The sequence below is a fragment of the Salmo trutta genome, chromosome 17 (genome assembly GCF_901001165.1).
Source record: "Salmo trutta chromosome 17, fSalTru1.1, whole genome shotgun sequence".
NCBI lineage: Eukaryota > Metazoa > Chordata > Actinopteri > Salmoniformes > Salmonidae > Salmo > Salmo trutta.
In genome coordinates this window covers 46894658-46955605 of record NC_042973.1, presented here as the reverse complement: position 1 = coordinate 46955605, position 60948 = coordinate 46894658, and the positions used below count along the sequence as shown (strand labels likewise).

At 42.2% G+C, this 60948-nt stretch overlaps 2 protein-coding genes across 3 annotated transcripts; one reads left to right on the top strand and one right to left on the bottom strand.

Annotated features, from left to right (window-relative positions):
* Positions 1-1658: 1658 nt before the first annotated feature.
* LOC115152309 (BTB/POZ domain-containing protein kctd15-like) lies at positions 1659-21510 on the top strand. Its single transcript, XM_029697071.1, has 5 exons — positions 1659-2119; positions 3438-3613; positions 4295-4439; positions 16908-17210; positions 20684-21510. The coding sequence occupies exons 1-5, from the start codon at positions 2093-2095 to the stop codon at positions 20840-20842; spliced, it is 810 nt and encodes a 269-aa protein (XP_029552931.1). The 5' UTR covers positions 1659-2092; the 3' UTR covers positions 20843-21510.
* Positions 21511-23736: 2226 nt separating this feature from the next.
* Positions 23737-57440, bottom strand: LOC115152308 (transcription initiation factor TFIID subunit 4). Of its 2 annotated transcripts, none has more exons than XM_029697069.1 (14): positions 56219-57440; positions 55779-55948; positions 53129-53311; positions 52693-52815; positions 52461-52550; positions 52039-52215; positions 51507-51582; positions 51067-51178; positions 49441-49610; positions 49068-49198; positions 45799-45924; positions 37091-37147; positions 30545-30667; positions 23737-25670 (listed from the first exon to the last, which is right to left on the bottom strand). In XM_029697069.1, exons 1-14 carry the CDS (start codon positions 57426-57428, stop codon positions 25509-25511), a joined length of 2910 nt encoding a protein of 969 aa, XP_029552929.1. In that variant the 5' UTR covers positions 57429-57440; the 3' UTR covers positions 23737-25508. The 2 variants fall into 2 exon arrangements, with proteins under 2 accessions (XP_029552929.1, XP_029552930.1); XM_029697070.1 differs by having other exon boundaries at positions 53129-53308.
* Between the last annotated feature and the right edge of the window lie 3508 nt (positions 57441-60948).

The following is a 60948-nucleotide window of genomic DNA, read 5'->3' as shown; positions in this document are numbered from 1 at the left end:
AAAATGCTCACTAACAGGGATGTAAACAAATTTGTGCCGAAATATTGAGAGAAATAAGCTTTTTGTGCCAATGGAACATTTCTGGGATCTTTTATTTCAGCTCATGAAACATGGGACCATCACTTTACATGTTGTGTTTATGACTTCAAAAATGAGACGGTTAATTTTCTTTATTTGAAGATGAGCTCTTTGGACATAAAGACAACTGAGATGCTTCTTCTCTTTCCACATCAGACACTCAGCATAACATTCATAAATTAAGAAAATGAACTGCCAGTGCCTGAGGTGACTTTGCCAGCTATTTAAATCTACAAATTCACAACATCTTCCCCATACTTAATCTAATTGAACTAACTGCAGGGTTGCTTTAATTAGAAAAAAATAGAGTAATTTGTCCCAAATGGCACCCTATTCCTATAGTGCACCACTTTTGCCTACAACCCTATAGGCACTGGTCAAAAGTAGTCCACTATCTAGGGAATAGGGTGCCATTTGGAACAGAGGCAGAATCAAGTCCTTGTGTTGGTTTTCACTACAGCAGAGGAAACCACATGCACAGCATCACCCTGGGGCAAAAACAAATGGAAGAGGAGGATTTAACACTGGAGTCTTAGTGTCAAACAGACATTGTGTGTATTGCTCTACAACTGATGAAGAGAATGACTTTCATGTAAACATGAACAAGGAAATTATCAAAGCAATGTATTTTATGTCCATCCCATCCTCCTCACCCATAATGTAGCTTCATACGAGAGGGAAAGCATTGGGTAATGCTTGAAATGGTCCATAGTTGGCTAGCCTATGTATATCTTTAAGGTACATTTTTGTAACGGACAGTATTTTGCTGTGTGTTCTCAATACAATTAGTGTGTCATTATAGTGGTCTCTGACTTGTGGTCAGACTTGCTCAGGAGAAAAACTAAAACGTGCACCTTTTTTCAATTCTGAATTGAATGTCATTGCGAAAACAGAAAGGTGTCAATGTATTTTTTACCAAAAATCTGAATTTAAAAGTAATCCAAGAAGTAATCTAGTTTTTCAAAAAGTATCTGTAATCTGATTACAACAGTGTTGCTGGTAAAGTAACAGATGACCGTTTGTAATCAGATTACATGTAACTGATGTAATCAGTTACTCCCCAACCCTGGCAATTAATGTCTTGAGCACTGGTGCAAAATGGACATCACAGTTTTTGGAATCTTTCTGTGCAATGGAACGCAAAATGGTGACCATATGGCTAGATCATGCACTGCAGTGACCCATTTTGATGGATTGCAACAGGCCTATATTTTGATATCCAATAGACTACCAAACTGAGCTGTTTGAGGAGTAAAACGTATCTGCCTGCAAGCGCTCGGGGCAAGCATCTCCATCTACTAGCGCGCAATAACTGAAATGGCACATTTTGCCTGAGGCGGTTCTTGCAATGGCATAATGCATGACGATAGACGTAATTTGGCTTAAATGCCAGGGAGATGTTTGATGTTAAAATATAAAACTATTGGGGAGAGAGACGAGAACTGAGAGGATCTGCGGGCGCCCTGTCTGTGCGACAGTTTTATTTAAGAGCCTATCATTTAATAGTTTTATGGACATTCACAGTATCCCTTTTATTAGACATTTTATCAAAACGTTACATGTATGTTTTTTTAGGACGAGCGTAGCCAATTTTCACACTCCTAAATCCGATGAGTGAGTTATGACAATTGGGAGCAAGATTAAACCGAACACTGCAACCCATGCAGCAGACCAGGCTGCTCTCCGTTGGAATAAAACTGCGATGTTTTTTGGTCAAATCAAATTTACTTGTGAAATAAGAAACAGTGGATCTCATTTCCATCTTGAACCGAGATGAGGCGAGATAGAAAAGGCTGCTGTATTATAACATAATCCTTGTCCTGCAGGCGTTTGAATAGCCCAGAGCAAGAATACTTCTAGCCCTCTTCTTTATTTAGAGACGGACTGGTTTTCTTCTCATAAGACTCGACGGTTTCATCATATCAGAAAAGACCCGGACAAAGACAGGTATACAGCAAACGAGGACCAAACTGGCATAAAACAGAGATACAATTGGAAGGGAGAAGAGATTGCGATGTCTTCTCTATCCGTGTCCTCCCAGGTAAGGACGCAATTTGTTTCGTTTGTAGTTGTTTTTGGGGGGGTAGGCTAGTCTGTTTGACAAATTGAATCTTAAAAAACCGGGATGCTCTAAAATCCTTGCGTTGGTGTCGATTTCCCGGGATTATCCCCAAAGTTTTCTTACATTTGGACTCCAAACGCCAAGAAAAACTAGCCGCCAGTATTCGGATACTATTGGATTGTGCCATATTTATTTGTAATATTCTTGGGGGACGGAAGCTTCAGTGACCTGATAGAATCATCACCGGAACGCATCTGATCTAAAATGTTGGAAACGGTGGATGAAATTGATTGAGATACTGTGGTTTCTATTCGATTCTAGATGCGGTAAAGGTGGGATGGGAACTCAAGACGTTGCATTGACCAGATTGGTGCACATTGAACAAATCGGATCTAGCAAAGTGGATATTTGTCGTCCGTCATGATTCATGTATTGTAACAGACCCACAATGGGGTTACTTAAATCCAATTTGGATATATTTGGCTGTTTTCGCTGCATAACATTTAGAAGTAATTTAGTCCCCTTTTCAGGTTTGGAAGCTGAACGCTAACTCCCGTTCGTATAGCTAGCCTACGTGGATGTAGTCCTCGTTTTTAAAGGTGCTACACATAAACAAAAAAAATGTGCATTCTAATTTCAGAAAATGTCCATAATATAATCTGCCTCTAATAGTGGAATAATAATGTTTTATTGTATTACTTACCCGCCAGAGTTGCGATTGCCTGTGATATTTGCCTATTGCTTTCTCCAGCTGGAGCAGCACCTAGGTGTCAAACTGGGAAAGCTCTTCTGACTTATTTCCTGGGTGCTAAAATTCTACACTGCCATTTTCTGAAATTACAATGCAATTTTTTTTCTCCAATACATCCTATGTGTAGCACCTTTAACTCTAATGCAGTTGATTGGTGATGACATGAACATGTGTTGGTGTTGACATCCATATTACAAACATTATACTCCGATTTTTCACTTCAACATATTATGAAATACACATATGAACAATAGGCTAATTTTGCTAGGGGGCAATGAGGGCAACTTCAACAACTGTCTGCAGTTTATGAATATTGTATTCATGCTAATTGGGGAAGGCTGAGGCTTATGTATCTCTCAAACAATTTGATTGGCTGCGAGCCAGAGTCATACACCTCATTTGCTATTGCTTCACGTCATTACACAATCAGTAGCCTAACTTCAATACAAAAGTAGACTTCTCACTACTTCTCACTTTACTCAGCTCAGGGCAGATGCAGTACACACTTCTATAACAGATACGATCTATTTCCATGTGTTCCTGTAGGAGGGAAGAAGCATGTCCAGGATGTCTATGAGTCGTTCTCCAGTTTCTCCAATGAATGCCCAGGGCATCCCATCACCGGCCCAGCTGACTAAAGCCAACGCCCCGGTCCACATCGACGTGGGAGGACACATGTACACCAGCAGCCTGGGTACTCTCACCAAATACCCAGAGTCTAGGTAAGAGTATAAGGCCATAAAGCATCGCACCACCACGGCAATGTGAATCATTTCCTCATGGAAAATAATGTATTATTGATTCAATACTAACTTTTTTTTCTCCTATGGAATAAAATGTCAGGCTCATGGATAGGTCTACTGACTGTGCATTATGACTGATACGTTATTCAATTACTTCTAGAAATCCACATAGCATCGCGTTGAAACGCAAGCAGCTTGGTATCCACGATAATTGGTCTGAGAGCAAGCAAATGCAGAGAGAGGGCAGAGAGAGAGAAAAGAAAAGACAAAGAGAGAGTGGAGAAGGCTGAGCTGTCTGGAGCTGTGAGGTGAGACTCCTTCTGGAAGAGGAGAGGACCACCTCAGGCATAGGGGAGAAGAAAGATGAGTACTGTGCAGTTGGCATCGATTTAGAGGGGGAGAGCGAGAGAGAGAGAGAGAGTGTTGTATTCAACCCAGTATGTGATTCCAAAGTCATAGTAGACCCAGTTAATTTTCTGTACTAAAATAAACTTTGTAGCCCACTTCCTGCCTAAAATGTAGGCCTTACATGACTTACATCACTCTCAAGGAATGATCAACTACACTAGAAACATGTTTTACGCTTCACTAAACATACTTCAAGTACTACTTGATGCATGGTATTAATCTAGAGCTCTTAACCATTGTCTTTCTCTCCAGAATCAGTCGTCTGTTTAATGGAACAGAGCCCATTGTACTGGACAGCTTGAAGCAGCACTACTTCATCGACAGGGATGGAGATATATTCCGATACATCCTCAGCTTCCTCAGGACCTGCAAACTACTGCTCCCAGAGGACTTCAAGGTACAGTTCACAATCCAGGAGGACAACACTTGTCCAAAATGGCTCACATCTCACCAAAAGAGTAAAATAGGCCTAATACATTACTTTACTTATCACCCGAGCATAGTTCAACCAAACCAACTTTGTTACTTATGCATAAACGTGCCTGAGGCATGAAGACTTGTTTTATTTCTGAGCTAATGCCTCGGCTAACAGTCTATTAACCAGGTATTACTTAATTTCCCAACTCTTTTTTTTACACACAAACTTACACCCATTTCAGACAGAAGATGTGGTATGTTACCTGTTAAAATATAAGGCAATATTTATATGAACCCCTTTCAAAAAGCTCGTTATTTACCACTTATTGGCAGGTATATTCCCTTTAATAATACAGTGCATTCGGAAAGTATTCAGACCCCTTGACTTTTTCCACAATTTGATACGTTACAGCCTTATTCTAAAATTGATTAAAAAAAAATTGACTCATCAATCTACACACAATACCCCATAATGACAAAGCAAAAACAAGTTTAGACATTTTTGCAAATGTCTAAAAATAAAAAACACCTGACAGTTACATAAGTATTCAGACCCTTAACTCAGTACTTTGTTGAAGCACCTTTGACAGTGATTACAGCATTGAGTCTTCTTGGGTATGACGCTACAAGCTTGGCACACCTGTATATGAGCAGTTTCTTCTATTCTTCTATGCAGATCCTCTCAAGCTCTGTCAGGTTGGATGGGGAGCTTCGCTGCATAGCTATTTTCAAGTCTCTCCAGAGATGTTAGATCAGCTTTAAGTCCAGGCTCTGGCTGGGCCACTGTAGGACATTGAGACTTTTCCCAAAGCCTCTCATGTGTTGTCTTGGCTGTGTGGTTAGGGTCGTTGTCCTGTTGGAGGGTGAACCTTCGTCCCAGGCTGAGGTCCTGAGCGCTCTGGAGCAGGTTTTAATCAAGGATCCATCTATTTTGCTCTATTCATCTTTCCCTCGATCCTGACTAGTCTCACAGTACCTGCCCCTGAAAAACATGCCCAGAGCATGATGCTGCCACCACCATGCTTCACCGTAGGGATGGTGCCAGGTTTCCTCCAGACGTGACGCTTGGCAGTTCAGTCTTGGTTTCATCAGACCAGAGAATCTTGTTTCTCATGGTCTGAGAGTCCTTTAGGTGCCTTTCGGCAAAATCCAAGTGGGCTGTCATGTGCCTTTTACTGAGGAGTGGCTTCCGTCTGGCCACTCAACCATAAAGGCCAGATTGGTGGAGTGCTCCAGAGATGGTTGTCCTTCTGGAAGGTCAATTCCTTTGACCTCATGGCTTGGTTTTTGCTCTGACATGCACTGTCAACTGTAGGACCTTATATAGGTGTGTGCCTTTCCAAATTATATCCAATCAATTGAATTTACCACAGGTCGACATCTCAAGGATGATCAATGGAAACAGGATGCCCCTGAGCTCAATTTCGAGTCTCATACAAAGTGTCTGAATACTTATGTAAATAAGGTATTTCTGTTTTTATTTTTAATAAATTAGAAAACATTTGTAAAAACCTCTTTTTACTTTGTCATTATCACACAGACCCAATACCTGTATTTTGGTTACAGGGTCTGGGAAAATGCAGGAATCATGACTGTCTTTAGGTGGCTTTTCATTTTTTTAAAAATTTTTTACATTTTGTTTTTACCCCCTACCCATTCTAGATATACAAAAAAGCTGGTATGAAAATGCAGTCTCGGTAAACTTGTGGGATTTTGTTCTGTGTATGAAATAATAGTGTCTCTCACAGTGATTTCAGGATAGTTATGCAAACCCCAACATGACCGTAAAGTTGTACAAATTATCCTGCAGTACCCAGAAACACATCGTTAGCTTAATTCTCACAGTGTGCCACTATAGGCACTCAGTATGTGTGTAAACTGCAGTATTCGAACACTTAATCAGTTATCCATTATGCCTTGGGCTTCTACAGGGGCCAGTTCTGCATGGCTGGAAGTAGGGGCATTGTGTGTTTTGCTAAATTGATGTGTGAGGAGGGTGTGTGTGTGCATGTGTGACTGTGTGTGTGTGTGTATCCTTCTCTGTAGTTAGTGTAGCTGTGTTATTCTGTCCTTTGCACAGGATGACTAAAGTGCCCTGCAGATAGAGCCCTCTTTTTATAAAACACATCTATCCCTCGCTTCAAGCCTATGAAGGGAGGGGGAGCTAAGGAGGCAGGCTTTGATACAGAGAGGAGCCTGGGGGGTTAGCAGCTCTGTGTACGCCTGTTGTCAGAAGCAGTATGGCGCAAAGGCAGATAGAAGCAGCTTTCTCTGTTTCACACACAGTAATTCTAAACAGAAGTTTGTGTGTGTGTGTGTGCACGTCTATGTGCTGCAATGCTGTCATAATATAGGGCATGCAGTATAACTGCAGTTCGACTGCTGTCCAAAATACCAGTCGGCTGCAGTTACTGCACTTTTACAGCAGTTTTAAAACCGCAATCTTTGTTTGTGTAAAGATAAACATTTGGTATTAATAAATCCATCACATTCATTCAACAGAAGTAAATACTTACAGTTGAAGTCGGAAGTTTACATACACTTAGGTTGGAGTCATTAAAACTCGTTTTTCAACCACTCCACAAATTTCTTGTTAACAAACTATAGTTTTGGCAAGTCGGTTAGGACATCTACTTTGTGCATGACGCAAGTCATTTTTCCAAAAATTGTTTACAGACAGATTATTTCACTTATAATTCACTGTATCACAATTCCAGTGGGTCAGAAGTTTACATACACTGAGTTGACTGCCTTTAAAACAGCTTGGAAAATTCCAGAAAATGTCATGGCTTTAGAAGCTTCTGATAGGCTAATTGACATCATTTGAGTCAATTGGAGGTGTACCTGTGGATGTATTTCAAGGCCTACCTTCAAACTCAGTGCCTCTTTGCTTGACATCATGGGAAAATCAAAAGAAATGAGCAAAGACCTCAGAAAAAAAATTGTAGACCTCCACAAGTCTGGTTCATCCTTGGGAGCAATTTCCAAACGCCTGAAGGTACCACGTTCATCTGTACAAACAATAGTATGCAAGTATAAACACCATGGGACCACGCAACTGTCATACCGCTCAGGAAGGAGACGCGTTCTGTCTCCTAGAGATGAATGTGCTTTGGTGCGAAAAGTGCAAATCAATCCCAGAACAACAGCAAAGGACCTTGTGAAGATGCTGGAGGAAACGGGTACAAAAGTATCTATATCCACAGTAAAACGAGTCCTATATCCACACCCTGAAAGGCCGCCCAGCAAGGAAGAAGCCACTGCTCCAAAACCGCCATAAAAAAGCCAGACTACGGTTTGCGACTGCACATGGGGACAAAGATTGTACTTTTTGGAGAAATGTCCTCTGGTCTGATGAAACAAAAATAGAACTGTTTGGTCATAATGACCATCGTTATGTTTGGAGGAAAAAGGGGGGGCTTGGAAGCCGAAGAACACCATCCCAACCGTGAAGCACTGGGGTGGCAGCATCATGTTGTGGGGGTGCTTTGCTGCAGGAGGGACTGGTGCACTTCTAAAAATAGATTGCATCATGAGGCAGGAAAATTATGTGGATATATTGAAGCAACATCTCAAGACATCAGTCAGGAAGTCAAAGCTTGGTCGCAAATGGACAATGTTCCAAATGGACAATGACCCCAAGCATACTTCCAAAATTGGACAACAAAGTCAAGGTATTGGAGTGGCCATCACAAAGCCCTGACCTCAATCCTATAGAACATTTGTGGGCAGAACTAAAAATGCGTGTGCGAGCAAGGAGGCCTACAAACCTGACTCAGTTACACCAGCTCTGTCAGGAGGAATTGGCCAACATTCACCCAACTTATTGTGGGAAGCTTGTGGAAGGCTACCTAAAACATTTGACCCAAGTTAAACAATTTAAAGTCAATGCTACCAAATACTAATTGAGTGTATGTAAACTTCTGACAAACGGGGAATGTGATGAAATAAATAAAAGCTGAAATCAATCATTCTCTCTACTATTATTCTGACATTTCACATTCTTAAAATAAAGTGGTGATCCTAACTGACCTATGACAGGGAATTTTTACTAGGATTAAATGTCAGGAATTGTTAACTGTGTTTAAATGTATTTGGCTAAGGTATATGTAAACTTCCGACTTCAACTGTATGTACTGCATCTGAATGCAATATGTACGAGTTGTAATTGTTGTATTAACGTGTGTGTGTGTGTGTGTGCCAGCGTTTCTGTTAGGAAAATGTGGTGCTGGACAGTTGACTGGCAACATTTTAACTTACCGGACCCATATGCATGGGGAGCTTAACCTGATTAGTGCATCCACCCACGGTGCTCAGAATGACACAAATCACATTTCCATTAGGCTAATGTATTTTATCAGAACATGCACGTCGAGGATGCAACGATGTGCACTTTGGACATGTTAGAATAACTGTTACATTTACATTTACATTTTAGTCATTTAGCAGACGCTCTTATCCAGAGCGACTTACAGTAGTGAATGCATACATTTCATACAATTTCATAATTTTTTTTTCTTTTTTTTTCTGTGCTGGCCCCCCGTGGGAATCGAACCCACAACCCTGGCGTTGCAAACGCCATGCTCTACCAACTGAGCTACAGTGTTCACGTTTACTTCTCCTCAGTCAACACTATGAGTTACGAACAGAAAAGTCACTAGCCTATGTCAATATACTATAGTAAAGTTTAGGCTACCTTTTTTTATTGGTCAGCTTGTTGTGAAATAAATATCCTATTCCAAACACTCTGGGCCAGTTGGGGGATAGATCCCAAATTCATTAAACCAGTAGGCCTATGCTACATAATAACAAAATTTAAAAAGTTATTATAATAATAATAATAATAATAATAATAATGCAACAGATCAGAACATTAAGCTTAATGTTGATAAACTTTTTTTTCTTCACATTCTAAGCGCAGCAATGCGCACAAGGCAGTAGATCACGCATCAAACGTGTGAAGACTGTAAATACCTGGATTTCTGCATAAATTGGGCATTAAAATTTGGTCACAACAATAGACCAACACAGTCTGCCTAAACTAATAACACACAAACAATGATATGTTTTCATGTCTTTATTGAACACACTGCGTAAACATTCACAGTGCAGGGTGGAAAAAGTATGTGAACCCTTGGATTTAATAACTGGTTGACCCTCCTTTGGCAGCAATAACCTCAACGTTTTCTGTAGTTGCGGATCAGACCTGCACAACGGTCAGGAGGGATTTTGGACCATTCCTCTTTACAAAACTGTTTCAGTTCAGCAATATTCTTGGGATGTCTGGTGTGAACCACTCTCTTGAGGTCATGCCACAGCATTTCAATCGGGTTGAGGTCAGGACTCTGACTGGGCCACTCCAGAAGTTGTATTTTCTTCTGTTCAAGCCATTGTTGTTGATTTACTTCTGTGTTTTGGGTTGTTGTCCTGTTGCATCACACAACTTCTGTTGAGCTTCATTTGGTGGACAGATAGCCTAACATTCTCCTGCAAAATGTCTTGATAAACCTCGGAATTCATTTTTCCTTCGACGATAGCAAGCTGTCCAGGCCCTGAGGCAGCAAAGCAGCCCCAAACCATGATGCTCGCTCCACCATACTTTATAGCAGGGATGAGGTTTTGATGTTGGTGTGCTGTGCCTTTTTTTATCTCCACACATACTGTAGTGTTGTGTGTTCCTTCCAAACAACTCAACTTTAGTTTCAGCTGTCCACAGAATATGTTGCCAGTAGCGCTGTGGAAAATCCAGATGCTCTTTTGCGAACTTCAGAAATGCAGCAATGTTTTTTTTGGACAGCAGTGGCTTCTTCCGTGGTGTCCTCCCATGAACACAATTATTGTTTAGTGTTTCACATATCGTAGACTCGTCAGAGATGTTAGCATGTTCCAGAGATTTCTGTAAGTCTTTAGCTGACCCGCTTGGATTCTTAACCTCATTGAGCATTCTGCGCTGTGCTCTTGCATGTTTGTAGGATGGCCACTCCTAGGGAGAGTAGCAACAGTACTGAACTTTCTCCATTTATAGAGGATTTGTCTTACCTTGGACTGATGAACATCAAGGCTTTGAGATACTTTTGTAAACCTTTCCAGCTTTATGCAAGTCAACAATTCTTAATCTTAGGTCTTCTAAGATTTATTTTGTTCGAGGCATGGTTCAAATTTTGTGAGGTTTAAAATTAAAAAAATAAATAAAATAAAAACAATGTTTAGGGCAAGGCAGCCCTAACCAACATCTCCAATCTCGTCTCATTGATTGGACTCCAGGTTAGTTGACTCCTCACTCCAATTAGCTTACGGAGAAGTCATTAGCCTAGGGGTTCACATACTTTTTCCAACCTACACTGTGAATGTTTAAATGATGTATTCAATATAGACAAGAGATATTAAATCATTTGTGTTATTAGTTTAAGCACACTGTTTGTCTATTGTTCTGACTTCGATGAAGATCCGATCAAATTTGATGACCAATTTATGCAGAAATCCAGGTAATTACAAAGGGTTCACATACGTTTTCTTGCCACTGCATAAAATAACACATTTGTATTGACTGCACACTGTGCACCCCCATACACATTTTATATTGCATATGTGATGTTTGGGTCCACTGGATGCGAGGGTAATAAAATTGTGGGTGAAAACAAGTAAAAATGAGTGCCCTCACTCTGTCTTCCTCTTCTCTGGTCCTGCTGTTTCAACATAGCACCAAGAACCTGTCTGTCTCCTGCTTTTCTCACTCTCTTTACCCTTTGTAGTGTGTGAAACTACACAATCTCTTGCTGGAATCTGCACAATGCTATTATAATACATTATTTTGATACATTGTTAAAAAAAAATTGTGTTTTCCCACACTCTACCCCCGCCAGGTGCAAATTGGGGGAGAGACACAACAAATAGTGTTGCTTGTGTGGCTCCTTACCACAATTAATCAGAACGGCAAAAATAATCTCTGCTCAGAGGGCCTTAGAAATCATTTTTGCAGAGAGAAGCTAGTGTGGAAGGAGCGTCTTCCACTTTGGACGATGAAAATGTTTCATGTCGCTGTCAATTTGGAGTCTGACAGTTGGAAGAAGAGGATGAGATTGACCCTCAGCCAGTCCCAGGACCAGCCCGTCAGCAACCAGCTCATCAGCATTCTGCAGGAGGACAAATAAGGATGTCAAATTTTGTTGAAATTGAAGGATCTTCTTGCCCAAGGAATGAGCCACCCCGCATTTTGCGATAAGGATGCAACCAGGGCCGACGCGGATGGCGGTTACTCATTTGCAGGACATAAAGTCTTCATTTGAACTGTTCATCCCAGACACCATCCATAAAATCATTCTGAACTGCTTTAATTTGGAGGGAAGGTGTGTTTTTGAAGAGAGATAGAAGGAGATGGACCAAACTCATCTACATGCATACTTTGGGGTACTTATCCTTGCTGGTGTTTTCAGATTTAATGGGGAATCCCCAGAATCCCTGTGGGATGCAGAAACTTTCAGTGCAACAATGTCTCTGGAAAACTTCCACATTATTTCAAGGATGATCCACTTCGATAACCAAGACACCAGACCAGCTCGGTGGCTGAGAGACAAGCTAGCTGAAATCAGGTCAGTGTAGGACAAGTGGGTGGACCGTCTTCCCCTGTTTTACAACCCTGGTCCCAACGTTACTGTTTATGAGCAGCTTATGCCAGTTAGGGGCCACTGCCCCTTCAGGCAGTACATACTGTCTAAACCCGCAAAATATAGAATCAAAATCTGGGCTGCCCGTGATGCTGCTTCATCATATGTGTGGAACTTGCAAGTGTATACGGAGGAGGCCCTGAGAAGAACCAAGGGATGCGGGTTGTCCTGGATGTGACACAGGGACTCTGTGGCCACAACATCACATGCAGTAACTTTTTTTACTTTGCACAAGCTGGGACAGGAGCTCCTCAAGAGGAAGCTGACGATGGTAGGAACAGTACGAAAAAACAAGCCAGAGCTCCCACCTCAACTGTTGAATACACGGAACAGGCCGGTCAATTCCTCTAGGTTTGTGTTCACGGCCGACATGTCCGTAGAGCTAATGGCAAACGTGGTACTCATGAGTACACTGCATAGGGATGGGAGAATCTGTGTCCAGGAACATAAAAAAACAGAAATCATAATGGATTACAATGCTACAAAAGGAGGGGTGGGCAATTTAGACAAGCTGGTGACTGGCTACAGCTGCAAAAGAAGAAACCTACGCTGGCCACTTGTGATATTCTTCAACATCTTGGACATCTCGGTGTACAACGTGTTTGTCATCTGGATGCCATTGAACCCAGATTGGAACAGAGGGAAGCTCCAGAGGAGATTGCTCTTTCTCTGAGCTGGGCAATGCATTGGTGAGACCTCAAATCCAGAGGAGGCACCACAAGGACCCCAGTTTCTGCAGTCATCGTGCGGAGGATGCTTGTGCCCCATCCGCCCGACCCACAGAACCAACAACTCCAATACCAGAAGTAAGTGTGAGTGTTGTTGCATGTGTGTGTGTTTCTGACTCTCCTACCTTGGCTTGGTGTAACTATATCTGTGAGTGAGATGTTAGTAAAATTCCTGAACTAAGTGTTTTCATCATTCTAGATTATAGACGGTAGCAACAAGAAGTGCCGCGATGTGTGTGGACCCAAGAAGGACAGGAAGACACAGTACACATTGTGCAAGAAATACATTTGCAACACACACACACAGTATAACTCTGTCCCTCATGTGGTGTGAAGACCGGCCTTAATTTGAGTTCAATGGGGCTCATTTATCATTTCCGTAAAATGTGTCCTTCCAATTTGTTCAGTTCACAGCAATAAACATCAATAGTGATTAAGACCTTGTTTTGTCTATATTTGTTCAAGATTAACACGATTTATTCCACCCATGTCTTGATTATGGGGCGGCAGGTAGCCTAGTGGTTAGAGTGTTGGGCAAGTAACCGAAAGGTTGCAGGATGGAACCCACGAGCTGACAAGGTAAAAATCTGCCCCTGAACAAGGCAGTTAACCCACTGTTCCCCAGTAGGCCGTCATTGTAAATAAGAATTTGTTCTTAACTGACTTGCCTAGTTAAATAAAGGTAAACATTATTTTTTTTAAATGGCGCTTTTAATTGATAAATGGGATCTGGCAGAGGTAAATGGCAAATATTAACCATGTATGCTGTCTATATTGCTTGTAACTGATAAGTCAACATCTAAGTATTTTTACGTAAATTGTTATGGCTGTATTGTTTAAAAACACAATAATGTTGTGGGTCCATCAGACCTGTGAACATCAGGTGAATAACAAACACATGAACACCACACAAGGGTTAAGTATATGTTTTCAAAATGCATACTGCCTCCAGCTCATCGCAAAGACGTGTGTGACGCACTGATGAAGCCTGCCTTCCGTTGCTGTTTTGATGCCGCGTTCAAAACAACTGGCAACGCGAAAATCTCAGACTTTTGTACGTTCAAGACAACTGGGAACTGGGGGGAAAAACAAGCGCAGACTGGGGGGAAAAATAGTTTTGAGCGGTCATCCAATTGGAATTCCAACTCGGGAACTCGGGCCTCTTTCATTTTTATTGTTTTGTTATTAACAACAAAAAGTACATGGGAACATGTATGTATGTATGTATGTATGTATGTATGTATGTATGTATGTATGTATGTATGTATGTATGTATGTATGTGTGTGTGTGTATATATATATATATATATATATATATATATATATATATATATATATATATATATATATATATATATATATAGTTGAAGTCAGAAGTTTACATACACTTCATTCTCTCCTAATCAGGGACTGACTTAGACCTGAGACACCAGGTGGCCTCTGTCCAATCAATCTGTGACATACAGTTGAAGTCGGAAGTTTACATACACTTAGGTTGGAGTCATTAAAACTCGTTTTTCAACCACTCCACAAATTTCTTGTTAACAAACTATAGTTTTGGCAAGTCGGTTAGGACATCTACTTTGTGAATGACACGTAATTTTCCCCACAATTGTTTAGACAGATTATTTCACTTATAATTCACTATCACAATTCCAGTGGGTCAGAAGTGGGTCAGCTTGGACAATTCCAGAAAATGATGTCATGGCTTTAGAAGCTTCTGATAGGCTAATTGACATCATTTGAGTTAATTGGAGTACCTGTGGATGTAGTTCAAGGCCTACCTTCAAACTCATTGCCTCTTTGCTTGACATCATGGGAAAATCAAAAGAAATCAGCCAAGACTTGGTTCATCCTTGGGAGCAATTTCCAAACGCCTGAAGGTACCACGTTCATCTGTACAAACAATAGTATGCAAGTATAAACACCATGGGACCACGCAGCTGTCATACCGCTCAGGAAGGAGACGCGTTCTGTCTCCTAGAGATGAACGCACTTTGGTGCGAAAAGTGCAAATCAATCCCAGAACAACAGCAAAGGACCTTGTGAAGATGCTGGAGGAAACCGTTACAAAAGTATCTATATCCACAGATAAAACGAGTCCTATATCGACATAACCTGAAAGGCTGCTTAGCAAGGAAGAAGCCACTGCTCCAAAACCGGCATAAAAAAGCCAGACTACGGTTTGCAACTGCACATGGGGACAAAGATCGTACTTTTTGGACAAATGTCCTCTGGTCTGATGAAACAAAAATAGAACTGTTTGGCCATATTGACCATCGTTATGTTTGGAGGAAAAGGGGGGGATGCTTGCAAGCCGAAGAATACCATCCCAACCGTGAAGCACGGGGGTGGCAGCATCATGTTGTGGGGGTGCTTTGCTGCAGGAGGGACTGGTGTACTTCACAAAATAGATGGCATCATGAGGCAGGAAAATTATGTGGATATATTGAAGCAACATCTCAAGACATCAGTCAGGAAGTTAAAGCTTAGTCGCAAATGGGTCTTCCAAATGGACAATGACCCCAAGCATACTTCCAAAGTTGTGGCAAAATGGCTTCAGGACAACAAAGTCAAGGTATTGGAGTGGCCATCACAAAGCCCTGACCTCAATCCCATAGAAAATTTGTGGGCAGAACTGAAAAAGATTGTGCGAGCAAGGAGGCCTACAAACCTGACTCAGTTACACCAGCTCTGTCAGGAGGAATGGGCCAAAATTCACCCAACTTATTGTGGGAAGGTTGTGGAAGGCTACCTGAAACGTTTGACCCAAGTTAAACAATTTTAAAGGCAATGCTACCAAAAACGAATTGAGTGTATGTAAACTTCTGACCCACTGGAAATGTGATGAAAGACATAAAAGCTGAAATAAATCATTCTCTCGACTATTATTCTGACATTTCACATTCTTAAAATAAAGTGGTGATCCAAACTGACCTAATACAGGGAATTTCTGCTAGGATTAAATGTCAGGAATTGTTAACTGTGTTTAAATGTATTTGGCTAAGGTGTATGTAAACTTCTGACTTCAACTGGTGTGTGTGTTCAAAGGACAATTGGGCTAGGGGGTACAATATCACATTACACAAGGACCTTAAGGGACATACACACACTTAGAATTCTAACAGCTTTTTGTGTTGGTAGAGTATTAAATTGTATTCAAATAGTAAAAAAATAAATTGTAAGGTAAGAAAATGTCGTGTTTTGTTTGTAAATGTATTTGTTTAACTTATTTCTATCGTGGGTAAAGAATCCAAGCAGTACATCTCTCCATAATAGTCTAAAATCTGAAATGTGTTCAATTATAAATCTGCTGATGTCTTGCCAGAGATTCCTTACATGAATACAATGCCAAAAAAGATGAAACACCATTTCTGGGTGGTCATTACAAAATGTACAATTTGAATGCATGTTTTTTTTTATTTTTTACTTCATATAGTTGTTGGCAGGATAATATTTATGAATAATTTTAATAGAAGCTTCCTTAATTTTGTTAAGTATGTATGTGGCAACATCCAACCGTTTCCCCAACAGATATTGTCAATAAAACCAAAAAGGCATGACATAAGGTATAGATACAACATCCTGTTGAAACAAGGATTTATTTGTAGAGCTCCAACTTCCCGATCTGAATATCACTAACGTCATGAGTTCCCAGTTGTCTTGAAAGCAGCACAAGATGCTGTAGCCGCAGTGCTTGCGCTGTCTGACAGATTTTCCGCTCACAGGCTCTGTATCTGTATACTGTACGCGTGTGACAAGATACTGTACATAACAAATATATTGTACACACATGCAAATTTAATTACACTAAATTATGCAAATTAACCTATGGACTGATAAACATGACCAGTCAAATGTATTTCCATCAATACAGTTTTCTTCTTCTCCTGGACAATTGGTGGCACCAATTTTATTTATCAGACAAAAGCCAGCTTTTACCAGCTAATGGAAACCCTGGTGTGTTCATGTATTCATATGTGTTTGTGTATGCTTTCTTGCGTTTGTGTGTTCTTGTGGGTATGTATCCTTGCTTATGTGTTTCTATTATGACAGGACTTCCCCCAGCTATACGAGGAGGCTCGTTACTACCAACTGACACCCATGGTCCGCGAGCTGGAGCGCTGGCAGACGGAGCAGGAGGGCCAGAAGAGACCGCCCTGCGAGTGCCTGGTGGTCCGAGTGACCCCTGACCTGGGGGAGAGGATCGCCCTCAGCGGAGGGAAGGTGCTCATCGAGGAGATCTTCCCCGAGACCGGAGACGTCATGTGTAACTCGGTGAACGCCGGCTGGAACCACGACCCCACGCATGTCATCAGATTCCCTCTCAACGGCTACTGCAGGCTCAACTCAGTTCAGGTACGGACGGTGATATAGTTGTAGTTCTATAGGTCAATTCTGTTCTGATGTGGATTCAGGTGAATGCCACTGAGTATACTAAACATTAGGATTAACTTCCTAATATTGAGTTGCACCCTCCCCTTTTGACTTAAGGACAGCCTCAATTCTCCGGGGCATGGACTCGACAAGGTGTCGAAAGCGTTCCACAGGGTCCAAGAATGGTCCACTTGCCCATGTTGACTCCAACGCTTCCCATAGTTGTGTCAAGTTGGCTGTATGTCCTTTGGGTGGTTGACCATTCTTGATACACACGGGAAACTGTTCAGCGTGAAAAACCCAGCAGTTTTGAAGTTCTGGACACAAAACCGGTGTGCCTGGCACCTACTACAGTACCCCGTTTCAGTTAGTGCCTTCGGAAAGTATTCAGACCCTTTGACCTTTTTCCACATTTTGTTACGTTACAGCCTTAATTCTAAAGTGGATTAAGGTCTCCAAGAACAGTGGCCATCATTCTTAAATGGAAGAAGTTTGGAACCACCAAGACTCTTCCTAGAGTGGTGGCAGCATCATGCTGTGGGGATGTTTTTCTTTCAGCGGCAGGGACTGGGAGACTAGTCATGATCGAGGGAAAGATGAAAAGCAAAGTACAGAGAGATCCTTGATGAAAATCTGCTCCAGAGCACTCAGGACCTCAGACTGGGGTGAAGGTTCACCTTCCAGCAGGACAACGACCCTAAGCACACAGCCAAGACAACACAGGGGTGGCTTCGGGGCAAGTCTCTGAATGTCCTTGAGTGGCCCAGCCAGAGCCCGGACTTGAAACCGATCGAACATCTCTGGAGAGACCTGAAAATAGCTGTGCAGCAACGCTCCCCATCCAACCTGACAGAACTTGAAAGGATCTGCAGAGAAGAGTGGGAGAAACTCCCCAAATACATGCTTGTAGCGTCATACCCAAGAAGATTTGAGGCTGTAATCGCTGCCAAAGGTTCTTCAACAAAGTGCTGAGTAATGGGTCTGAATACTTATGTAAATGTTTTATTTCTTTTTTATAAATTAGCAAACATTTCTAAACATGTTTTTGCTTTGTGATTATGGGGTATTGTGTGTAGATTGTTGAGGGGGGGGGACGATTTAATACATAACAAAATGTGGAAAAAGTCAAGCGGTTTGAATACTTTCTGAAGGCACTTAAATCTTTTGTCTTGCCTATTCTCCCTCGGAATGGCACACATACACAATCCATGTCTCAATTGTCTCGAGGCTTAAAAGTCCTTTAACTGGTCTCCTCCAAATCATCTACACTGATTTGAAGTGGATTTTACAAGTGACATCAATAAAGGATCATAGCTTTCCCCTGCATTCACCTGGTCAGTCTTAATGTTTTGTGTACACCGCAGATCAGGTCATCCAGCAATGCTGAAGACTAAAAGTAAACTCTGTAACATGGCAGACTGACTTACTTCAGTTACTTTGCAAACCCAGTTTAAAATGTTTAAGTTCTTAATAGGCTTAACTCAGTTCAGGTGCAGTTATAGGTCAACTCTGTTCTTATATGGCTCCTGGTCAACTTTATTATACATATTATACACACTGGCTACAGGTTATCTACAAGTCTCTGCTAGGTAAAGCCCCGCCTTATCTCAGCTCACTGGTCACCATAGTAGCACGCGCTCCAGCAGGTATATCTCACTGGTCACCCCCAAAAGCCAATTCTTCCTTTGTCCGCCTTTCCTTCCAGTTCTCTGCTGCCAATGACTGGAACGAACTGCAAAAATCTCTGAAGCTGGAGACTCATATCTCCCTCACTAGCTTTAAGCACCAGCTGTCAGAGCAGCTCACAGATCACTGCACCTGTACATAGCCCATCTGTAAACAGCCCATCTATCTACCTACCTCATCCCCATACTGTATTTATTTATTTATCTTGCTCCTTTGCACCCCAGTCTCTACTTGTACATTCATCTTCTGCACATCTACCATTCCAGTGTTTAATTGCTATATTGTAATTACTTCGCCACCATGGCCTATTTATTGCCTTAACTTACCTCATTTGCACTCACTGTATATAAACTTTGTTTTCTTTTGTTCTACTCTATTATTGACTGTATGTTTTCTTTATTCCATGTGTAACTCTGTGCTGTTGTATGTGTCGAATTGCTACACTTTATCTTGGCCAGGTCGCAGTTGCAAATGAGAACTTGTTCTCAACTAGCCTACCTGGTTAAATAAAGGTGAAATCAAATTTCAAAAAATACTTTTGGTCACCTGTTCGTCGAACATCTCATTCCAAAATCATGGGCATTAATTTGGAGTTCGTCCCCCTTTTGCTGCTATAACAGCCTCCACTCTTCTGGGAAGGCTTTCCACTACATGTTGGAACATTTCTGCGGGGACTTGCTTCCATTCAGCCACAAGAGCATTACTGAGGTCGGGCACGGATGTTGGGCGATAAGGCCGGGCTCGCAGTTGGCATTCCAATTCATCCCAAAAGTTTACAATGAGGTTGAGGTCAGGTCTCTGTGCAGACCAGTCAAGTTCTTCCACACCGATCTCGACAAACCTATTCTGTATGGGCCTCGCTATGTGCAGGGGGCATTGTCATTCTGAAGCAGGAAAGGGCCTTCCCCAAACTGTTGCCACGAAGTTGGAAGCACAGGATCATGTGATTGTATGCTGTAGCGTTAAGATTTCCCTTCACTGGAACTAAGGCGCCTAGCCTGACCATTATTCCTCCTCTACCAAATTTTACAGTTGGCACTATGCATTGGGTCAGGTAGCGTTCTCCTGGTATCCGACAAACCCGGATTCGTCCGTGATGGTGATGCGTGATGGTGACGCGTGATTCATCACATTTCCACTGCTCCAGAGTCCAATGGTGGCTAGTTTTACACCACTCCAGCCGACGCTTGGCATTGCGCATGGTGATTTTAGGCTTGTGTGCGGCTCCTCGACCATGGAAACACATTTCATGAAGCTCCCGACGAACAGTTCTTGTGCTGACGTTGCTTCCAGAGGCAGTTTGGAACTCGTAGTGAGTGTTGCGACCGAGGACAGTCAGCACTCGGCGGTCCCGTTCTAAGCTTGTGTGGCCTACCACTTCACGGGTGAGCCGTTCCTAGACATTTCCACTTCACAATAACAGCACTTACAGTTGACGGGGCAGCTCTAGCAGGACAGAAATTTGACAATTACTTGTTGGAAAGGTGGCATCCTATGACTGCCATGTTGAAAGTCACTGAACTCTTCAGTAAGGCCATTCTACTGCCAACGTTTGTCTATGGAGATTGCAGGGCTGCGTGCTCAATTTTATACGTCAGCAACTGGTGTGGCTGAAATAGCAGCATCCACTCATTTGAAGGGGTGTACACATACTTTTGTGTATATACTGTATAGTGTATAAGGAAGAGGGTATAACAATAGCGTGCTCGGCACTATAACTTATGTCAAATGTCTAAAGACCCTGTCTGACTCTCCTGTGCTCTCTGCAGGTTCTGGAGAGGTTGTTCCAGAAGGGCTTCAGCGTGACGGCGTCATGTGGCGGCGGAGTTGACTCCTCACAGTTCAGCGAGTACGTCCTGTGTCGCGAGCTCCGCAGGGGTCAGTCCATCGGCACCACCATCCACATCAAACAAGAGCCTCTGGACTAGGTTGGGAGGAACAGAGGGACCCGTGAGAGATCAACACGTCCGGTGCTGATTTTCGAGTCCTATTTACACAACTTTAACTGTGAAAAACACACACGGACTTTTCATGCTTGGGAATATCATTTGCCAGTGACAATGTAGACTGGACTAGCAAGATGTGAGAAGGTTTTGATTCTATTGAGATTCAAAGACACTAAAGGCATCCTCTGAAATGAGTCTGTCTGAGGTGAGCTCATTAGCTCTGTTTGTATGGAACTCTTACTGCTGCCATTTCCAACAGAGATACAGTATCTATCAGGATCCAAGTGAAACGGTCTGTCACTTCTGGGCTGTTGACAACTAGGAGGAAATAGCTCTAGTAATATGGTGCTCAATTCCAGCTTAGGTTTAACTGGGGACTCCTGTTCAAGCCTCAGGATGGGTCTACCGGTATGACCGATGACCTCCGCTTTAGAGACATTATGGCTGCGTTTACACAGGCAGCCCAATTCTGATCTTTTGTACAATGATTGGTAAACTGTATAAATGCAACCAAAAATGGCCATGCCCTACCACAGGAAGAACAGAACATGTCTGTGTTTGCCTCATTTCTTGACAACTTCCTACCCAAGATCTGAATGTCATTTACTGTAATGTGTAGGTATTTGTTCAATTAAATGTCAAATGGACAATATGGGGTTTCCAACTTTTATATATACAGTACCAGTCAAAAGTTTGGACACCTACTCATGCAAGGGTTTTTCTTTATTTGGACTTTTTTCTACATTGTAGAATAATAGTGAAGACATCAACATTCTGAAATAACACATATGGAATCATGTAGTAACCAAAAGTGTTAAATCAAAATATTTTATTTGAGATGCTTCAAAGTAGCCAGCCTTTGCCTTGATGACAGCTTTGCACACTCTTGGCATTCTCCCAACCAGCTTCATGAGGTAGTCACCTGGAATGTGTTTCAATTAACAGGTGTGCCTTGTTAAAAGTTAATTTGTGGAATTTCTTTCCTTCTTAATGCGCTTGAGCCAATCAATTGTGTTAAGACGGGGGGGGGGGGGGTATACAGAAGGCCCTATTTGGTAAAATACCAAGTCCATATTATGGCAAGAACAGCTCAAATAAGCAAAGAGAAACAACATTATTTTAAGACATGAAGGTCACTCAATCTGGAAAGTTTCTTCAAGTGCAGTCGCAAAAACCATCAAGAGCTATGATGAAACTGGCTCTAATGAGGACCGCCACAGAAAAGGAAGAGCCAGAGTTACCTCTCTGCAGACGATAAGTTCATTAGTTACCAACCTCAGAAATTGCAGCCCAAATAAATGCTTCAGAGTTCAAGTAACAGACATCTCAACATCAGCTGGTCAGGAGAGACTGCGTGAATCAGGCCTTCATGGTCAAATTGCTGCAAAGAAACCACTACTAAAGTACACCAATAAGAAGAGACTTGCTTGGGCCAAGAAACATGAGCAATGGACATTAGACTGGTGGAAATCTGTATTTTAGAAATTTGAGATTTTTGGTTCCAACCGTAGGTGAACGGATGATCTCCACATGTGTAGTTCCCAAGTGAAGCATTGAGGAGGTGGTGCAGGGGTGCTTTGCTGGTGACACTGTTGGTAATTTATTTATAATTCAAGGCACACTTAACCAGCATGGCTACCACAGCATTCTGCAGCAATACAACATCCCATCTGGTTTGCGCTTAGTCCCACTATCATTTGTTTTTCAACAGGACAATGACCCAACACACCTCCAGGCTGTGAAAGGGCTATTTGACCAAGGAGATGACCTGGCCTCCACAATCACCCGATCTCAACCCAATTGCAATTGTTTGGGATGATTTAGAGCGCAGAGTTATGGAAAAGCAGCCAACAAGTGCTCAGCATATGTGGGAACTCCTTAAAGGTGGTTGAGAGAATGCCAAGAGTGTGCAAAACTGTCAAAGGCAAAGGGTGACTACTTTGAAGAATCTCAAATATAAAATATTTGTGAACACCTTTTTGGTTACTACATGATTCAATATGTTATTTCATTGTTTTGATGTCTTCACTATTCTACAATGTAGACAATAGTAAAAATAAAAACCTTTGAATGAGTAGGTGTCAACTATTGACTAGTATGTACATTTACATTTTAGTCATTTAGCAGACGCTCTTATCCAGAGCGACTTACAGTAGTGAATGCATACATTTCATACCTTTTTTTTTCTGTGCTGGCCCCTCGTGGGAATCGAACCCACAACCCTGGCGTTGCAAACAACATGCTCTACCAACTGAGCTACAGGGAAGGCTAGTACAAATGTAAAACTTTCCTGACAAATGTTAATGATGTGAAAACTGGCATTTTGTATGTGTTAATATGGTGCACATTTCACAGATTTGTATAACTGCAATTTCAGATCATATTTAAGATATGTTTGTGCAGCTGTATTGATAACTGTTTTTAGCATTTTTTTTTACTAATCTCTCGTGGACAGCCAAGTAGCTGGGTTGCAGAGATTCATAAGACAAACTCAACCTGACACAAAGTGCATTCAGAAAGTATTCAGACCCCTTGACTTCTTCCAAATGTTGTTACGTTACAGCCTTATTCTAATATGGATCAAATCGTCCCCCCCCCCCCGCAATCTTCACACAATACTCCACAATGATAACATAAACAGGTTGTCTCACAGCAAAGGAGCTGAATACTAATGTAAATAAGGTATGTTTTTATTTAATACATTTGCAGTAATTTTTTAAAACCTGTTTTCGCTTTGTCGTTATGGGGTATTTTGTTATGATTGAGGAGGAAAAAAAACTAACTATTTTTAGAATAAGACTAACGTAACAATGTGGAAAAAGTAATGGGGTCTGAATAATTTCCGAATGTACTGCACCATCAAAGAAATCAGGCTATTTGTACTTTGTCACTTTATTTTTTTTTGCAAAGGTACAAACAATAGTAAAATTGCATCGCCTGAAATGCGTCAGGTTTGAATAGACAGATAGTAGGAAATATAAATAGTCACAAAAATGTGTCCTTCAACAGATGCTAATGTAGCTAGGTGCTAAGACCCAGCTTTATCTCATTGCTCAATTAGAACTATGCACTATATAAACAAAATGCTTGTTACTGTAAAAAATACATTTAAAGCATTAAAAACCTTCAGTCAAACTGGGAAAAAAAAGGCGCTTTCGACCCCCCCAAAAATTAGCAGTTGTATACAATTAGCATTAGAAAAATACTTGCTTGATTGCTACGACAGATCATTTTGATGTTGATCATCAGCATTAAAATAGCAAAGCACTCTATAGATCTTGTTGCGTGGTGCTGCAAGAGACTGACTTTCCAGGTGGAGAAAAAAAAATAAAAAATCCTGGATGGAATTTAAGGTCTTCAGAAGAAAATGATAGGAATGGTGCTCAATATGACAACATTGTTTGTTGACGTCTTTATTTCATTAGCCTGAGTGAGTGTATAAGAGAGCCAGCTCCCTGTTCTGTGCTGAGCTCGAGTCTGAATAATAATATCTTTAAAATGGCTACTGGTCATTTATCTAGATTCACGGTCTACAATAGGAGAGAAGTCTATGTATGAACCATATATGAACCGAGTTGGCTCTTTACACACACAAAAAAAATAGAATAATCTTATGTTTCACTATTCTGCCATAATACCTAATCAGACATGCTGCGCAGTAGTATCGTAATATGAACCCTAAACCGTGTATACCAGCCAAACCTGGGTCAAATTAAGGTGCGCTTGATTTAGCTTGGCGTTTGCATTTAATGGGACTATTCCATTGGTTCTACTGTACCAGGCAAACTAAATCGAGCACAGCTCAATCATTTCAAAGTGTTGGACCCAGGTCTGGAACTAGTAAGTACTGTATGTATTTGTCGATTAAAAAAAAATGAGGCATCACAGTACTCTGTACATTTATCTGACAATAGATTTCTCTAACATTCACTATATGGTGTGGTGAATTAAAACCTGTCGGGTTTTTTTCCAAACTCAGTACTTACTAGTATGGTACATAAAATGCAAACATCATCTTTCAATTTGAAATGGTTCCTTTTCAATGTTTGGAAAAAAACCCCGTAGATAACACAAGTGTTTAAAGTTTCGATCTGGAGAGCACAAATCCTACCCAGGGTGACCAAACAATCCTTTTGAAAATCCAGTCAAAACTATCTGTGGTGTGATGTAACATCCTTAGTGAGTAGCCATGGGGCTTAAATAGCAAGGACCCTGACATTAATCTTTCAACTGTAGGTTTTGTTTGAGAATTACGCAACGGATTGGGACAGACTCAAAAAAAGGCACCTCATCAGGTACATAGGAGTCATGGTAAAAAAAAAAAAACAAGTATGTGCCCGCCAGCCAGCTTCGAGGCTCTCAGCATTGTAAAGCACACAGCTAGTGAATGAAACTAGACTTGATGTGAGAACAATGAGGTGACCAAGTGAAAGAGTAGAGCCAGCAGTGTACCTGTCCAAAGGGGCTGTATGATCAGGGGGCAACGTTGGGGTGGTGTGGGGTTGCTTAGCATCAGATTAGGGGGATATAGGATAGTGTGGTACGGGGATGTGTGTGTGTGTGTGTGTGTTGGTATATATATATATATATGAGTTGGGGTAAAGGGGAAACGTGTATTAGGTCAAGTCCAGAACCCTGGGGGACTCCACTACTTCAGGAGAGCCTTATAGAGCAGTAAGGACCGGGATGTAGCCCTCTCCTGCTCCAGGCAGAAGATAAAGTCCCTGAGATTGACTCGCGTGATCCGCTGACGGAGCTGTTGGCGGGAGGAGGCGGCTGTGGAAGAGCCGGCCCCTGAACCCAAAGCAACCTGAGGAGAAAGGGATGACATGACAAAAGTTAGGTCTGCTAGTGAGTGATTTAGAGTTGTTTTAAGTGACTTAAAATATGTGTTGGTGATATCCAGCCTGTGTGCCAACGTCGAGGCTCAAGCAATAGTAATGCAGGCAGGGGGAACAAGCGATGTGGTCTAACCAGAGAAATGTCAATTCACTGTCACCTGTCCTATCCCACTCACTATTAACCCTTGACAGCCCAGGCGTGTGTGCGCGTCACCACAGTTTCATACAAGGTGTGTGTACAGTTTGAGAGAAACGATCAAACCCTTACCGTGCACACTAAATGCCACGTTCTCTCCATTTTGGGACAGCTCCAACAAACTCAAAGAGCAGCAATTACCAATGTGATATCATACAGTGTGGGTTGAGTTGATGCTGTGTGGTGCACACTACTGAAATATCCTGAGGCTTGTTTGATGGGGTGACAAAATGGTACATGTCTTAGTGAACTCCGTGACATTGTGCCTAACTGAATAGCCCTGTAGTGTATCCTGGGACTGATCAGCTACCAGCCAGTCAGGTGTTCCTTAACTGGGGCCTGGTGGTTACAATGGATACATTTCATTAAATCGGGGCTCAAGGAAAAACATTTGGTTTTATGAAAATGGCCATTTTGTGAACCAATGGTGGTTCCTATTATGTAAAATGAGTTCAGTACCATATTCTACTTTATGTGCCGAGAGCCTGAGGGGAGAGCTGACACTGGAGGATTGGAATAAGGCTCCAGGTCCATACAGGAACACAATCAGAGTATTATACAGCTTAACAGCCTGCAGTTGTGGTAACCTCCTGCACACACACGCGCCACACACACACTCCATACTGGCACAATGAATGCCCAACATTACACACTCGGTGGAGACACTCCAATCAAACGTGATGGGTCGCACGAGATCGCCGCTCCGACTCAAATCAGTCAAAGATCCTCTTGCGATATAACTCTGACTGGTCTGATCACTCAGGAAACTCGTTCACATTAGGCATGGAAGTTGGCCGTGGATAAATAACTTTTCTCTATTGAGAAGAACGTAATACAAATGTTATTTAGTTCTCTGACTTAAAGGCCAAATTCATTCCGATCAGATCTGCCTTATAGCAGGATGACATTAAACATTTCTGATTGAGCTCCTGAAAATCTCAACAAAACAAATCTGACTGAGCTGACAAACGCAACCTTTGTGAACACAGGAATTGCCTTCAAGGTGCATAGTCGAAAAGGGGCAATCGGATTGAATCCCGGCGTGAAATCTTGTCTCCAAGCTGCCTGCTTTGTAACTAATCTTTCCTGAGGTTGGAGCCCCAACAGGCCCCTTAGCACCCATCTGCAGGAGTGGTCAGGGTGAGATAGACACATCAGCCTGCCACGAACACCTCAGAACGTCTGGGTATGTACAGTGCATTCGGAAAGTATTCAGACCCCTTGACTTTTTCCACAATTTGTTACGTTACAGCCTTATTCTAAAATGGAAAAGCTAAAACAGGTTTTTAGAATTTCTTTGCACATTAAAAATAAAAAACAAATCACATTTACATAAGTATTCAGACCCATAACTCAGTACTTTGTTGAAGCACTTGGCAGCGATTACAGCCTCAAGTCTTCTTGGGTATGACGCTACAAGCTTGGCAAACCTGTATTTAGGAAGTTCCTTCCATTCTTCTCTGCAGATCCTCTCAAGCTCTGTCAGGCTGGATGGGGAGTGTCCCTGCACAAACTATTTTCAGGTCTCTCCAGAGATGTTCAAATCGGGTTCAAGTCCGGGCTCTGGCTGGGCCACTCAAGGACATTCAGAGACTTGTCCCGAAGTCACTCCTGCGTTGTTTTAGCTGTGTGCTTTAGGTCGTTGTTCTTCTGGAAGGTTCTCCCATCTGCACAGAGGAACTCTGTCAGAGTGACCCTCGGGTTCTTGGTCACCTCCCTGACAAAAGTCCTCCCCCAAATGCTCAGTTTGGCCAGGCGGCCAGCTCTAGGAAGAGTCTTGGTGGTTCCAAACTTCTTCCATTTAAGAATGACAAAGGCCACTGTGTTCTTGGGGACCTTCAATACTGCAGACAGTTATTGGTACCCTTCCCCAGATCTGTTCCTCAACACAATCCTGTCTCGGAGCGCTACGGACAATTCCTTCCACCTCATGGCTTGGTTTCTGCTCTGACATGCACTGTCAGCTGTGGGACCTTATATAGACAGGTGTGTGCCTTTCCAAATCATGTCCAATCAATTGAATTGACCACAGGTGGACTCCAATCGAGTTGTAGAAACATCTCAAGGATGATCAATGGAAACAGGACGCACCTCAATTGAGTCTCATAGCAAAGGGTCTGAATACTTATGTAAATGGGGTCTCTGTTTTTTATTTTTAATACATTTGAAAAAAAAAATCTAAAAACCTGTTTCACTTTGTCATTATGGGGTATTGGGTGTAGATTGATGAGAAAAAAATAAAATGTTAGAATAAGGCTAACGTAAATATTTTTCTGAATATTTTCCGAATACACTGTATGAGAAAATGCTAACAAAAGGACCCAGGCAACCTTTCTGCATTACAACTCATTACCTACGGTAGAAAATAAACATCCCATAGGGGACTACCTTGTTTACTTGCTAATTACCCAACTATCTAACTAACATACAGGTGACTGTCAAAATGAAGGAAACACTTGTGTAAATGAGAGACGAAGTATATTGAAAGCAGGTGCTTCCACACCAGTGTGGTTCCTGAGTTAATTAAGCAATTAACATCCCATCATGCTTAGGGTCATGTATAAAAATCCCCAGTTGCCCATTATTTTGGCTACCATGGCTAAAAGAAATCTCAGTGACTTTGAAGGAGGGGTCTCAAAGGAGCATGGGATGTTTAAAGGGTGTGTGTGTGTGTGTGTGTCAGTCACCAGATCTCAACCTAATTAAAACACTTATGGGAGATTCTGGAGCGGTGCCTGAAACAGCGTTTTCCACTACCATCAACAAAACGCCAAATTATGGGAATTTCTTGTGGATGAATGGGGTCGCATCCCTCCAATAGAGTTCCAGACACTTGTACAATATATGCCAAGGCACAATGAAGCTTGTTCTGGCTCGTGGTGGCCCAACGCCCTATTAAGACACTTTATGTTGGTGTATCCTTTATTTTGGCAGTTACCTGTATATCTAACTGCCTGAAGTCCTATACAGTGGCTAGTAAGTTTACACATGCTGCTGCCTTAAAATTGAATAAAACATTTATTTTTTTCCCACTACACATTAAAAAAAAATCTGGAATATTTTCTATAATTTCTTTACTACATTTTAAGGCAGCAAAATGTGAATACTGTGCAATGGGTGTGTAGACTAGCAACTTTATATCCATTTTACAAACTAGCAAGCAAAGTAACTGATGAGGGACTAGCTGGGTAGTTCCACAAAATGAGTGCCCTTTGATATTTTAAGTAGAAATTGTGCACCAATATTGCATTTTAAAAACCTGTTATATTAAGAGAAGTGTCCTTTAATATAGACCACATGGAGAATTCAATAAAAAAATGGAACATGAATAAATAACTGCTAAAGTGCCATTTTGACATGTCCCTCCCGTGTTTTCGCCATCATTGTAAAGCCCTAGTTATTTTGTTGCTTTGACAGTCATTTCTGAAGATGATTATTTATTTACACCCTTATTTTAAGGTCAACCCTGTTATGTGAACTGAACTTTCATTTTAATATGGTGAATCTTCCTTTTAAAAATGTTTTTTTTTCAAAAGAAACATTGGATATGTAATAGTCAAATCATAGCGTAACGGCAGGTGAGCTGGTTCTACTCTTTTTGGCCATTAGTGTTTTGTGGTGGAAAACTGAGCGGGTCGGCATAACAAGTCAACCTTGTTACGCATAGACAGGCTAGACACTTGAACAATTTCATTTTTTGGGAAGCTTGCATTCAATTGCCACTCCCTGTTGCACACAACAAGCTTCCATTCACCCTGTCACAAGGGGATTTATGTCTGATTAAGATGACAGTCAACCCTGTTACAGTCAACCCTGTTACAGTCAAACCTGTTACTTTATTTGGCACTTATTATTTATTTTTTAATCTCTTGAGATGGGAAAACATGTTTTTTATGAAGTTGAACATGTGCTCTTTATGACAGTGTTAAAAAAAATATAATTCAGAGTTACACTTCTCAAAAGGCACCCAGAATTGTTGGAACGACCCAGCTAACTACCTGGCTAGCTCACCAACTGGCTAACCTACCAACTGACCAACTAGCTTGCTAGCCGTTCAGATGACTTCACCCTCGCAAAGTTCATTCTTTCACCTTCCCCTCCCTAAAATGTTCCCTCTCGCTTGCATTCCCTCCCTTTCCTAATCCTGGGCTCTCACCCCACACAGAACCCTTTGTATGGGATCGCTTTGGGGAGAACTCAGGGCTGGATGTGGGAGGGGGTGATGGGTGTGACCGAGGCACCCATACTGCAGCCGCCCCAGGCTGTGTTCCCCCCTCAGGCTCATTTCTGCAGAGCTGAAATCTATGGCTCCTCTCAGGGGGTGAGAGGAGAGGGGGCTTGGAGGGGGTAGAGCAGTGCAGACACCCACAACAAGCCTAGAGGCCCACGCTGACCCCCTTCACTCAACTCTGGTCACATTCACTCTGCTGGATTGGGAGAGTGCTGGGGGTTGTGCATTGATGACACAGGTGTATGACTGTGAGCAAAGCAATCCCCACTTTCTTTTAGGCATTTCTTCAAAAGCGAGTTTACATATTTGTTTTCCCTTAATGTGATGAAGAGTCAGAAAGTGAAAGTCATTGGAAAATTAGGATATCAAACTTAGAATATAAGCACCTTCATCCTGCCACATTTTAGGACCCTTACCTCTGTGCCCGATGTGGAGCTCCCTGGCGAGTCCATCTTGCGTTTCTTGCGGGGACCGATGGCCGCCAGGGCAGTGAGGTTGGCTTCACGCTGTCGGATCTGGGCCTGCTCCGCCTGCTGCATCTAAGAGGGGAAAGAGAGAGCCACAGACATTTATACTCTCCTGTCTGATTTACATCCTGAAAAGGATCTATCTGTGGGAGCATAATAGCTGGAATGGAGAAAGTTGTCATCTACAAATGAGAGATGCGATACAGAGTGAAGAAGTACAGTAGCTTTATAAAACGGCATCGAAAAATCATACAGGACAAACCCCTCTAACAGGCCTATTCATTGACTACAACCATTTCATATTATTGAGCTATTATCATCATCTGCCATGAAAACAAATCCCTCTGCCGCAGGCTAGTGCTACAAACTAAAAACAGCCGCCTGCTCTAAAGGAGGAGCCTGGAATCGACAGAAGATATAATTCAAGGCAACGTTGACGTCCTCATTAATGTCCCCGTTAGTAATGCTAATTGAAAGGGAAGTGCTGCACATGGTGATGTGGTACAGTGAGCTGAGACCTGACCCTGGAGGTTAAGATGGAACAGAGGCCAGGGGCCTGAAGCAGGCGAGCGTGTGTGTGTGTGTGTGTGAGACAGGGCATTGTATCTTCAGATATTATGAGGGCACAAGGCAGAGAGTGGGGCTCTGTAGACCTAGCCAACATTGCCTCTGGTCAGGTCCCTGTCTGTCTGAGAAATTAAATTGGTAGAGGCAGAACCAGGTTATGCCTCTCTGCACATCCTAGAAACTAGTCTTGATCACATAGGCCAGAGGCCTGGAGGGACCAAGTAGTGCTGGTTTTATTTTCTACCTTGTAGTAATGATTTATTTACAGTTGAAGTTGGAAGTTTACATACACCTTAGCCAAAAACATTTAAACTCCGTTTATCACAATTCCTGACATTTAATCCTAGTAAAAATTCCCTGTTTTAGGTCAGTTAGGATCACCACTTTATTTTAAGAATGTGAAATTTCAGAATAATAGTAGAGAAAATGATTGATTTCAGCTTTTATTTCTTTCATCAAATTCCCAGTGGGTCAGAGGTTTACATCCACTCAATTAGTATTTGGTAGCATTGCCTTTAAATTGTGTCAAAGGTTTTGGGTAGCCTTCCACAAGCTTCCCACAATAAGTTGGGTGAATTTTGGCCCCTTCCTCCTGACAGAGCTGGTATAACTAAGTCATGTTTGTAGGCCTCCTTGCTCGCACACGCTTTTTCAGTTCTGCCCACAAATTTTCTATAGGATTGAGGTCAGGGCTTTGTGATGGCAACTCCAATACCTTGACTTTATTGCCCTTAAGCCATTTTGCCACAACTTTGGAAGTATGCTTGGGGTCATTGTCCATTTGAAGACCCATTTGCGACCAAGCTTTAACTTCCTGATTGATGTCTTGAGATGTTACTTCAATATATCCACACCATTTTCCTGCCTCATGATGCCATCTATTTTATGAAGTGCACCAGTCCCTCCTGCAGCAAAGCACCCCCACAACATGATGCTGCTACCCCCGTGCTTCACAGTTGGGATGGTGTTCTTCTTCGGCTTGCAAGCATCCCCCTTTTTCCTCCAAACATAACGATGGTCATCATGGCCAAACACTTCCATTTTTGTTTCATCAGACCAGAGGACATTTCTCCAAAAAGTACAATCTTTGTCCCCATGTGCAGTTGCAAACTGTAGTCTGGCTTTTTTATGGCGGTTTTGGAGCAGTGGCTTCTTCCTTGCTGAGCGGCCTTTCAGGTCATGTCGATATAGGACTGTTTAACTGTGGATATAGATACTTTTGTACCCGTTTCCTCCAGCATCTTCACAAGGTCTTTTGTTGCTGTTCTGGGATTGATTTGCACTTTTCGCACCAAAGTACGTTCATCTCAAGGAGACAGAATGCGTCTCCTTCCTGAGCGGTATGACGGCTGCGTGGTCCCATGGTGTTTATACCTGCGTACTATTGTTTGTACAGATGAACGTGGCACCTTCAGGCATTTGTAAATTGCTCCCAAGGATGAACCAGACTTGTGGAGGTCTACAATTTTTTTTCTGAGGTCTTGCCTGATTTCTTTTGATTTTCCCATGATGTCAAGCAAAGAGGCACTAAGTTTGAAGGTAGGCCTTGAAATACATCCACAGGTACACCTCCAATTGACTCAAATGATGTCAATTAGCCTATCAGAAGCTTCTAAAGCCATGATGACATTTTCTGGAATTTTCCAAGCTGTTTAAAGGCACAGTCAACTTAGTGTATGTAAACTTTTGACCCACTGGAATTGTGCTATAGTGAATTATAAGTGAAATAATCACTCTGTCAACAATTGTGGTCCTGTGTGGCTCAGTTGGTAGAGCATGGTGTTTGCAACGCCAAGGTTGTGGGTTCGATTCCCACGGGGGACCAGTACGAAAAAAAATGTATGAAATGTATTCACTACTGTAAGTCGCTCTGGATAAGAGCATCTGCTAAATGACTAAAATGTAAAAATTACCGACTTGCCAAAACTATAGTTTGTGGAGTGGTTGAAAACATAGTTTTAATGACTCCAACCTAAGTGTATGTAAACTTCCGACTTCAACTGTATGTCACAGATTGATTGGACAGAGGCCACCTGGTGTCTCAGGTCTGAGTCAGTCCCTGATTGGGAGAGAATGAAAACCAGTTGCCTATTCTTGATGTAGGTGTTAAACTAGGTGTCACTTAGACAATTCATTTGATGATACAGCAGTAGCAATACAAGGATATAACATCTATAGAATATATATGAGAGAGAGAGAGAGAGAGAGAGAGAGAGAGAGAGAGAGAGAGAGAGAGAGAGAGAGAGAGAGAGAGAGAGAGAGAGAGAGAGAGAGAGAGAGAGAGAGAGAGAGAGAGAGAGAGAGAGAGAGAGAGAGAGAGAGAGAGAGAGAGAGAGAGAGAGAGAGAGAGAGAGAGAGAGAGAGAGAGAGAGAGAGAGAGAGAGAGAGAGAGAGAGAGAGAGAGAGAGAGAGAGAGAGAGAGAGAGAGAGAGAGAGAGAGAGAGAGAGAGAGAGAGAGAGAGAGAGAGAGAGAGAGAGAGAGAGAGATAGAGATAGAGATAGAGATAGAGATAGAGATAGAGATAGAGATAGAGATAGAGATAGAGATAGAGATAGAGATAGAGATAGAGATAGAGATAGAGATAGAGATAGAGATAGATAGATAGATAGATAGATAGATAGATAGATAGATAGATAGATAGATAGATAGATAGATAGAGAGATAGAGATAGAGATAGAGATAGAGATAGAGATAGAGATAGAGATAGATAGATAGATAGATAGATAGATAGATAGATAGATAGATAGATAGAGATCCCTCTAATGCTTAGAGAAGATCTCATGTCAAGTGTTATGGTTGCAGGTTCACTTGGCACATCTAAAGCCTTTTCTTTTGGGGTGTTGCTATAGGCCACCAAGTGCTAACAGTCAGTATCTAAATAATATGTGTCAAATGCTTGATAGTGTATGTGATGTAAACAGAGGTCTACTTTCTTGGGGACCTGAACTGGTTTTCATCAAGCTGTCTGCTCAAGAGGAAGCTTCTCACTGTAACCAGTGCCTGTAATCTGGTTCAGGTTATTAATCAACCTACCAGAGTGTTTACAAACACTACAGGAACAAGATCATCCACATGTATCAATCACATTTTTACTAATACTGTTGAACTTTGTTCCAAAGCTGTATCCGTACCCATTGGATGCAGTGATCACAATATAGTGGCTATATCCAGGAAAGCCAAAGTTCCAACAGCTGGGCCTAAAATAGTGTATAAAAGATCATACAAAAGATTTTGCTGTGACTCTTATGTGGATGATGTAAAAAATATGTTGGTCAGATGTGATTAATGAGGAGCATCCAGACGCTGCACTTGAATAATTTATGAAATTGCTTCTTCCAATTCTTAATAAACAAGCACCTGTTAAGAAACTGACTGGTAGAACTGTTAAGGCTCCGTGGATTGATGAGGAATTGGAAAACTATGGTTGAAAGAGATGGTGCAAAAGGAGTGGCTAATAAGTCTGGCTGCACATCTAACTGTCTGACTTACTGCAAATTGAGAAATGATGTGACTAAACTCAACAAAAAAAACTGTATTATGAAGCCAAGATCAATTAAATAAATTATGGGAAAAAAACTTCAGTACTTTAAATCATAAAGACAAATTCAACTCCATCTGTCATCAAATCAGATGGCTTATTCATCACGAAACCATTTGATGTTGGCAATTATTTTAATGATAATTTTATTGGCAAAGTGGACAAACTTAGCAGGAAATGCCAACAACAAACAGTGAGCAATTGTATTCATGCAAAAAAAAAAAAATTTAATTAAAGTTTGAATGTTGTAAAGTTAGTGTGGGAGAGGTGGGAAAATTATTGTTATGGATCAATAATGACAAACCTGGCATTGACAACTTCGATGGAAAGCTACTGAGGATGGTGGCTGACTCTATAGCCACTCCTATCTGTCATATCTTTAATCGGAGCCTAGAGGAAAGTCTTTGTACTCAGGCCTGGAGGGAAGCCAAAGTAATTCCGCTACCCAAGAGAGGTAACGCAGGCTTTACTGGTTCTAACAGCAGACCTATAAGCTTGCTGCCAGCTCTTAGCAAACTGTTGGGAAAAATGTTTTTTGACCAAATACAATGCTATTTCTCTGTAAATAAATTTAACAGACTTTCAGCATGCTTATAGAGAAGGGCACTCAACATGTACTGCACTGACACAAATGACTGATGATTGGTTGAAAGAAATTGATAATAAGATTATTGTGGGAGCTGTACTGTTAGATTTCAGTGCAGCCTTTGATATTATTGACCATAACCTGTTGTTGAAAAAAACTTGTGTTATGGCCTTTCAACCTCAGCGCTGAATCCATGATATGGCAATCTATCTAATAGAACTCAAAGGGTTTTCTTTAATGGAAGCTTCTCTAATGTCAAACATGTAAAGTGTGGTGTACCGCAGGGCAGCTCTCTAGGCACTCTTTCCTATTTTTACCAATGACCTGCCACTGGCATTAAACAAAGCATGTGTGTCCATGTATGGTGATGATTCAACCATATACACATCAGCAACCACAGCTAATGAAGTCACTGAAACCCTTAACAAAGAGTTGTAGTTTGTTTTGGAATGGGTGGCCAGTAATAAACTGGTCCCGAACATCTCTAAATCTAAGAGCATTGTATTTGGTACAAATCATTCCCTAAGCTCTAGCCCTCAGCTGAATCTGGTAATGAATGGTGCGGCTGTTGAACAAGTTTAGGAGACTATGTTACTTTAGATTTTACCATGACAGTTTACAAACATATAGATTCAATGGTTGTAAAGATGGAGAGAGGTCTGGCTGTAATAAAGAGATGCTCTGCTTTCTTGACACCACACTCCAAAAAGTACGTTCTGCAGGCTCTAGTTTTGTCTAATCTTGATTATTGTCCAGTCATGTGATCCAGTGCTGCAAGGAAAGACCTAGTTAAGCTGCAGCTAGCCCAGAACAGAACGGCGCGTTTTGCTCTTAATTGTAATCAGAGGGCTGATATAAATACTATAAATACTATGCCAGTCTCTTTTGGCAAAGAGTTGAGGAGACTGACGGCATCACTTGTTTTTATAAGAAACACTAATGTGTTGAAAATCCCAAATTGTTTGCATAGTCTACTTACACACAGCTCTGACACACACACTTATCCCACCAGACATGCCACCAGGGGTCTTTTCACGGTCCCCAAATCCAGAACAAATTCAAGAAAGCGTACAGTATTATATAGAGCCCTAATTGCATGGAACTTCCATCTCATATTGCTCAAATAAACAGATAAAGCAACACAACGCCTCTCCCCTATTTGACCTAGATAGTTTGTGTGTATGCATTGATATGTAGGCTGTGTGTGCCTTTTAAAAAAAAATGTAGGTAGTTCTGTCTTTGAGCTGTTCTTGTCTATTGATGTTCTGTATTATGTTTCATGAGTAGCTGCTGCTTTTGCAACAGCTAATGGGGATCCTAATAAAATACCAAATACAAAACCAGGTGTTGGCAACCCTCCTTCTGGGGAGCAACTTGGCTTACATGCCTTTGTTCTAGCCCATCACTAACAAAAATGATAAAGCTAAACAAAATACTGATTAGGTGACTTCCACAGGACTACAGCAACATGTCCTGACTTGGGCTCCCCTGTCCTGATCTTTATGGATAATGTCCCAAGGCACAGAGGTCACAGAGCCCCCTCTGGGTCAAAGTGGTGAAACACTGTCCAAACAGAGTGTGCCCCAAGGCAGAGCTATAATATGGGGAGAGCTAGCCTCAAATATGGGCATGGTTGGAGGGTCTATATGGACTATGTTTGTATTTTGGTGGAAAGTTCTTGCATACCAGTCTGTAGCTGTCTGACAATTTGTGTATTTTGGGATATTGTACATAGATAATGATACTGAGTGTCAACTGCTTTGATGTGTTGGTATGTGGATGGAAACAAAATGAAGCACGTACCTCTTTAGCTTTCGCCTTCAACCGAGCTTGCTCTGGGTCCTCCTGCCTGGCGCGACTCTATATATGAGAGAAACACAGGTTAGAAGGAGACAGAGGGAAAGAGAGAGACAGGGGAGGTGGATACCTTGTCATGAGAGGAAGAGCTTCAAGTTCCTCGGTGTCCACATTACTAAGGACCTGTAAATGGTCCAAATACACCAAAGACAGTTGTGAAGAGGGCATGACAACGCCTTTTCCCCCTGAAAAAACGTACGGCCCAGTACCTCACTGGGGCAGGGCTCCCTGCCATCCAGGACCTCTATACCAGGCTGTGTCAGAGGAAGGCCCCAAAAATTGTCAAAGACTCCAGTCACCAAAGTCATAGACTGTTCTCTCTGCTGCCGCACGGCAAGCAGTACCCGGAGCGCCAAGTCTGGAACCAAAAGGCTACTGAACAGCTTTTACCCCCAAGCCATAAGACTGCTGAAGAGTTAATCAAATTGCTACTCTGACTATTTGCATTGACCCCCTTGTTTTTAGTGCACCGTCTCTTGCACTGGCTTTATGCACTCACACATACTACAACACACACGCATATTGACGCCACGCACAAACTGCTGCTACTCTGTATATTATCTATTCTGATTGCCGAGTCACTTTTACCCCTACCTACATGTACATATCTCAATTACCTCGTACCCCTGCACATTGACTCGGTACCAGTACTCCTTGTATATGGCTTGGTTATTGCTATATTGTTTTGCTATTTTTATCTAGCACATTCTTCTCACTTTTAAATGTTTTACTTTTTAACCCTGCATTGTTGGGAAAGGGCTCGTAAGCAAGCATTTCACTGTGAAGTCTACACCTGTTGTATTCGGCGCATGTGTCAAATAAGATTAGATTTGAATAGATTTTTTAGCTTGTAGGGCTGGCCCAATAACTATATAACTGCGTAACCAACGGTTATGGATGAAGACGGACAAGAAGATAAAATATTGTCATTGGGAACCAACAGCTGACTTAAGACAGGACGGCCACAGGCATTCTTTGCGGTTGAGTCCGTTTCTGAGGCAACATGGACTCTTAACAACGTGATGAAACTTTGTTGCGCCTTGCTGAAACAAGCAAGGTGCTGTAGCAAATGAGTCTTCGGTTGCCTAGGCCAGTGGTTCTCAAACCTCTCCTCGGGGACCCCCAGCCGTTCCATGTATTTGATCTATTCCAGAGCTAGCACACCTGATTCAACTTGTCAACTAAAATCACCAAGCCCTTGACTAGTTGAATCAGGTGAGCTAGTTCAGAGCAACAACAAACAGTTGTGAAACTTCTAGGGGTCCCCGAAGAGAGGTTTGAGAACCACTGGTCTAGGCAACACCCCCACAATGCAGAAGCAGCACACATAGAAATAGAAAGGGCTTGGAACCTCTAATCCAGGCAATTGGACTGGTAAACTCACGGGTACACTCGTAATAGATGTGGTAAAGAGGTCAATGGAACTCGACCAAAACAATGGAAATACCATGGAAATGCGTGGGGGAAAGATCACGAATATCATTGCCCCCCAGCAAAATTAGCCTACATTTAGGCGATTGTTTATACAGTTGAAGTCGGAAGTTACATACACTTAGGTTGGAGTCATTAAAACTCGTTTTTCAACCACTCCACAAATTTCTTGTTAACAAACTATAGTTTTGGCAAGTCAGTTAGGACATCTATTTTGTGCATGACACAAGTCATTTTCCAACAATTGTTTACAGACAGAATATTTCACTGTATCACAATTCCAGTGGGTCAGAAGTTTACACACACACTAAGTTGACTGTGCCTTTAAACAGCTTGGAAAATTCCAGAAAATTATGTCATGGCTTTTGAAGCTTCTGATAGGCTAATTGACATCATTTGAGTCAATTGGAGGTGTACCTGTGGATTTATTTCAAGGCCTACCTTCAAACTCAGTGCCTCTTTGCTTGACATCATGGGAAAATCAAAAAGAAATCAGCAAAGACCTCAGAAAAAGAATTGTAGACCTCCACAAGTCTGGTTCATCCTTGGGAGCAATTTCCAAATGCCTGAAGGTACCACGTTCATCTGTACAAACAATAGTACGCAAATATAAATGCCATTGGACCACGCAGCCGTCATACCGCTCAGGAAGGAGACACATTCTGTCTCCTAGAGATGAACGTACTTTGGTGCGAAAAGAGCAAATCAATCCCAGAACAGCAGCAAAGGACCTTGTGAAGATGCTGGAGGAAACGGGTACAAAAGTATCTATATCCATAGTAAAACAAGTCATATATCGATATAACCTGAAAGGCTGCTCAGCAAGGAAGAAGCCACTGCTCCAAAACCGCCATAAAAAAGCCAGACTACGGTTTGCAACTGCACATGGGGACAAAGATCGTACTTTTTGGAGAAATGTCCTCTGGTCTGATGAAACAAAAATATAACTGTTGTTTAGCCATAATGACCATCGTTATGTTTGGAGGAAAAAGGGGGGGGGGGCTTGCAAGCCGAAGATCACCATCCCAACCGTGAAGCATGGGGGTGGCAGCATCATGTTGTGGGGGTGCTTTGCTGCAGGAAGGACTGGTGCACTTCACAAAATAGATGGCATCATGAGGCAGGAAAATGATGTGGATATATTGAAGTAACATCTCAAGACATCAATCAGGAAGTTAAAGCTTGGTCGCAAATGGGTCTTCCAAATAGACAATGGCCTCAAGCATACTTCCAAAGTTGTGGCAAAATGGCTTAAGGACAAAGTCAAGGTACTGGAGTGGCCCCCACAAAGCCCTGACCTCAATCCTATAGAAAATATGTGGGCAGAACTGAAAAAGTATGTGTGAGCAAGGAGGCCAGAAACCTGACTCAGTTACACCAGCTCTGTCAGGAGGAATGGGCCAAAATTCACCCAACTTATTGTGGGAAGGTTGTGGAAGGCTACCTGAAACGTTTGACCCAAGTTAAACAATTTAAAGGCAATGCTACCAAAAACTAATTGAGTGTATGTAAACTTCTGACCCACTGGGAATGTGATGAAAGAAATAAAAGGTGAAATAAAATCACTCTACACTATTATTCCGACATTTCACATTCTTAAAATAAAAGTAGTGATCCTAACTGACAGGTAACTTTTACTTGGATTAAATGTCAGGAATTCAGAAAAACTGAGTTTAAACGTATTTGGCTAAGGTGTATGTGAACTTCCAACTTCAACTGTATGTGCATTTCACACTACCTTGAGGTAAAAATTGGAGTAGAAAATGCTTGTATTGATGTCAACCCCAATATATGTTCATGCCATAGTTACCAATCAACAGCTAACAACGACTGACTACAAGTACCGACTTCTGTGTGCTAGCTATGCATACAGAAATGGCTTATAAGATCGGTAGTTAGCATTTAGCAGTCCCTTCTTCTAAACGTGCAAAGGTACAACTTCAGCGGTAGGAAAATAAATCGGGGGTCGCAAAATAATAATAATAATTTATACTCTGCAAATTGAACACAACAAAGCCCAAAAAGAGATTGTATCTGAAAATAATAATTTCATACCTTGATGATTACTTTAAAACACGATCACACCTTTTTTTATTTGTGGGAATACTTGGCAACAAATTTCCTAAATTAAAACACATTTTTTGCCTTTTTACCAAAAGTCTATTGCTATTTGAACGGTTATTAAGAGACCGCTAGCTAGCCAATTACCGTCATCCAAAATTCCATGACCGTCACAGCCGCAGCTCATAGCACCAATGTGGGCTGTAGAACACTGTTATAGTATATTACAGTTATTGTTCTGAAGTATTGATAAAGATTATGCATCTGGTGTGGGAAGAGAAGTATTGGTTTTTCACTTTAGTCAATTATATACTGAACAAAAATATAAAAACGCAGTGTTGGTCCCATGTTTTATTAGCTGAAATAAAAAGTCCCAGAAATGCTCCATATGTACAAAAATATATTTCTCTCAAATTGTGTGCACAAATTTCTTTACATCCCTGTTAAATGCGCATTTCCAAGATAATCCATCCACCTTACAGGTGTGGCACAGAACCTGATTAAACAGCATGATCAATTTCTCAAGTTGAGGGAGTGTGCAATTGGCATTCTGACTACAGGAATGTCCACCAGAGCTGTTGGCAGAGAATTGAAGGTTCATTTCTCTACTATAAGCCGCCTCCAACGTCGTTTTAGAGATTTTGGCAGTACGTCCAACCAGCCTCACAATCGCAGACCACGTGTAACCAACGCCAGCCTAGGGCCTCCACATACAGATTTTTCACCTGCGGAATCGTCTGAGACCATTTACCTGGATAGCTGATGAAACTGTGGGTTTGCACAACCGAATAGTTTCTGCACAAACCATCCCAGGGAAGCTCATCTGCATGCTCGTCGTCCTCACCAGGGTCTTGACCTTACTGCAGATGGGCGTCGTAACCGACTTCAATGGGTAAATGCCCACTGTCGATGGCCACTTACACTTTGGAGAAGTGTGCTCGTAACGGATGAATCCAGGTTTCAACTGTACCGGGCAGCTGGCAAGCAGCGTGTATGGCGTCGTGTGGGCGAGCGGTCTGCTGATGTCAAAGTTGTGAACAGAGAGCCCCATGTTGGTGGCGGGGTTATGGTATGGGCAGGCATAAGCTACAGACAACAAATACAATTGCATTTTATCGCTGGCAATTTGAATGCACAGCGATACCGTGGCAAGATCCTGAGGCCCATTGTCGTGCCAATCATCCGCCGCCATCACCTCATGTTTCAGCATGATAATGCACGACCCACATGTCATAAGGATCTGTACACAATTCCTGGAAGCTGAAAATGTCCCAGGTCTTCCATGGCCTGCATACTCACCAGCAGAGTATGTGAGTGGAGTTGAGCGGTCGGAAATCCCGCTCATCGCTCATGGAGTGGTGCTTGTGCACCTCTCCGGAGCTCTGCGTCCTTCCCAAGTGCTCTGCTAAAAACCGCTACCTGCTCACATGAAAAAAAACTGCAGCTCCAAATTCACTCCATTCATCAAAATCACAATTTAACCAACAACCATCTATTTTTGGACCTACCATTTGGTTTGAAGCATTGAAACCAAACCATATGATTTGAATGAAAAGTATTTTAATAAACATGAAAAGACGCAAGAAGTGCTCATCATTTCAAATAGGCTACATGTCGTATTAAACAGCATATAAACACTAAATAGGTCAAGAGCCAGACAGGGAGCCAATTATTTCAAGGTTATAGCCTACAAAGAAATACATTGTGAAGCATTTGCGAGTGCGACACACTAGGCTGGCAGGGAGTCAGAGACATTAAGCGCTAAACATTGAAACATCTCATTGAAATCAAATCATTACAGTCTATAAATTGCACATATAGGCTGTGACTTACTTAGAATTAAATACAAATTAAACAATAATAAGCCTTATTAGGCTCAGTCTACAGTGCCTTTGAATTCATTTTTAGAAAGACGAGGTTGGCCAGAGTCTGTGGCTTCAGGCTCATGTGATTGTGCCTAGAGAGCAGGTCATCAGCAGAGAATATCCTCTCTGCTCTTGCAGAGCCACTGGGGACGCTAAACACCCTTTCGGCCACTCTTGACTGGCATGCAGAGTTGGAAGCATAAAGGTTTTTAAGCAAAATAGCCCAATGAAAACAGAAAGCTCCTTGAAACTTGGAATATGCCAGGTCTATTGGGCCAAAATCAATTTAGAAAGAAAAAAAATGAAACTTTTAAGTGATCAGATTTTATGTTTATAAATACTTTGCTACAATGACAATTAGCTAGAAACCTCGTTCCTTTCTTTTAGCATGTGCACGTAGCAAGTGCACTATCACGCTTTTGGATACGTGTCTTTTCAGATTCCACAATGATTCTTTAGTTTTGGACCTTACATCATTGCACTCACTATCCTACTCCTCATCTTTATAAGTCACCTTGATTTAGCACCTGTGTATTTTATCAGTTTCTTTATGGAAATTAGAGGTCGACCAATTAAATCGGAATGGCCGATTAATTAGGGCCGATGTCAAGTTTTTGTAACAATCGGAAATCTGAATTTTTGGACGCCGATTTGGCCGATTTACACCTTTATATAACTAGGCAAGTCAGTTAAGAACACATTCTTACTTTCAATGACGGCCTAGGAACGGTGGGTTAACTGCCTTGTTCAGGGGCAGAACGACAGATTTTTACCTTGTCAGCTCGGGGATTCAATCTTGCAACCTTACGGTTAACTAGTCCAACGCTCTAACCACCTGCTTTACATTGCACTCCACGAGGAGCCTGCCTGTTACGCGAATGCAGTAAGAAGCCAAGATAAGTTTAATGCTAGCTAGCAACTTATCTAATAAAAAACAATCAATCATAATCACTAGTTAACTACACGTGGTTGATGATATTACTAGTTTATCTAGCCTGTCCTGCGTTGCATATAATCGCTTAGGTACACGTTGCTCCAACCATAAACATCAATGCCTTTCTTAAAATCAATACACAAGTATATATTTTTAAACCTGCATATTTAGTTAATATTGCCTGCTAACATGAATTTCTTTTAACTAGGGAAAATGTGTCACTTCTCCTGCAACAGAGTCAGGGTATATGCAGCAGTTTGGGCCGCCTGGCTCGTTGCGAACTAATTTGCCCGAATTTTACGTAATTATGACATAACATTGAAGGTTGTGCAATGTAACAGGAATATTTAGACTTAGGGTTGCCACCCGTTAGATAAAATATGGAACAGTTCCGTATTTCACTGAAAGGAAAAACGTTTTGTTTTCGAGATGATAGTTTCCGGATTCGACCATATTAATGACCTAAGGCTCGTATTTCTGTGTGTTTATTATATTATAATTAAGTCTATGATTTGATAGAGCAGTCTGACTGAGCGATGGTAGGCAGCAGCAGGCTCTTAAGCATTCATTCAAACAGCACTTTCGTGCGTTTTGCCAGCAGCTCTTCGCTGTGCTTCAAACATTGCGCTGTTTATGACTTCAAGCCTATCAACTCCCAAGATTATGCTGGTGTAACCGATGTGAAATGGCTAGCTAGTTAGTGGGGTGCGCGGTAATAGCGTCTCAAACGTCACTCACTCTGAGACTTGGAGTAGTTGTTTCCCTTGCTCTGCATGGGTAACGCTGCTTCAAGGGTGGCTGTTGTCGATGTGTTCCTGGTTCGAGCCCAGGTAGGAGCGAGGAGAGGGACGGAAGCTATACTGTTACACTGGCAATACTAAAGTGCCTATAAGAACATCCAATAGTCAAAGGTATATGAAATACAAATGGTATAGAGAGAAATAGTCCTATAATTCGTATAATAACTACAACCTAAAACGTCTTACCTGGGAATATTGAAGACTCATGTTAAAAGGAAGCACCAGCTTTCATATGTTCTCATGTTCTGAGCAAGGAACTTAAAACGTTAGCTTTCTTACATGGCACATATTGCACTTTTACTTTCTTCTCTAACACTTTGTTTTTGCATTATTTAAACCAAATTGAACATGTTTCATTATTTATTTGAGGCTAAATAGATTTTATTGATGTATTATATTAAGTTAAAATAAGTGTTCATTCAGTATTGTTGTAATTGTCATTATTACAAATAAAAAAATAGCAAAATCGGCCGATTAATCGGTAGCGGCTTTTTCGGTCCTCCAATAATCGGTATCGGCGTTGAAAAATCATAATCGGTCGACCTCTAATGAAAATATTTAGCAAACTCCATGAGAGTAGCCATAGCCAGGGGCTATAGCAGCACACAAGTAGTCTACAAAGTAGCCTACAAATACGTGCTGGGCCTGGCATGCCCTGAACTCGTGAAGTGAGTGTTACTGGAGCGGGCAAGAAGGCAGATGATGCTCCAGCCTTTGGGAATCTCACTCCGCGCGCCATTCAAATTGGGCACGCTCTGCTCACCAGACGTCAAACATTGAGCATGTTTGGGATGCTCTGGATCAACGTGTACTACAGCCTGTTCCAGTTCCCGAACAATATCCCGCAACTTCACACAGCCACAAGAGTGGGACAACATTCCACAGGCCACAATCAACAGCTGGATCAACTCTATGCGAAGGAGATGTGTCGTGCTGCATGATGCAAATGGTCATCACACCAGATACTGACTGGTTTTCTGATCCACATCCCTACATTTCTTTAATGTATCTGTATTCCTAGTCATGTGAAATCCATAGATTAGGACCTAATTAATTTATTTAAATTGGCTGATTTCCTTGTATGAAATGTAACTCAGTAAAAAATTGAAAATTGTTGCGTTTACATTTTTGTTCAGTGTATGTGTTGTCTAATGTCAATTACAAGCAGTGTAATGCATTGGGCCAACTCCCACATGACAGTGTTAATATGGTTGGTGAGTTCCCATCTACACAGCACCACAGAGTTAATTATCTCCTGGATGACATCTCTATCCCACATTAAGTTAATTAGTGTGTGTGTACACTCCCGTGGAGGTCTAATGATGTCTGTAGAGGGAGTTGTGGTTTCTTTTCAAACTCCACTAATTACCTCCGTTTTCATGTGTCACATCGTTCCCATGGGGTGGACACGCGTGCACACACGCACCGACAAACACACTGCAACTATTAGCAGACCACTCCTCTTCTGGAGCTGGGCCCTGAATTATTGCCGGTGATGCAGTAATAGGGTAATAACCTGACTACATCCCGGTGTGCATGTAGTCAGGTGGTGTGTGTGTCTACCTTGGCAGCCTTGAGTAGGACCTCCCTCTCCTGCTCGTCCTTCCTTTGTTTCTCCATCCTGTCCAGCTGCTCAAAGAAGCGGAGCTGGGCCCTGACGTCTGTCGACGGCTCATACCACTCCTCATCCTACATAGAGGGGGAAGGGACAGGAGAAAGGGAGAGTGAAAGAAAAAAGGGACAAGTAGGATGCTATTGTTCATGGACCTTGTGTACTGTTCATGATGTTGTTCATGTAGATTGTCATGTAGTTCATGTTGTTCATGTACTGTTCATGGAGCTTGTGTACTGTTCATGCAGTTGTTCATGTAGTTTGTGTACTGTTCATGCAGTTGTTCATGTAGTTTGTGTACTGTACATGCAGTTGTTCATGTAGTTTGTGTACTGTTCATGCAGTTGTTCATGTAGTTTGTGTACTGTTCATGCAGTTGTTCATGTAGTTTGTGTAATGTTCATGCAGTTGTTCGTGTAGTTTGTGTACTGTTCATGTTGTTGTTCATGATGTTGTTTGTGTACTGTTCATGCAGTTGTTCATGTAGCTTGCGTACTGTTCATGTTGTTGTTTGTGTACTGTTCATGATGTTGTTTATGTACTGTTCATGTAGTTCATGTACAGTCGTGGCCAAAAGTTTTGAGAATGACACAAATATACATTTTCAAAGTCTGCTGCCTCAGTTTGTATGATGGCAATTTGCATATACTCCAGAATGTTATGAAGAGCGATCAGATGAATTGCAAAGTCCCTCTTTGCCATGCAAATGAACCGAATCTCCCAAAAACATTTCCACTGCATTTCAGCCCTGCCAGAAAAGGACCAGCTGACATCATGTCAGTGATTCTCTCGTTAACACAGGTGTGAGTGTTGACGAGGCCAAGGCTGGAGATCACTCTGTCATGCTGATTGAGTTCGAATAACAGACTGGAAGCTTCAAAAGGAGTGTGGGGCTTGGAATCATTGTTCTTCCTCTGTCAACCATGGTTACCTGCAAGGAAACACATGCCGTCATCATTGCTTTGCACAAAAAGGGCTTCACAGGCAAGGATATTGCTGCCAGTAAGATTGCACCTAAATCAACCATTTATCGGATCATCAAGAACTTCAAGGAGAGCGGTTCTGGCCAGGTTTTGGCCTTTCTAGGGAGTTTTTCCTAGCCACCGTGCTTCTACACCTGCATTGCTTGCTGTTTGGGGTTTTAGGCTGGGTTTCTGTACAGCACTTTGAGATATCAGCTGATGTAAGAAGGGCTATATAAATACATTTGATTCGATTCAATTATTGTGAAGAAGGCTTCAGGGCGCCCAAGAAAGTCCAGCAAGCGCCAGGACCGTCTCCTAAAGTTGATACAGCTGCGGGATCGGGGCACCACCAGTACAGAGCTTGCTCAGGAATGGCAGCAGGCAGGTGGGAGTGCATCTGCACGCACAGTGAGGCGAAGACTTTTGGAGGATGGCCTGGTGTCAAGAAGGGCAGAAAAGAAGCCACTTCTCTCCAGGAAAAACATCAGGGACAGACTGATATTCTGCAAAAGGTACAGGGATTGGACAGCTGAGGACTGGGGTAAAGTCATTTTCTCTGATGAATCCCCTTTCCGATTGTTTGGGGCATCCGGAAAAAAGCTTGTCCGGAGAAGACAAGGTGAGCGCTACCATCAGTGTCATGCCAACAGTAAAGCATCCTGAGGCCATTCATGTGTGGGGTTGCTTCTCAGCCAAGGGAGTGGGCTCACTCACAACTTTGCCTAAGAACACAGCCATGAATAAAGAATGGTACCAACACATCCTACGAGAGCAACTTATCCCAACCATCCAGGAACAGTTTGGTGACGAACAATGCCTTTTCCAGCATGATGGAGCACCTTGCCAAAAGTAATAACTAAGTGGCTCGGGGAACAAAACATCGATATTTTGGGTCCATGGCCAGGAAACTCCCCAGACCTTAATCCCATTGAGAACTTGTGGTCAATCCTCAAGAGGCGGGTGGACAAACAAAAACCCACAAATTCTGACAAACTCCAAGCATTGATTATGCAAGAATGGGCTGCCATCAGTCAGGATGTGGCCCAGAAGTTAATTGACAGCATGCCAGGTCGGATTGCAGAGGTCTTGAAAAAGAAGGGTCAACACTGCAAATATTGACTCTGCATGAACTTCATGTAATTGTCATTAAAAGTCTGACACTTATGAAATGCTTGTAATTATACTTTAGTATTCCATAGTAACATCTGACAAAAATATCTAAAGACACTGAAGCAGCAAACTTTGTGGAAATTAATATTTGTCATTCTCAAAACTTTTGTCCACGACTGTACTGTTCATGATGTTGTTCATGTAGTTAATGTACTGTTCATGATGATGTTCATGTAGTTAATGTACTGTTCATGATGTTGTTCATGTAGTTAATGTACTGTTCATGTTGTTGTTCATGATGTTGTTCATGATGTTGTTCATGTTGTTGTTCATGTAGTTTGGGCCCTGTTCATGTACTGTTCTTGATGTTGTTCATGTAGTTTGTGTACCGTTCATGTAGTGTTCATGTTGTTGTTAATATAGTTTGTGCCCTGTTCATGTTGTTGTTCATGGAGCTTGTGTACTGTTCATGCTGTTGTTCTTGGAGCTTGTGTACTGTTCATGTTGTTCATGTAGTTTGTGTACTGTTCATGCTGTTGTTCATGGAGCTTGTGTACTGTTCATTATGTAGTTCATGTACTGTTCTGTAGTTCATGTACTGTTCCTGATGTTGTTCATGTAGTTTGTGTACTGTTCATGTTGTTCATGGAGCTTGTGTAGTTTGTGTACTGTTCATGATGTTGTTCATGTACTGTTCATGTACTGTTCATGATGATGTTCATGTAGTTCATGATGTTGTTCATGATGTTGTTCATGTACTGTTCTGTAGTTCATGTACTGTTCTGTAGTTCATGTACTGTTCTGTAGTTCATGTACTGTTCATGATGATGTTCATGTAGTTTGTGTACCGTTCATGTTGTTTGTGTATTGCTCATGCTGTTGTTCATGTAGTTTGTGTACCGTTCATGTAGTTTGTGTACCGTTCATGTAGTTTGTGTACCGTTCATGTAGTTTGTGTACCGTTCATGTAGTTTGTGTACCGTTCATGTAGTTTGTGTACCGTTCATGCTGTTGTTCATGTAGTTTGTGTACTGTTCATGATGTTGATCATGTGTTATTTTTGTGTTATTCATATACTGTTGCGCTTGTGCTTGTACTGTTCACCTACTTCTGTTCATGATAACCTCTACTCTTCCTGTTCTTACCTTGCCCCCGTCAGTGCGGTGCTGGGCGATAGTTGACACTTTCTCTAGCATGGATCTCAGCCTGGCCTGGGTAGCATGGGAGATGTAGTTCACTGCCTCCGCTGGGATCTCTGTCACCCCAAACCTCTTGGCTTTAGCGGAAGAAAGCGAGAGAGGCATTAGCAGCCAATCAGTGCCATTATCTGTGGTAGGATGGCAAGGTGTGGTCAGTCATTTATTGATGATGGACAGACACCAGGGCCCAGCTCCACTTCTTTCAGAGGCTTATTTCTTACACTAGTCATTTCCTTTCAAATCCATTAAAGTAAGTGAACAAGTGCACACTTGCGGTCTTATAGCTGGTTCAGGAGAAAGGACAGGTTATTGCACATACCGGTCTCCATGATGCGTCTGTGCAGCAGGCCTGGCGGGAGGAAGGCCTCGTCCTTACAGGAGCGGATCTTGGTGCCCACCAGCTCCGAGTTGGTGGCCATGATGCGGGCGTTCTCCTCGTTCAGGTTCACCCCCGCCATGGACGCCACGTCGTTGATGTCATCATCATCTCTAAAGAGATGCAGTATACACAGATCAGTGGGGTGCTCCAGAAAGCAAGTTCATTAAGTTGGCCAGCTAACTTCGTTAATCAGTCAGTTAGGACTTGATTTTCCGGTTCATTAAAGAAAGCTAAACATGAATATAAATTTGGTGGTTGCCTAGACAATTACGCCATGTCAATTTCATGTCAATTTCTCAAAAGAACATGAGGTAATTTACACACAGATCAGGAACAGGAGTTTGTTTAACTATATGTTTCTCAACCCCACCATTGTGTCAAAACGTGTGAAATGCTGCCATCCTGTGGTTGATCTGTTTCTGTGCGTCATGGAAAACTATCACAGTAAACTAAAACAAACAATGCCAGGAGCCTCGAATACTGTAGGTTTACACGGGGTCAGATACCCAAAGCAGCTAGGTTTCCATCCAATTGGGTGAGAGATTTTTATGTGAATATTTAAAAATCTGCATACAAACAATATGCACATTTTCCCACAAGAGATGTTTCCATCAAATTTACTTGTCATCACTCACAGCCTTTTATCTGCAACATTTGCACATCAAAATACCTTATGTGGTTTAATTCCCATGTACCAAATACAAGTGTTTCCATCACATTTTCAAATCCCACAAAAAAAAATGCCGTTATATAGCGAGTGTGTCCCCTCTGGTATTGCCAACAGGCAGCAGGTAGCCTAGTGGTTAGAGCGTTGGGCCAGAAACCTAAAGTTCGCTGGATCGAATCCCCGAGCTGACAAGGTAAAAATCTGTCATTCTGCCCGAGCAAGGAAGTTAACCCACTGTTTCCCGGGGCGCCAAGACGTGGATGTCGATTAAGGCAGCCTCCCGCATCTCTCTGATTCAGAGGGGTTGGGTTAAATGCGGAAGACACATTTCAGTTGAATGCATTCAGTTGTCCCTTTCCAGATACAGTGCGGGTATAGCCGACATACATGATGAGATAGATTATTTGTATTTGTCAAACGGAAGCCAAGCATCGATGATCATGTCACCAGAATAAGACCCTCAATATTTATTGGAAAGGAGCATCAAGCTCACCTTGCACTTTCACCACCCTTTGAAATTCAATATAACTTATTTAATCTGTAGCCTAATAAACTTCATGCTGTCCCAACGAGCCGTAGCGGGAGGGTCACACCACGTGTAATCTCGCGTGACTCCAAGTTTACTTCGATATGAGGGTTATTATATCAATATTTGTGCATAAAAGCATTTCCACCGCCATTTCTCACATAAAACATTTTACAGACACAAAAAGATCCCACCTTGTCTAGTGTATTTTGTACTGTCGACATTTGTAAAGTTTAACAACAAATGCTCTGTTTCCATCGGGCCAGTCGTTAAACGTTTTTACCCGACATGTACTTTCGCTGCATAAAAAGGTTGGATGGAAACCTGGTTACAGAGAGCATTGTTTTCCCCTGCCAACCTGGATATTCTGTACCTGAACGTCCCGCCTCCAGGCTCATTCAGCTTCTTCTGATTGGCAGAGGCCTGGGCACCAATGCCCACAGGAGATCTGCCTGCAATAATAGTGAGTCCTCTTGCAACTGTGCCTGACAAAGAAACAAAACATATCATTACAAGCTGTTCAATAGCATGGTGAGAAAACGGGCCTCTGTGCATTGCTCTTAACAAGGGGTTTTCAATTCCGGTCCTGGGGCATCCCCTGCTGGTCCATTTCTGTTAGAGCTCAACACTTTAACACCTGAGACACTTAATAATCATCCAGGCCTTGAATAATTGAACGATGTGGGTAAAACAAGTGTACACTGGGGATAACCTCTTCCCTTCAACAATAGCGCAGGTCGAGAGCGCCGGGATGTCCTATTGAGGATGTCCATTGTCTGCCTAGAGTGAGAGCGCGCTGTGCGGTACCAGTACCTTGTGGCCGGATGGTCTGAGGGATGACCATTGGCATGCGAGTCTGGACCCCCTGAACCCCTGGTCTTCTCACACCCTGGAAGAGAGGAGGGAGAGAGGTGCCATTACAACATGAACAGTATCCCTGCACATTGGACATTTGGTACTGGCACTGACCCTGTATATAGCATCCGCCCTTATTTATTGTGTTTTCTTCTTCTTTGTTATACTACTTTGATATTGATGACTACACTGTTGGGTAGGGATAGCAAGTTAAGCATTTCACTGTACTTGCACATGTGACTAATAAAACCTGAACAGAAAATGGAACTCACAATAGTTTGAGCCAAGTGGCACATAACAGACAGAACACAACACACTAAATATAACAGACCACGACACAGAATGGTTGTGTGTATCAATGCCTATTATAGAGAGACAACCTAGAACGGCCTCAAAGGAATTCTACTAGGCCTACTATAGAAAGAAGAACCATTAAAAAACGGCAGCGCTTCTTTCCAGTCGCCAGTGTCTAAGTCCGGGAGGGTTGTACCAGAGCAGTGGTGGGTGTCCTGACAATGCCTGTGGCTGGGCTGACGGTGGTGGGGAACCGGGCCCTGATAGTGCTGGTGGTAGTAGTGGAGGCAGCGGCCAGGGCAGAAGCGTTGGTGGAGGCCAGCAGAGACTGCTGGTTGTTGAGCAGGGACAGCCGCAGGGCAGGAAGGCTTTTCTGTACGGAAGGAAACAAATACGGGTTACATGGTAATGTCGTCAACAATTGACTATGTATATATATTTTATTAGTACACACGGGCCTGGCCCTGTTAGGGTAACAATTGACATTAATTTGCTCTTTTACCTGGGCAGTAACACTAATTACACTAGTAACACCATTGTAGTAACACGTTACATGGTACTTCAGTAATTGCATAGCAATGAGCTCAGAAAAGGTCCGGTTAAGGGTAACAAACAAACCTTGAGGAAAGGGATGAGGTACGGCTGCGGAGAGGACTTCAGCTCAGCCTGGAGACGTGTGGTGAACTCCTCAGGCTCAATTTTAGCATCCTGATCAAAGAAAGACGACATTAAGTGTGAAAATCAGACTAAAATCAATAAAATAAAATGTCATAATTCCACGCTCCATATTTCTGCTGACAATTGAACCACATAAAAATGTAAAAAGTCTTCTATGGGAGTCTTGACTCACCAGAAGGTCCTGCACTAGGGCCTTGACGTTCTTGGATGTGTCTGGAGATGGGGAGTTGTGGGATGCCAGCTTGATCAGGGTGGCCAGGAAGTTCTTGCATTTCTTCACATTTTCTTGCATTTCCTGTAAGAGAGGAGAACGGGTCATTGAGTAGGATTAGACTTTCCATGACAATGACTTTCCATGACAATGACTGATAAGTTTTGCACAAACTTTGCTTCTCATGTCACCACCACTTCTGGTATTATAAAACATTATTAAATCAACTCAAACGTTATTTTAAGGGTATTTAAAAAAGCAAAACACTTTACAGTAAACAACACTTTCCCCAAGTGGGAAACCGGCCAATAATAAAACGTCAATCAACTCACCACAGGGTAAACCACACACTGTTTGGGTCTAGCAAAGTGTCAGTAAAGTAACACAATGGACAAACCTGGGAGACTAGTGATGTTACCACTGTAGGGGTTGTGGAGGCACTGGCTGCTGCTGCAGTGTTAAGGGTTATAGAGGGCCGTACAGCGACAGGCTTGGCCAGGGCTTGACCCCCTGTGATCACTGTCTGGGCCTTCTGAGGGGTGGTCATCTTCACCGATGCAGGAGCCACGGCGATCGCCTTCTGGAGAGAACAGCAACAGGCATAAATATGACTAGAGCGTTATACAGCAGTGGAAACAACGGTTAACACGATGCACATAGTTCAGCTGAGAGAGTAAACAAGCATTTACAACAACGTAACACAGTGCCTTCGGAAAGTATTCAGATGCCTTTACTTTTTCCACATTTTGCTACGTTACAGCCTGATTCTAAAATGTATTTGATCTTTTCAAAATCTACACACAATAACCCATAATGACAAAGCAAGAACAGGTTTTTAGAAATGTTTACTAATTTATTAAAAATAAAAAACTGAAATATCACATTTACATAAGCATTCAGACCCTTTACTCAGTACTTTGTTGAATCACCTTTGACAGCGATTACAGCCTTGAGTCTTTTTGGGTATGACGCTACAAGCTTGGCACACCTGTATTTGGGGAGTTTCTCCTATTCTTCTCTGCAGATCCTCTCAAGCTCAGTCAGGTTGGATGGGGAGTGTCACTGCACAGCTATTTTCAGGTCTCTCCAGAGATGTACGATCAGGTTGAAGTCCGGACTCTGGTTGGGCCACCCAAGGACATTCAGAGAATTGTCCCGTAGCTACTCCTGCATTGTCTTGGCTGTGTGCTTAGGGTCATTGTCCTGTTGGAAGGTGAACCTTCACCCCAGTCTGAGGTCCTGAGCGCTCTGGAGCAGGTTTTCATCAAGGATCTCTCTGTACTTTGCTCCGTTCATCTTTGCCTCGATCCTGACTAGTCTCCCAGTCCCAACCACTGAAAAACACCCCACACAGTATGATGCTGCCACCACCATTCTTCACCATAGGGATGGTGCCAATCTTGGTTTCATCAGAGAATCGTGTTTCTCATGGTCTGATAGTCTTTAGGTGCCTTTTGGCAAACTCCAAGCAGGCTGTCATGTGCCTTTTACTGAGGAGTGGCTTCTGTCTGGCCACACTACCATAATGGCCTGATTGGTAGAGTGCTGCTTGTCCTTCTGGAAGGTTCTCCCATCTCCACATAGGAACTCTATAGCTCTGTCAGAGTGACCATCAGGTTCTTGGTCACCTCCTTGACCAAGGCCCTTCTCCCCCGATTGCTCAGTTTGGCCGGGTGGCCAGCTCTTGGAAGAGTCTCGGTGGTTCCAAACGTCTTCCATTTAAGAACGATGGAGGCCACTGTGATAATGGGGACCTTCAATGCTGCAGACAGTTATTGGTACCCTTCCCCAGATCTGCGCCTCAACACAATCCTGTCCCTACGGACAATTCCTTCGACCTCATAGCTCGTTTTTTGCTCTGACACGCACTGTCAACTGTGGGACCAAATATAGACAGGTGTGCGCCTTTTCAAATCATGTCCAATCAATGGAATTGACCACAGGTGGACTCCAATCAAGTTGTAGAAACATCTCAAGGATGATCAGTGGAAACAGGATGCACCTGAGCTCAATTTTTTTCGAGTCTCAAAGCAAAAGGTCTGAATACTTATGAAAATAAGATATTTCTGTTTATTATTTTAATAAATGTACAAAAAAATGTCTAAAAACCTATTTTTGCTTTGTCATTATGGGGTATTGTGTGTAGATTGATTAAATACTATTTTTCTCAGCAATTTTAGAATAAGACTCTAACGTATCAAAATGTAGAAAAAGTCAAGGGATCTGAATACTTTCCGAAAGGCACTGTAAGTCAAACAACTAAAAGCACAACAAAAAATAAAAACAGGGCTGGAATACGTGAAATGTATTTCATACAAATTCCTTATAAATCTACTGAGAGGCTCTAGTAGCGAACTATAATTAGGTGTGTGTTTTCTGACAGAGGGCTGCATGGACAGTAAGTACACCTGTGTAGCAGAGCTGATGGGAGAGGGGGAGTGCAACACTCTGGCCTGGACAGGGGAGGCCAGACGAACAGCCTGGGGTGTACAAGGGGCCAGCAGAGAACAGGGGGAGCAAGGGGTCAGAGGTGAATTGGACATTAGTACCGGTATACATGGTCAACTCATGACTTACTTAAAAGTGAAACCCACACTGGCACAACTCCAGAGGGACATTAAAAGGGTGAAGAGGAAGAAAAAGTAGACCTTCAGTTGCGCCCAGTGGCAGAGTATACCTCTCACGAATGGGACTCTACAGCCACAGCAGATAACCAAGACCTAACCAAGACCTGACCGAAGGAGAATTTATGTTCTCATGACACTTGATGCTGACGATGAGCTCTTACGCAGTCATGTACTACATCATCCCCAATAACATTCCTGACATGGGCAGCATCGATCTTACGCAAAATCCACATGATCTAGCAGTGTGATTTTTTTGTTGTTGTTGTCGTCAGGAAGACTAGGACAATACTTGGGCCACTAAAGACGATTGGACACTACATGGCAGACAGACGTTGGTTCAGATGGACAAACACGCTTGATATGACATAATCCATTCCAGTCCCCCTCTAGATAACTTTAGCCTGATTCCCCCATCCGTACCTGGCTGGGAGTACTGACTCTGATGGTGGCCCCAGCGGTCGGTGTAGCAGGCCGGGGGGAGATGTTAGAGACAGCTGCCTGGCCTTGTTGGGTCTTAGCCTGAGCCTGGGCTAGAACCTGCTGAGGAACCATTACCAGCTGGCCTGTGTCTGTACGCACCAGCACCATACCTGGGGGAGAAACAGTCACGTCACACATCTTTCTCTATTTGCCATTTTCAATGGTTTACGGTTTGAGTTTTTTGGGGCCTAAGCATTGGGTTAATAAATGCATTAATGAATAGCACAGACTAGGCTATTGACTATATGAATGTTTAATTGATTGACTAATGGGTCAACACATTGAAGGGTGCACAGTTCTGTTCAGAATGGAGCTTGGGGAGCCAGAACCTAGGTTTTTAAAGGTTTTAAAATCAGGATAACATCAGTAAGGTTCCTTACCGGGTGGTATGGTAAATCCAGGGGGTAACTGAATGGTGGTCTGCTGTGGTGGTCTGACGACCATCTGTGGTGCCACAGTCCTCGTGGGACTCGCCACCAGCCCAGGTCTCTGCTGCTGCACGGAGGTGGCCATCACAGGAGCACCGGGGGGCCTCACGATGGTCACCGTGGACTGACCAACTCCGTTAACCGTTGGTTTCCCCCCGGCTGTGAGAGTGGGACTCGCCACACTCTGTGCCTGGTTTATGGGTGAGTTCACAACAGGAGCGGGAGACCCTCCGAGAATTATCGATTGGCCAGCAGAGACCGGCTGGTTGGGTGCCACCACTGTAGTGTTAATGAGAGTGTTATTGCGGTTCGTGACCTGAGAGGTGGTGACCCCCGGAGAACCTGCACCCTGTGTGTCCACTGCAGAAACCTTAAGGTCTACTAATCCATTCTGTGAGGCACTGGCCATGGGGTTGGGATGCCTTTGCAATGCAACAGCGGGAGTAACAAATGCCACAGCAGATTGAGATACAGGATAGTTTGGCAGAGAAGGAGGCTGTGAAGCCATAGACACAATGATATTCGAGTTGCCCGCACTGGCAGTACTTATAACAGTGTTGCCGCCTGACCCGATTTGGGGAGCAGCAGCTGGCGAGTTGACCAACTTCACAGCTCCAGTGTTACCGTTAAAACTCTGTAATCCAGGTGAAGGAGTCCTGATAGCTGTTGTTGTTGTGAGGTTTGAGTTCGGAGCAGTCACCACCGATGTTTCAGCTGGACCCAAAACAGTCCCTCTGTTGAAGCTAGTCGTCTGAGCAGGCAAAGTTACCGATCCTGGTGGTGCGGGGGAAATGATGCGAGATGCGACTCCATGTGTTTGTAAATTGGTACCCGCGTTTATAATGCCCCCAGTAGTAATGGAAGAGGTAGAAGCGGTGTTACTCTTATTCGAAATCGCCTGATTCGCGCAGGGTTCCGCGTTTAACACCGCTTTTGGGTGTCCTTGTTGTGGCGGCTCCAGAGACCCCACTTGATCACGCACTTTCCCTGAGAACTGGCTGACAGTGCCCGTATATCCTTCTCGCTTGATATCGGAATATGTGGCGGGCGAAGTCTTTTGGCTGACAAGTTGCGATTCCAAAGAGCCAACTAAGTCACTTACTGCTTTTTCGTCTACCTCATTGAAGAGCATGTCCTCCAGTGGGTCGGAGGCTCCCGCCATCTTTGATGATAGACCGTTGTGCAAATCGTATTTTAGAATGTACGCATGCGCGTGGGCTTCGAATGTAGAAATATAATTTCAAGAAAGGACCACTGTTCTACTATAATGAAGATTTGCGCTGGTTGTACCTCAAAGTTTCTCATTCCACAAGATAACCCACAGTAGTGCTTCAAGACAAGTATAATAAAGAAGGAAACAAATAGGCCTACTAATGTAGAAATCAAAGCTATATACTTATTGCTTCCATTTAGTAAACCCATTCCAGACGTGTTAGAGAGTGTTGAAGTTTGTTTTGCATGCCCCGGTTCCCCGGTTGAGTGGAGAATTCACTTTAGCACCAATCGAATGGTCTAAAACCCAAACTCCCCACATACGAGCACCGAGCCATGCAAAACGAACTCAACCATTGGTTCCAGACTATGTCGAAAACGCGCGAGATGTTGATTTCCCGTCAGCACCAAATTTAGAAAAACGAGATTACCATTTTCCAAGTGGCAGGATGCTGGCGTCACGATCGCGGATTCTCTTTTTCAAAATAAGAGTCGCATGCAAAGATATGCAAAATTGTGGAATCTCAAAATACGTACAACTGTTTTTCACGGCACTGCAACCACCTTGGACAAGATAGATTGATGATTTGATGTACTTTTATTTTTTGTATAATGTATTATTTATACGTTTGAAAGTTTAAACAAATACTGGTACTGTATGTTGAAAGCTGTTGTGTAGGCTATAATTAAAGAATACACTTCTAATAAAATACAAATATATGTTATTGGACTTGCGCAATAGAATATGTAATACTTGAGTCTCTTGTGCTGGGCAACTGGTTTAATACAGAGTGCTGGTGACTCTCTACTCCACCTATTCCATTGGCCACAATGCAAATCCCTGTATATGAATTTCATATTGGCATAATATATAGTGAAAAAACGATTATTTGTGCAGATTTAAAAGTGGGATTGGGAGTACTCAGTAGAGTCAGTAGAATCGATATATCGTGTTATTTAATCTGGGACTGAATAATACAGTGTTCCCTTATGCAAAAACCACATGAATTTCACGTAATCAAATCAATCGAAATCGAATTGTATTTGTCACATGCTTCGTAAACAGGTGTAGACTAACAGTGAAAAACTCGCGTGGGGCTCTTCCCAACAATGCAGAGAAAAAAGAGAGAGAAATAATAACATGAGGAATAAATACACAATGAGTAACGATAACTTGGCAATATACACGGGGTACCAGTACCCGGTTGACATGCATGGGTATGAGGTAGATATGTACATATAGGTAGGGATAAAGTGACTAGGCAACAGGATAGATAATAAGCATTAGCAGCAGCATATGTGATGAGACAAAAAGGGTCAATGCAGATAGTCCGGGTAGCAAGATATTGTTATCTTGGGGGTAGAATCCGTTCAGGGTCCTGTTGGTTCCAGACTTGGTGCATCGGTACCGCTTGCTGTGCGGTAGCAGAGACAACAGTCTATGCCTTTGCTGGCTGGAGTCTGACACATTTTAGGGCCTTCCTCTGACACTGCCACATGTGATCACCATCATGTGATAACATGTGATAACATGTAAAAGAAACGTGATAACGTATCTACACATGTGAAAACGTTCGAGTACTTAAGAAAACATGATCTCATGTTAAATAAATAGGGATAACGTTTCAAAATGTGATCCCATGAAACTACACGCATCAAAATTTGAAAATGTTTCACGTGATAGTGAAAATTCGATTTCCACATGTGAAACTACACATTTCACGTTTTTATTATTGTAAGGGAAGTAATTAAATAGTACGGGGGTTTTAAGGTAAGCGGTAATGCTGTTCAGATAAAATAGTGTAAACATCTTTAATTAATATGATTACATTTGACATGATCAATTGGAGCTGACTTTTCAGTATGACTCCCACAGGATTTGATATCATGACCTCTGCATCTACAGTATGATGATCTTTCTGTTGCACCACCAAATCTGTGGAATTTTGCAAGTCCACTACACATTCATTACCTAAAATATGTCTCTGCACTGAGTAAAAGAGCCCCATCTGCATTGATGTTTTAGTTATAAATTAATATGACTATTCTGTCATTGATTTAATTTGACTTATTTCAGCAATTTGATTGTGGGTTTTCAGTATAGCTGTCTAATGTTGATGGTGCATATTATTCTGTTTTAATGTTACTCCTGAATCACTAGTCTATGATAAATGTATTTTCTTCCATGTATTTTTTAACAGAGCTGAGATTTACTTTGAAGTGCAAAGTGTAGGAATATGCCTATAGGTGAAATCAGTCATTGACACAGACATGGTGGCATAGTATGAAGAGCAGAATGCCGTGCACCAATAGGTTGTGTGTTCAAATCCCAGGTGATGACATGATGAATACTACTTACTGTATAAATAAAAAAGTGAAATATGTCAATTGAAAACAGTTTTGTCAATTGAAAACAATTCAATATGTCAATTGAAAACAATTCAATATGTCAATTGAAAACATCCTAATGACACATTTTTGTTTGCAAGGCATCGCCTGTGAAATGTCATGTGAAAAATATCCACATGTGAAACTTCAAGTGAAATATCATGTGAAGTGTTCCAGACCATATGGTTTCACATGATTTCACATGTGAAAGGTTGTGATCACATGTGAAACTTAATGTCAAATATCATTACATGAAGTGTTCAAAAATCTAACACAGTGCACATTTTATTTTATTTAAAAAAAAGAAAATAATATTCACAAGTTAAATGAGTGAATATAAACCAGGCTTTGAGTATAATCACACTGTCAGAAAGGCAATAAATTGAGACAATTATTTACAAATTATAGTCCTACAGTATATGTATTGCTAATCTAACAAGATTAGATTAACAAGGTTAGATCTCTGGAAGACTGAAACAGGTTTCACTCAAGAATTTCCCTGTATTTAGAGCCATCCGTCATTCCTTCAATTTTGACCAGTTTCCCAGTCCCTGCCGAAGGAAAACATCCCCACAGCAGGTAGGCTAGTGGTTAGCGTGTTGGACTAGTAACTGAAAGGTTATAAGATCAAATCCCAGTGCTCACAAGGTAAAAATCTGTTGTTCTGCCCCTGAACAAGGCAGTTAACCCACTGTTTCTATGATGTCATTGAAAATAAGAATTTGTTCTTAACTGACTTGCCTAGTTAAATAATAAAAAAAATAATGATGCTGCCGCCCCCATGCGTCACTGAGGTGTTGGGTTTGTGCCAGACATAGCTTTTTCCTTGATGGCCAAAAAAGCTACATTTTTGTCTCATCTGACCAGAGTACCTTCTTCCATATGTTTGGGGAGTCTCCCACATGCCTCAAACACCAAACATGTTTGCTTATTTTTTCTTTAAGCAATGTCTTTTTTCTGGCCACTTTTCCGTAAAGTCCAGCTCTGCGGAGTGTACGTATAAGGGCACAAGGCGAGACCCAGATGCAGACACAAGAGGCAGATGGTTTGAGTCTTTGATATTTATTAATAATCCAAAAGGA

What these genes read in the sequence shown, in the direction of transcription:
- LOC115152309 (XM_029697071.1), top strand. Translation starts at nt 2,093, where the DNA reads ATGTCTTCTCTATCCGTGTCCTCCCAG. An exon ending in ACCAAATACCCAGAGTCTAG is followed by an intron (nt 3,614 to 4,294) that starts GTAAGAGTATAA and finishes CTTTCTCTCCAG; the next exon opens with AATCAGTCGTCTGTTTAATG. An exon ending in TGCTCCCAGAGGACTTCAAG is followed by an intron (nt 4,440 to 16,907) that starts GTACAGTTCACA and finishes CTATTATGACAG; the next exon opens with GACTTCCCCCAGCTATACGA.
- LOC115152308 (XM_029697069.1), bottom strand. Translation starts at nt 57,428, where the DNA reads ATGGCGGGAGCCTCCGACCCACTGGAGGACATGCTCTTCAATGAGGTA. An exon ending in CCTGGAGGCGGGACGTTCAG is followed by an intron (nt 49,611 to 51,066) that starts GTACAGAATATC and finishes GCATCTCTTTAG; the next exon opens with AGATGATGATGACATCAACG. An exon ending in ACCGCACTGACGGGGGCAAG is followed by an intron (nt 45,925 to 49,067) that starts GTAAGAACAGGA and finishes CCCTCTATGTAG; the next exon opens with GATGAGGAGTGGTATGAGCC.